The 69668-nt window shown below is 51.7% G+C and overlaps 2 protein-coding genes across 4 annotated transcripts; both read right to left on the bottom strand.

The window, feature by feature from the left end:
- Positions 1 to 14114: 14114 nt before the first annotated feature.
- Positions 14115 to 34182, bottom strand: ADAM11 (ADAM metallopeptidase domain 11). Of its 3 annotated transcripts, none has more exons than XM_036268553.1 (27): positions 34119 to 34182; positions 33499 to 33674; positions 24357 to 24433; positions 24108 to 24174; positions 22787 to 22872; positions 22624 to 22699; positions 22159 to 22225; positions 22023 to 22090; positions 21599 to 21673; positions 21453 to 21524; positions 21084 to 21250; positions 20465 to 20549; positions 20254 to 20344; positions 20077 to 20128; positions 19459 to 19558; positions 19305 to 19376; positions 19102 to 19194; positions 18639 to 18719; positions 18064 to 18114; positions 17889 to 17952; positions 17080 to 17179; positions 16732 to 16851; positions 16472 to 16640; positions 16268 to 16382; positions 16092 to 16182; positions 15508 to 15525; positions 14115 to 14977 (listed from the first exon to the last, which is right to left on the bottom strand). In XM_036268553.1, exons 1-27 carry the CDS (start codon positions 34180 to 34182, stop codon positions 14962 to 14964), a joined length of 2313 nt encoding a protein of 770 aa, XP_036124446.1. In that variant the 3' UTR covers positions 14115 to 14961. The 3 variants fall into 3 exon arrangements, with proteins under 3 accessions (XP_036124446.1, XP_036124447.1, XP_036124445.1); XM_036268554.1 differs by lacking the exon at positions 34119 to 34182 and adding an exon at positions 33888 to 34047 and having other exon boundaries at positions 14844 to 14977; positions 22027 to 22090; XM_036268552.1 differs by lacking the exon at positions 14115 to 14977 and having other exon boundaries at positions 15477 to 15525.
- A 7531-nt stretch (positions 34183 to 41713) lies between these two features.
- DBF4B (DBF4 zinc finger B) lies at positions 41714 to 69458 on the bottom strand. The gene is made up of 13 exons (XM_036268745.1): positions 69350 to 69458; positions 68966 to 69028; positions 63346 to 63503; positions 60071 to 60256; positions 58346 to 58396; positions 56439 to 56526; positions 55244 to 55317; positions 53348 to 53381; positions 51585 to 51630; positions 49314 to 49430; positions 43581 to 43689; positions 43317 to 43441; positions 41714 to 42494 (listed from the first exon to the last, which is right to left on the bottom strand). Exons 2-13 carry the CDS (start codon positions 68997 to 68999, stop codon positions 41714 to 41716), a joined length of 1803 nt encoding a protein of 600 aa, XP_036124638.1. The 5' UTR covers positions 69000 to 69028; positions 69350 to 69458.
- Positions 69459 to 69668: the final 210 nt, after the last annotated feature.

Genomic DNA, 69668 nt, shown 5'->3' with positions numbered 1-69668 from the left:
TCTCTCTCTCTTCCTCTCTCTCCCTCCCACTCTACCTGAACAAAAAATGGAAAAAAATGTCCTCGGGTGAGGATTTAAAAAAAAGAGCCCTGGCCAGTTTGGCTCAGCGGTTAGAGCGTTGGCCTGCGGTACAGAGAGACCCGGGTTCGGTTCCCGCTAAGGGCACGTACTTCGGTTGCAGTTTGTCCCCGGCCCTGGTTGGTCGTGCGGGTGGCAGCCACTCGATGTGTCCCTTCACGTCGATGTTTCTCTCTCTCTCCCTTCCTCTCTTTCCCTCCCATTCTCTGTACAAAAAATGGAAAAATATCTCTCCCTCCCATTCTCTGTACAAAAAATGGAAAAATATCCTCGGGTGAGGATAAAAAAAAAAAAAAGAAAGGAAGAAATGTAGGTTCCGCCCTCGCCGGTTTAGCTCAGCGGTTAGAGTGTCAGCCTGCGGTCCAGAGAGACCCAGGTTCGGTTCCCGCTAAGGGCAGTACCTCGGTTGCAGTTTGTCCCCGGCCCTAGTTGGGTCGTGCGGGTGGCAGACACTTGATGTGTCCCTTTCATGTCGATGTTTCTCTCTCTGTCTGTCTCTCCCTCTCACTCTAACTGAACAACAACAACAACAAAAAATGTCCTCAGGTGAGGATTAAAAAAAAAAAAAGAAAAAGAAATGTAGGTTCCTTGGACCCATCTCAGACCTACCTAATAAGTTCTCTAGGCAATTAAATTATTTTTATTAGATAAAATTTACATGCAGTAAGATTCACCCTTTTTAGTGTATAGTTGAGTAACTATCATCGGAAGATGGAGAATAATTTCATTACCCAAAAACTCTAGGTAATTCTTACATACATTTGCGAACCACATGAAGTGTGAGCCAGAATAAAAGGGGGGAGGTACTGTTTTGAATGATTTCCTCTGTTTCAAGGAGGTTTAGAACTGATACAGCACATGGGTATCATCTCATTTGTCAGGTCAGAATGACTGATGGCTGCCTGGAGTCACGAGGAATCGTCAGTGTGGATTCAGGACTTCTGCTTTATGACTGACTCAGCCCATGTGAAAAGAACCATCACACCTTCTATGTAAATGAGTTGGTGTCATTACTTGGAAATTTCTCCACCATACATTTAATGACATCTTGGGATTAGAAATAGGAAGTGACTCAGAATTAGAACATCTCAAAATTGGGGAAAGAGGTGATGGCATGGTGACAAGCATTTGTTGTCAGTTGGTTTTCTCTCTTGGCCCCCTCAATCCTGAGGAAATGGCACAGCATTTCCTTGCCCTGTCCTTGACGTGCTGTGCCTACTTTAAACTAGATTCGGGGATTATGAAATAAACACTAAGGAAGCCCACTGCTGGTGCCTCAAGGAAAAGCTGACCAGATTCCCTTTTTACCCTCGGCCGAACCTCCCACGAGTATCCCTGTCTGCTGTGCTCTTGGGGCCGTCACAGAGGGCATGGCTGGCCGACAGCCTTCAACTCCAGGCACAGCAGAACCAAGCAACTGTTCATAACTGATTTCTGTGCATAACCAGTGACCTGAATGGGACCTGACCATGGGGGAAAATGATACAGAACTAGATAGCTTTTTAAATTTTTATTTTTATTTTGTGTAGTCCTGTGGAAGTACAATTTTATCTTTACACTGGGAACATTGAAAAACACTGACAGGGAGCTCCTTTGGCCTGCCTCCCCGCCCCCCGCTCCCCCCCTTTTTTTAAGCACACTGCAGCTGTGGTTTCTGCCCAGCAGGCAGAGACGTGTTAGATTCTGTACCCAGCTGCTGTTGAGAGCAGTGACAGGCCTCAGCCTCTGATTGCGGAATGGTCTGCACTGGGTTTTGGGCTCCTTAAGACGTTTTTCATGGCAAAAACCCTGGGAACAGGTTAAGTGCACGTTGTCAGTGGGTAGTTTACTTCACACTCAGATAAGGAAATGATCATGATCATGATCTGCAGCATCGAAACCAGTCATGATTGTAGATCTGCTTCTGGTATTGCTGTTTAGCGCCAATGGTTTGCTTCTGGGGGCTTGTTAACTGAAAAGAGACAGTATGGGGTGGGTACTTCTAGTTATTGCCCTTAGGCAGTGAGTGGCCATTTAAGTCAGCTCTTTTGAGTAGTGGGCTAAGATCCTGGGAAACCAGGAGAAGGAAGGGTAGATACAAGCTAAGGGCGTGTGTGCGTGTGTGTGTGTGTGCGCGTGCGCGCACAGGGGAAGAGTGTTGGGTGGTGGTGGTGGGTATTTCTGTGCAGTAAGTGGCAATGTGAAATGCCATAGCACAACTAGGCACTGGCGGAGAAGGTTGTGGTTAGGTCATGTAGGTTGGCCGGGAATAGATGTCCTGGGCAGGAGCCCGTTACCCTTGATTTGGGTTTGCCAGATAAAATACAGGATGCCTGGTTAAATTTGAACCTCAGATCAACAGTGAATGATTTTATGTATTTCATGGAACATACTAATAGTTTAAAAAATGTATTGTTGCCCTGGCTGGTTTGGCTCAGCAGTTGGAGCGTCGGCCTGTGGACCAGAGAGTTCTGGGTTCAGTTCCCGCTAGGGGCATGTACCAAAAAAATAATAATAATAATAAAAATAAAAAATGTATTGTTTATCCAAAATTCAAATTTAACTGAGTATCCTATATTTTTATTTGCTAAAACTGGCGACGCTGGCCTGGCTGGAGTGGCTCAGTAGGATGAGCATTGTTCCATGCACCAAGAGGTCGCCAGTTCGATTCCCAGTTGGGGCACATTCCTGGGTTTTCAGGCTTGATCCCTGGTGGGGGGGTGAGCAGGAGACAGCTGATGGATGTTTCTCTCTAATCGGTGTTTCTATCTCTCTTCCTGTCTCTAAAATCAATAAAAACATTTTTTTTTAAAAAAACTGGCAACCCTACTCAGTTGTTTATTTTAGCAAATAAACAGTTGATTCGAATTAGACATGTTCTAGATCTTTAGTCAACTTTTAGAAAAACTGTGAGCATAAACTAGGTGCTGAGTCTGAGTCACTTCATGCAGAAAGTAAGAAATCCTGTAAGGAAGAATGCTCTTTGCTCTTCCGTTAGAGCAGCTCTCTGGTTCTATAATTTTTTTTTTTTTAATCCTCACCCGAGGACATTTTCCCATTTTTTTGTTCAGATAGAGTGGGAGGGAGAGAGAGGAAAAGAGAGAGAGAAACATCGACGTGAAAGGGACACATGAAGCAGTTGCCACCTGCACAACCCAACCAGGGCCGGCCGGGAACAAACTGCAACCGAGGTACATGCCCTTAGCGGGAACCGAACCCGGGTCTCTCAGGACCACAGGCCAACGCTCTAACCGCTGAGCCAAACCGGCCAGGGCTGGTTCTATAATTATAACAGTAGCAATTTGATAGCCATGTCAGTCCAAAGTCAGGCCAGCAGCCAACCTGCTTTATAAAAAATTTATTAATCTATCAGTCTCACTTCTGGGTATATACCCGAAAGAATCAAAAGCAGGATCTTTTTTTTTAATCCTCACCCGAGGACATTTTTCCATTTTTTTTCAGGTAGAGTGGGAGGGAGAGAGAGAACAGAGAAAGAGAGAAACATCGATGTGAAAGGGACACACTGAGTGGCTGCCACCCGCACGACCAACCAGGGCCGGGGACAAACTGCAACCGAGGTACGTGCCCTTAGCGGAAACCGAACCCAGGTCTCTCTGGACCGCGGGTCGATGCTCTAACCGCTGAGCCAAACCGGCCAGGGCCAAAAGCAGGATCTTAAAGAAATGTTTAACACACCCATGTTCATTACAGCATTAATCACCACAGCGAAGAAGTGGAAGCAGCTCACCTGTCCATGGACAGGCAAATGCATAAAGAAAATAGAATATGTGCATATAACGGACTGGTATTCAGCCTTAAGAAGAAGAAACCCCTGTCACATGGATGAGCCATGAGGACATTATGCTAAATGAAATAAGCCAGACAAAAAAGGACAAAGACTGTATGATTCCACTTATGTGAGATATTTAAATTAGAAACAGAAAGTAGAATGGTGATTGCCAGGAGCTGGGGAAATGAGGAGTTGATGGGTGTAGAGCTTTGGTTTTGCAAGATGAAAAAGTTCTAGAAATCTGTCACACAACAATGTGAACTGTACACTTAAAAATCATTAAGAGCCCTGGCTGGTTTGGCTCAGCAGTTAGAGCGTTGGCCTGCGGTCTGGAGAGACCCGGGTTCGGTTCCTGCTAAGGGTACATACTTGGATTGCAGTTTGTCCCTGGCCCTGGTTGGGTCGTGTGGGTGGCAGCCACAAGATGTGTCCCTTTCACGTCGATGTTTCTCTCTCTCCCTCCCACTCTATCTGAACAAAATATCCAAAAAATGTCCTCGGGTGAGGATAAAAAAAAAATTGTTAAGAGCCCTGGCCTGTTTGGCTCAGTGGTTAGTGCATCAGCCCACGGACCAGTGAGTTGCAAGTTCGATTCCCAGACCAGAGTCCTGAGTTCGGTTCCGGTCAAAGGGCCCTGGTTGGAGTCATGCGGGAGGCAGCCACTCAATGTGTACCTTTCACGTCAGTGTTTCTCTCTCCCCTTCCCATTCTATCTGAACAAAAATGGAAAAATGTTCTCCAGTGAGGATAAAAAAAAAACATTAAGAGGGTAAATTTTATGGTTTCTTTTTTTTTTTTTTTTTTTCTTTATCGATTTTAGAGAGAGATCAACATTAATGAGAGAGAACATCCATTGGCCGCCTCCTGTATGCCCCCCACTGGGGATCGGGCCCACAACCTGGGCTTGTGCCCTGATTGGGAATCAAACCAGCGACCTCCTGGTGCATGGGTCGATGCTCAACCACTGAGCCATACTGGCTGAGCTACGGTTTCTTTTTTTGTTTGTTTGTTTTTTGTTTTTATCCTCACCCGAGGACATGTTTCCATTTTTGTTCAGATAGAGTGGGGAGGGAGGGGGAGAGAGAGAGAGAAAGAAACATCGACGTGAAAGGGACACATCGAGTGATTGCCACCACACGACCCAACCAGGGCCGGGGACAAACCGCAACCGAGGTACATGCCCTTAGCGGGAACCGAACCCGGGTCTCTCCGGACCTCAGGCCGACGCTCTACCGCTGAGCCAAACTGGCCAGGGCCTACGGTTTCTTTCTTAAGAGAAAGGCTTTTTTTGTTTTGTTTTTTAATCCTTACCCGAGGACATTCTTCCATTTTTTGTTCAGATAGAGTGGGAGGGAGAGAGAAGAAGAGAGAGAGAGAGAGAGAAACATCGACATGAAAGGGACACATCGAGTGGCTGCCACCTGCACGACCAACCAGGGCCAGGGACAAACTGCAACCGAGGTACATGCTCTTAGCGGGTAAACCGAACTCGGGTCTCTCTGGACCACAGGCCGACGCTCTAACCGCTGAGCGAAACTGGCCAGGGCTGGTTATTTTGTTTTAATGACTTTTTTCTAGTTATGAAGATATTACTACATGCTCCTTATAAAAACAAAACAAGCCCTGGCCAGTTTGGCCCAGCAGTTAGAGCATAGGCCCGCGGTCCAAAGAGACCCCAGTTCGGTTCCTTCTAGGGGCACGTACCTCGGTTGCAGTTTGTCCCCATGTGGATGGCAGCCGGTTGATGTGTCTCCCTCACATCGATGTTTCTCTCTCTCCCTCCCTCCCACTCTATCTGAAGATAAATGCAGAAATGTCTTTGGGTAAGGATTAAAAAACAATAATAAAAATAAAAAATATAAACAAAAGAAAACATAGATAATTCAGAAAATAAAGAGAAAACAAAACACATCGAATAATTGCCTAGTCCCTAGAAAGCCATTATGGCCATTGTCTCTTTTTATTTTATTTATTTTTTTATTTTTTTATCCTCACCTGAGAACATTTTCTCATTTTTTGTTCAGATAGAGTGGGAGGGAGGAAGAGAGAGAAATATCGATGTGAAAGGGACACAACGAGCGGCTGCCCCCGCACCACCCAACCAGGGCCAGGGACAAACCGAAACCAAGGCAAGCACCCCCAGCGGGAACCGAACCCGGGCCTCTCTGGACCACAGGCCAACACTCTAACCGCTGAACCAAACTGGCCAGGGCCCATTTTCTCTTTTTAAAAGCACACACACATTTATTTATCTTTAAACACAGAGAAGTATGTAGGAAATAAAAGTGGTCCACAAGTTCCATACTCAGATAATCCTTGTTGGATTTTAAATGTATCTCTGGCCCAGCCGGTGAGGCTCAGTGGATTGAGCTTTGTCCCATGGACTGAGAGGTCTTGGTTCTATTCCCGATCAGGGCACATGCCCAGGTTGCAGGCTCCATCCCCAGTGCGGGGTGTGCAGGAGGCAGCCAATGGATGTTTCAACGATGTTTTGCGCTCTCACTTCTTTTCTCTCTGAAATCAATAAAAACATATTTTCTTTTAAAAATTAAAAGTAATATACATGCACATATCTTAAAAATTAAAATTACTGCCCTGGCTGGTTTTGCTAGAGCATTGGCCCGTGGACCAATGCGTTGTGGGTTCGATTCTGGCCAAGGGCACGTACCTCAGTTGTGGTTCACCCCCTGCCCTGGTTGGGGTCGTGCGGAGGCAACCAGTTGATGTGTCCCTCTCATGTCGATGTTTCTCTTCCTCCCTCCCACTCTATCTGAAAATAAATAGAAAAAAAAATGTCCTTGGGTGGGTATTGGGAAAAAAAATTAAAATGATCAAAATGTAGGGGGTCAACTGGGGGGGGGGAGGGACATCTGTAATACTTGCAACAATAAAGATAAATTTTTTTAAAAATTGCCCAAATGAACCAGTCGATGTGTCTTTCATATCGTATTAAATGGGTGAAAAATAAATATCCCTTTCCAACAGTTTCCCCAATTGTCCATTTTTGTGAATTCTATCACAGGTTTTTCCCTATGCATATATCACTCTGTACATAAGGTCATTCTTTAAACCCTCTACATCTTATTTATTTTTTAATCCTCAAGCGAGGACATTTTTTTTTCCATTTTTTGTTCAGATAGAGTGGGAAGGAGAGAGAGAGAGAGAGAGAAAGAGAAACATCAACATGAAAGGGACACATCGAGTGGCTGCCACCTGCACGACCAACCAGGGCCGGGGACAAACTGCAACCGAAGCACGTGCCCTTAGCGGGAACCGAACCCGGGTCTCTCCGGACCGCAGGCCGACGCTCTAACCGCTGAGCCAAACTGGCCAGGACTTAATCAAATATTTTTTTTTATTTTTATTTTTATTTTTTTTATCCTCACCCGAGGACATTTTTTGTTCAGGTACAGTGGGAGGGAGAGAGGAAGAGAGAGAGAGAAACATCGATGTGAAAGGGACACATCGAGTGGCTGCCACCTGCACGACCGACCAGGGCCGGGGACAAACTGCAACCAAGGTACATGCCCTTAGCGGGAACCGAACCCGGGTCTCTCGGGACCACAGGCTGATGCTCTAACCGCTGAGCCAAACCAGCCAGGGCTAAAATATTTTAAAAAGAAGAAAAAAACTATGTTAAACCTAGCTTTCAGATAACTTTCTTAGGTTTAATATTTACAGATTTGGCCAAATATTCTTCTATTTTTATCCTTACCTGAGGACATTTTTTTGCATTTATTTTCAGATAGAGCAGGAGGGAGAGAGGGAGGAAAAGAGAGAGAGAGAGAGACATCGACATGACAGAGACACATCGAGAGGCTGCCACCCACGCAACCCCAACCAGGGCCGGGGACAAACCGCAAGCGAGGTATGTGCCCTTAGTGGGAACCGAACCCTGGTCTCTCAGGTCCACAGGCCGACCAGATTCGGCCAAATACTGGTAACACAAAGGCCAATAAATGCACATTTCTGATGTGGTCTGATCAGAGCATAGTTATTGTTTCCATAGAAATGAGACTTCCTCACTGGGGACGGTAGTGGCCCATTGGGCTCTGACTCTCTAGGGCACGACACACTGAGGTCCTCTCAGTTCTGGGCATCAGGCTTTGGAAGGAACATGGGTAGGCTGGGGTGCATCCCAGGGGAATGACGAGATGAGGCCCGGTCCATGGCCGTGAGGAGCACTTAAGGAACCTACAAGGCCCCGCAGCCTGAGGACAAGACTTGCACTGGGAACAGCAGCCATCTTCACACACAGGATTGTCCTAGGAGTTGTCAGGAGGCAGAGCTTGGTAACAATTTTAAGTTCTCTGATAAAGAATCTGTTGCTTTTTGAGGTGGTGTGTTTCCCATCATTGTAGGAATTTACATGAAGGTCAAGTTGGGGGTTTTGCAGGAGGAATCAAATGAGAAGTTGATACCTTCTTAGGACCCGCTCTTCAGATTCTGCAGTTCTGTCTGGATAAACTGGATTCTGGTCTCCATCCCTTTTCAACAACACTGATTATTAGGACTTTTTCTTTACCTCTTATTCTTTCCTCCTAAGTGCCTGGAGAGTCTGGGCAAGTATTTTAGTAAGTAAACACTGTAAGTCTTTGACATTTATGGAATACTCAGAGAAGGGAAGAACCCATAAAAGTCCTTGGAAGGGGTGGTTGGCCCTTGTGTTGAAACCGCAGGCCCATTCTACCGCAGAGCGCGGCTGTGTCTACTCTGGGCCTCAGGGATGGCCACGCATCGGCGTCCTCACCAGCACGGATGTGTTAGGTAGTCCCATGTGAAGGTTCTATGTAAAGGTCCTGCAGAAGATGCAAAGAGCTAGAAAACAAGACTCCGGGTAGCATTATGTAGATATAGAAAATAAGACCTTTACATAACATTGTCAGATGAATGTCACAATGAATAGCTCAAGGGACATGTCTCCTAAGGCTGGGTTTCCTCATCTGTGAAGTGGGACTGGTAATAGCCCTGGTGCATTCGGTGAGTGTGAGGATCACCCGCGATGCTGTGTTAGTGCCCAGCCCACAGCAAGCCCCATAACTAGGCCCCACAGATGGGGGTGCCTGGTGCTGGAAGGATGATGTGTCCAGTGGTAAAGGCTAAAAGGGAAGCTGGTTGAGGGGGGTCGGGGTGGGATAGAGAATATGATCCCAATTCTTTCTTTACAGCAACAAGTCAGTTATTCTTTCTATTGTGCGGTGGGAAAGAAATGTCCACAGCACCTGCCGTGGGGTATGTCTCAAATGAAACTCTGGCTTCCGCACCCCAAAGATCACTTCCAGATTCAACTGCAGTCACACAGAACAGTTGTGGGCCAGTCCAAGTTTATGTTTCCTTCCCCCTCCTAGCCCAGCGCACAACCATCCAGCCTGCCTTAGGCTTTGGATAGAGCTGCTATTTTTCACTCAACAAACTTAAAAAAAAATTTTGTTAATCCTCACCCAACGATATTTTTGCATTGATTTTTAGATAGAATAGAAGGGAGGGAGGGAGAGAAGAGGGAGGAAAAGAGAGAAACATCAGCCTCCCGCATGACCCCGATCTGGGCTGGGATCGAACCTGCAACCAAGGTATGTGCCCCTGACCAGGAATTGAACCTGAGACCCTTCAGCCTGATGCTCTAACTGCTGAGCCACACCAGCCTCAGAACTCATTCGAAAAACATATATTAGGCACCAGGAATGTTGCAGGCACCAGATTACTCGCTGGGAATACGACGCGGTGACAGGCAGCCCAGCCCCACTCTCCGTGGCACTGATGCTGCACCTCACAATGTGCGCTGAGTGCTCTCCGTGGGGAGACCCCAACCCATGCTGGCTTTCTGGGGCAAGGGACATAAGACCTAGAGGATGTTAGCCAGATAAAGTAGGGATGAAGTTGTAAATGGGGAGAAGGCCCAAGGGCAAGACCAGGCAGGGAACTGAAAGACATTTCCAAGGTTGGGGAAGATGGGCCCGAAGTGAGGGGGAGGCGAGCGGGACAGACAGTTGAGCCGGAGCCCCAGGGTCCAGGACGGACAGGAGCGGAGCAGCGCGGGAAGGGGGATGCCAGGATCCAGATGACTGATGGGAAAGGAGATGAGTTTAGAGGTGGCAACCTCAGATGTTTGTTCCAAGGGCTGGATGAGTGATGAGAAAATGGGATGGTGGGAGCAGGCAATTCTATCAAGAAATGTGGCTGTAAAGATGTAGGACGGGTGGCCAGAGGGTGGCTTTTGTTTTCATTTTGAAGGCTGGAAAGGTCTTGGGTTATGGGAAGGAGAAGATAGCAGGGGAGAGGATTGGTAGGTGGCAGGATGATGTCCTCAGAAGGTAGGAGGGGTTGGGGTTCAATGTAAAGGGGAAGGATTGACCCTGGGGGAAGGACCCAAGAGCACTGGTAAGAACGCAAGTGGGGCCCTGGCACGGCCTTAGGAGTGGGGTCTCGGATTGAGTGTGAAGTAGTATGGGGGAGGTTATCTGGGTGGGGGGTGGGATGGGGGGAGGTTATCTGGGTGGGAGGTGGGATGGGGGGAGGTTATCTGGGTGGGGGGTGGGATGGGGGGAGGTTATCTGGGTGGGAGGTGGGATGGGGGGAGGTTATCTGGGTGGGGGGGTGGGATGGGGTAAGTTTTGTAGAGAGCAAAGGAAGTGACTTAACTGGCAGGAGAGGGCGGCACACACGTCAGGTAAATGCAGGTGGCCCGTGAGTGCCCGGTAAGGTTGGAGACTACGGTTTTGTAGGGTCATCAGCCTGGGCAATCCTGGGAGCCTCTCTCCCCCTAAGATCAGCCCTGCTTCCCACCACCTCACTCCTGTGCTCAAATCCTCAACTCGGGAATGACCCCCAGATTACAGAAGGGCCAGCCGGGGCCCCATGACAAAATGAAGTTTCCTGGGATGAACTTTATACAATCTGTCCTCAGTGGGGACGCTGGACTCTGTCCTCACAGTGGCCCCTGGAGTGACGGTGGCATCTTATTTTCAGAAGCAGCGGGGCTCAGGCTCGACCTGGTGGAAGTTACTGGGGTCAGGCTGGAGAAAGGCAGACAGAGAGTTTATTTTTAAACCCAAGTGGGCACTACAGCTGCCAGGGAGAAGCAGACGGTTCTTGAGGAGAATAGAGATTGGCAGCTGGTCAGACACTTGTCAGGAAGCCTGTAGGCTGCCAAGTGGGCAAGGGTTCAGGTGGCTGAAGGCCAGGATTTTACACCAGGGGTCGGGATGGGGGTGGGGCAGTTAAGACTTCAGAACCCAGCTGAAGCATTGCCTGGGAAGGCAGTGGGGGCTCCAGGACGGAGCCCAGTGCTGGGCTGCCCCTGAGACAGCGCAGAGTCAGTGAGTATACTGGACACTGCTGTCCTTGTCCCTTCACTCAGGGGGTAGATCAGGCTTGGTCTCCATTCACGGTCAGATGGGCCATATGAATAGCTTTGTGCAGGAACAAAGGTCATTCAAGCATTAGGGGTGTTATGTGAGCATTCGGGGGTGGGGGACTGAGTGACACTTTGTCCCCTGACGAACAGCTGACCTGCAGTGCAGCGTGTGATGGGGTGGAAGGCTCTCACCAGCGCTCTGCACGGAGGATGTTATTATCCGTGGCTTCTTGGGCTCATCGACCTCGTGACACAGGGAGACACTTCTCTCTCAGGTTCAGGGGACCGTGGGCCCTCCTAAGCACTTTGACCCTTTGCAAGGGCTGTCAGTGCGTGTTTCTGGAGTTGTCACCGAGGATGATCTCCAGGTTGTAGTATCTCAGGCCTCTTAAAGGACGCGGTGGCTATGGCTTGAGTCACAGTATTAACCAACATTTATTTCCTGCCTTTGCTTTCAACACCAGAAGGCCTAGAGAGACCCCTGTGAACACCAGAGCCGAGGCCAGGGGCACCTGGGGTTTCTGGGTTTGGTGGGAGGTCCTCAGGGGCCTGTGCGAGGTGGCATGCAGCTCTTACTCCCTTAAATGTACATAGCATCCGTCGTTGTCTGGACCTGCGCTACCCAATATGGTCTCACAGGCCGCAGGTGGTACTGAGCACTTGAATGTGGTCCAGACAATGGGCGATGGGGCTCTGACCCTGGAGCTTCCAGCTGCTCTTTCTCCCCAGGCCCTTGCCTGCTGCTGCTATTTCTTGCTCCCAGTATCTCCTCTCTATCCCTCCATTACTTATTTCCTGTCCCCACCTCTCTCACTATCTGTCCCCTGAACTAGCAGGACTCCCAGAGCCATAGTCCCCAGGCCCGAAGTGGTCTGGCGGAAAAGAAGAATAACACCTATCTGGCACACGCTGGGCCTCCAGTGGGGGAGGGGTGCTCAGCCCTCCTGGGTTCCTTCCTGCCCCAGGTGCAGCAGGAGGAAGCAGAGGTGGGAAAGGAGCAAATTTCCTGTGGGCCCAAGAGTGCTGTGCCCTTAGGACCGGATCAGCAGGGTTTTTTGTTTTGTTTTTTGTTAATCCTCGCCCGAGGATATTTTTTCCATTGATTTTTTTTTTTTTTTTTTTTTTAGAGAGAGTGGAAGGGGGAGAGAGAAACGTCAATGTGAAAGACACACATCGCCTGGCAGGGGATCGAACCTGCCACCCAGGTACATGCCCTTGACTGAGCACTTGAGACCTTCAGTGTATGGGCCAGTGCTCTAACCACTGAGCATCACCAGCCAGGGCCAGATTAGCCGTTTTATCCCCCTTTCTGGAATCTCTTGGGAGGTGAGGACAGACCTCTCTGGCTTCAACCATAAAAGGGAAGTTGGGTCTCTTGCCTTTTAGTAGGGTGCTTTCCAACTCACTTCCCTCTGCTCCGCCTTGAAACCAGAGGGCAGTTATCTTTGTCCGGAGAGCAGAGGAAGCGGAAGGGCCAGTCTCCACCCAGTCTGCAACTATTTCCTGGCTGAGGATGGAAAACTATGCCCTGCCTCCTAGGGCCCAGTCCTAGGTGCTTGCTTCTTGCCTTCAGTGCCCATCCCCTCCTCCCTCCATTATCATGCATCATCATGTTCCCTCTAGGGACTGGAAGTGTCCCCTGGTCACAGTGCAGTCATTGACAGAAAGGAGACACAAGTTGGTATGAGCCCCCAGACATGATCTTTAATTGATGTTTCTGTCCCTGCCTCTCCACCCTGAGCTCCAGATGACCTATTTACAGGATGCTGTATGGAGCCAGTTCCAGGCCCAAGCCAATGCAGCCTCCAATTGTCCCTGGGCGCTACCAGGGTCGGGGCAGGAGGATGCAGACAGCTGAGAGCCATGTGGACTGGTCACAGGATGTCTTAAGTTCTCCACACCCCCACCCCACCCCACATAGGCACACACAGCAATGTCCACGTGTGCAGAGGTATTCACACTTGTGCGGAGATGTGGATCCATATGCTGTGCCCCATGCATCGGCCACCTGTGCACAAATGCACCACTAGAGGGCGCCTTAAAGTATCACAGCAATAGTGCTAAACCCAACCTTCACCCTCTTGCCCCTGCCCCAGCTTGGGGGTGCTGGTGGAGCTGGACTGGCCAGAGGGGTACTCCACACATCTCCCTTGCTTGGGCAGTGCCAGCTGAAGCTCAGTATTGAGGACCCCACTGTGGCCACATCCAGCCACCCAAAAGGGTGTCAATGGGTCTGTCCCCAGTTTGCCCTGAGGGGTGGTGCAGATAAACAGGGAGCCATTTCCTCTGAGATTCCTCCTCGAAGATGTCCCAAAAGCAGAGGGACTGAAATAGGCAGCTCAAAGGCCCTGGGGTGTTCAGAAATTCCTGCTGAGCCTGGGTAGGTATCCCTGGGGAGAGGGGCTCCATTCATTTGTGGCTTTCATCCATAGGTAGCTTGACCCCCATCTTGCCTCTGCCAGCTGGTCTTCAACAGTCAAGGAGCCAGAGCTCCTCTGTCCCAAGCGAGGGTCATGAGGGAAGGCCACGGGCAGGATTTGTGTGTGGGAGGACTGAGGAATTCTGCCCGGCCTCCACCTGTCTCTCAGGCTCCACCGCAGTGGGGATCAGAGGACATAGGGGGAAAACAACTGTAAACTTACTACTCGGCCCTGGAATGGGGGTAAGAAGTGGGACGGGTTTGACAGGGCCTTGAGGAATTTTCTAGAAGCTGAGGATCATACATGAGACCTGCCTTTTCCTACCTTCTCATGCACATCACAGGCAGAGCCCCTAACCCTCCAGGCACCGGGTCACCTCTGGCCTTCCCTACTTGGGAGAGTCCTCCCAGAAAAAGATGGCCCAGTCTGGGACCTCTAGGTCACGCCAGGGGTGGCACCTAAACCCTGAGTCAGCCCCAGATCACCCTTCTTGAAAGGGGGAAGGTGCCATTTTATTTCAGGGACTGTATCTGTATTTTCTAGACCCTCAAATACATGCATCCTGCCAAGGACAGCACGGTGGGCATTTTAGAATTGAAGACAATCCGGGACATGTGGTTGCCGTACCCATAATCTAGGCTCGGGCACGGAACAGGCAGCTTTGGTTTGAATCAGCACTCAAACTTCTCTCCAAGCTCAGCAGGGATGAGAGGAGGGAGCAAGCAAGGATGCCTGGCCCCTGCCTGGCTTGGGGACGTCAATATTCAGTGAGAAGATTCCAGGTGTGGCCATCCCCCGGGATGGCCATGCCCCTGTTCCTCCAGCCCCTCCCACAAATGTCAAAACATCCCCACAACTGCCCTGGCCCCAGCACCCCCAGAGTTACATTCATCAGTTAAGATTCAGTAAAAAAAAAAAAGTAGATTTTAGCCCTCTCTCCCTAAGTCCCAGAGAGCTAAAACCCTGTCCCAGCTGCCTGGTTTTGAGGAAGGGCCATCCCAGGCCATGCCCAGTGGGGCATCCCTCTAGCCCTCCCCCTACCACTTGAGCTATGGCAATCTGTGATGATGGTAGCTACATTCACACAGGGAGAGTTGGTGTGCAAGGCCAAGCCACATGAGGTGGGTGGGGGACCATGAGGGAAATGCCTCTGGACTGGTCCACCCTGGTGGTGTGAAGGGCAGGGCCGCAGCCCCCCACCCAAACCTCCATGGGGCCAGGAGTTGAAAGGCTTGGGCCTGGAAGACATTGCATGGTGCCTCCCTCCATGGCTGGGCAGGGGCAGCCTTCTGGTTCAGGGCTGAGACGTGGGCACCAGGTTCGGAGGGAGGGGGTGGCACTTAGGCCCCTCCGGACCTGGAAGGGAGAGGGGGCATCAGAGAAGCATGTGAGGCGGAGCCCAGAGGGAGGGCCCCGCCCCCAAGCTGGGCCCCAGGAAGTCAGTGCTGGGCCCTGGAGGCAGCAAGTCAAAGGCTGGCCAGGGAAGGGATCTGGCAGGAGGTCAGACAGCGATGCCATGAAAGACAAAACATGTGGGATGCAGAGGTAGACTCTCTTCCAGGGGACGGGAGTTGTGGAGGCGGGGGGCGCACAGCTCCAGGGTCTACTTGGCCAAGGGTCTGGCCAAAGGAAGAACAGGAACAAACGGACCGGGGCCTGACGGGATGACTGGGCAAGAGGAAGTGGCAAGGGCAGACTAAGGACTTTCCTCTCAGAGCAGAACGGGGTTCTCCCACCCCTGTGGTGACAGCAGTGACAGCGGGGGTGGGGAAATCAGCCCTTAGCTCCCATCAACAGAATGCAAGGTGACAAATGAGATGGAGACAAGGACAGCGGAGGGATGATGTGGCTGGCATCACACTGCCCCCTGCTGGGTCGGGTCATACCTTCCTCGCCGGATGTTTCTTCAGGAGCCAGAGGACAGACAGGCAGAGAGAAAGAAAAAGAAGCCATCTGAGACCTTCTCCTCCTCTCAGGGAGGGGTCTTCAGTTCTCATGAGACCCCTGCCCCAGATTGGCTTGGGCCCTGGGGCCTGGACACTAATGACAGGCCCCCTCCTTAGCACACTGAGAGTGTTAGACCAGCTGCAGAGCCCAGACTCGGATGCCCACGGAACACTGTAAGCTGAGTGGGGCCTAGAGGTGGACACAGGCCCTGTCCTGGGCAGCGCTGCTCAGCATCTCTCTGTGGCTGGATCACAGAGGCACAGTGGGGCCCAATTGTTTCATTTTTCAAGAGAAGCTGAACATCAGCATCGTTAATGTAAAATCTCTGGATTTTAAAAACGTAAGCAACTAATTTTTTTTAAATGTTAAAAAAAGACCCTATGCTTGGCTTGGACCATGAAGAGTGAGCTCTGATTTAGCTAACTTCTCAGAGAGGCCCCCTCAGCTCCAGCAGCCTGGGGCCCTCATAACCCCTAGGACACCATGGAGTGAGAGGGAGTGAGGGGGAGTGTGTGTCTCTTACTTAAATCCCCAGCCTGTGCCACCCAGGACGATGGCTGCAACCAGGACAGCCCCCGCGATGGAGCCAATGATGATGTTGGTGCCACTGGGACCTGGGGACGAGGGCAGGACTCAGTTGACAGGGATAGGTATGGCAAACAGAAGACAGAGCCCCACCTCGGACAGCGCCAGTCTCACCCTTATATTTCTCTGTCTCCCCAGTGGGCGGAGATGTAGGCAGGGGGTTGTGAATACTGCAGTCTTTGCCTGTCCAGTCTGGCTGACAGATACACTTCCCTTCATTGCTGCAGACCTAGAGGTGGGGTCAGGCCAGTCAACGTAAGCAGGGCCCTATCCCCTCTTGTAAGTCTCTCCTGCCATCCCTGACCTCCAGGCACCCACCCCGTGGTGAGAGCAGATGCGGTGCTCCCCACTGCCCGGGCAGGTGCTGAAGTTGAAGGCAGAGGCTGGCAGGCAGCGATGATCCAGGCACAGCATGTTGGGCCCACAGGCTGTGCCATCCTCCACGTAGCTCAGGTCTGAGCCATCGGCCAGCTGCACATGGCCACCCCTGGGGAAACAGCATAGCCAGCCTCCGCCCATGCCCTCCACCCCATCACAATTGCAATCTCCCTTTCCCCAGCAATGGTTCCAGCCAACACCTGCAGTCCAGCTCCTTGCCCTGGTGGTAGAAGGTGACACTGCTGATGTCTCCTCCTAGGTCCCCCAGCCGAGGAGCTCCAGAGATATTGATGCAGAGGAGGAAGCCACAGAGTACGTCCCTGTTGGGGCAGCATGGAGGCAGTGAGTCCCAAGTCTGACCTCTGACCCAACTACTAAACTTGAATTTGCCTTCTCCCCACGCCCTGATTTTTTATATATTCTGCCATCAGGACTCACAGGCACATCCTAGAAGAATCTACTGTTCCATCCCTGAAAAAAACAAACAAACAAACAAACCCCCAAGTCCCCAAACTGGGGGTGCTCAACCAGGAGCCTTGGCAACTCACTGTTTATTGCACTGGACCCAGCCTGACCCCTTGCGCCCACAGTTTCCACGCTCTGTCCCTTCCACATTCAGTTTCTCATAGCAGAAGCGATCAGCAGCCGCTGTAAGGAGATAATGTGAGGTGTCACCCATCACCCTAGAGCCCACTCCAGGACCTCCAACACTCTGGCTGACCCCTAGTTTGGCTGAGTCCTTGAGAGCCTGGGGAGCCACACATTTGGTGGAGGAAGTATTTAGCCAAAACCTGTCCCCTCCTCAGACTCTTGATTCTGGGCCCTCCTGTGGGGCTGGGGGGTTAGAAGATGGACGTTTTTTAACCTTGTGATAAGCACTCTCAACCTTGTGTTAATGCATTCTTGGAATCCTAGCCTGGGGGCAGGGGAGGGGGGAAACCTGGCCTGCCCAGGTGTATTGGATGCTTTGTTTGCATGTGAATAAGGGTTTGTTATCTTTTGGCTTCAAGGTCTCTTCCTGTAAAAAGCAAGAGACAAAGCTAGGGTGTATGTTTGCAGTAATGCCATCTCAAGGAAATTATTTACTTAAATCCACTTGTGACCTGGAGGTACCAATCTGCAAATAAATGGGACTGCTTCCAGGGAACTGGAGCATTTGCTACCTTGCAAAGCTCCCCTTCACTCCAAGCAGTGTGTGCTTGTAGTTTCGTTGCATTGCACGGATCCCGGCAGGCCGAGAGATGATGGCACCCTCCAGAGTTTTCTCCCACTCCTAGCCAGACTCACCATGGCCCCAAAGGGCTTGGCACTGCTGACACCCTCCAGAGTTCCTTCTCCCACTCCTAGCCAGACTCACCATGGCCCCAAAGAGCTTGGCATTGCCGGTCCCGAGTTTTGCAGCGACCTCCGTAGCAGCGGCCCTAAGGGATAAACAGAAGACAAAAGAAAGACACACTGTGTGGTCAGAGTGGAGACAACAAACTGTAGTGAACCAGAAGCTCCAAGGGGGAGGAGACCCTCACCCATCATACCTGTTCATGATCACAGTAGTAACCGTCCAGCTTATGTAGGTTAGGGGGACACTGCAGAGAGAGGGGCTGGACTGAGCAGAGCAGCCCCACGACTGAGAGGTGAGACTGGTCCCAGGGAGGAATTAAAGGGTGGCCTAGGCCCCCCCCAAGTGGGGGCTCAGGTTCAGGGTTCTTCGGTGTCAAGAACAAAGACCTGGTTTGGAACTCAGACCACGCGGGTTGGCAAGTCCCATAGCCTCTCCAGTCTCCCTGTTTCCTGCACCTACTTCACAGGGCTGGGAAAACTAAATGGCCCATAAAACGGACGTAAGAGATGTTAACTAATATTAGCATCCACTCCAATCCCTAGCACACACCAGGACCACTCCAGGCGCTGGGAACACCAGTCAGACTACAAATTCTGGTTTATAATGGAAAGAGCAAAGCCAGGAGACACAAAGAACGCTTCCCTCAGATGAGGAAACTGAGGCTAATCAGCGGCAGCGATGCCAGCAGCCGAGCGGAGGGGCGTGGAGAACGATAGGATTAGGGGCTGCCTCGCCCGGGATTCTGCAGGGCGGCCGGGCTGGGCGGACCTGGCTAGAGTCGCCGGTGCAGGTCTCCGCGATGTCGCACTCGTTCACGGCCTCTCGACAGGACACACCCCGTGGTTCGTACTGAGGGAAGGATGCGTTTCAGGGCTCAGGCAGAGACCGCGGACACGACGCCCGCCGTCTCCCCATGGCCCCGCCCCTAGGTCTGTGCCCCGCCCCCCACTCGCTCCCAGCCCGCTCAGAGACGCCCCAAGCTTGCTCACGGTTCCGCTCCTCCCACTTCTCAGCAGACGCCCGCCCCGCTCCTCGTAGCCCCGCCTCAACGAGCCCGCACGCCCCGCCCTTCTCCTTCCCCATTGGCGCTTTCTTCGCGTCAAGCACCGCCCCTCCTTATGTGCCTCTTCCCGCTGCTTCTCCTTCCTAAATCCCACCCCTTATAGATCGTCAGCAGCTGGGTCCCTCCTGGTCCCGTCTTCTTCCAGCCCCAGCGGCGGGTCCCCCTCACCTTGCAGCGGCGACAGCAGAGCCCGTCGCTGCACATGGCATCATGAGTCAGGGTGCATTTCTTGCAACAGTTCCCGCCCGCTCGGCTGCACTCCTGAGGGACGCAGGGAGGAGAGGGAGGCGGGCGAGCCCGGACCCTCCCCACCTAGATCCTCCCTTCCGCCCACCCCCGAGTCCCCTGCTTCCACCTGGCGCTGGTCTCACCTGCACAGAGCCGCAGTCACATTCCTCCCCTGCCTCCACGAAGCCGTTTCCGCACTCAGGGGGATCCAGTAGCTGGACCGGGAAGGAGAGTCGGGAGTCTGACCAGGACCCTACCCAAGCCCCGCTCCCACGTTCCTCGCCTTTGTGCTGGTACCTTGAGGGGCTTGTTGAAGAGACAGCTCCCGCCGCCCTCCTGCAGAAACTGGTTGTACTCGTCGATGCTGCAGCGCGAGAACTTGCGGGGCAGGTAGAACCTGGGCAGGGGTGAGGAGACGTTGCCGCTGGGTCTGGGCCTGCGCCCTCCCCTCCAGCCCACTCTTTAGCCCCTTCTCAAGATTGGGAATAGGCTGCACCGGGAACTCGGTTACCCTCTCGGGGAGACTGAGGATCAGTATGCCTGGAGATTGCACAAAAATCCTCCTGCCTGCCCATCAAGCGGGAGCGTGTGGGGGACACACTTCTGTCCCCTTCCTGCAACCTGAGGACTCCGAAAGTCAGAGGTTGGAGTGCCACGGAGGAAAGGTGCCTCCAAACGAGGCTTTGGCGGCACCCTGTGGCAACAGTGCGCACTACAGTCTGGTTAGTTTTGGTGTCTTGCAGGGGAATCTGGGTCTCATTGTGCAGTGTTTCATAGAAAACCCGATTTCTTGAAATCCTGAGTGGTCCTGACAGCTGGGCCTTTTGAAGCCACCAGGTTCACACTGTCACCCAGTGCTCACTCTGGGACTTTTCTTACTCAAGGCCTTCTCCTGGTTTGTCCCCCAAAACTCACCCAGTGTCCTCCATGATGCAGCCCAGCCAGTTGTCTGGACACTTGCAGTCCCCTGAAAGGTGATCCAGGAGTATATAAGGGAGGGAGGATGACCAGCCCCCCTCCCACGGACACCCTCTTTACTTCTGGGTGTGGGTTTGGTCTGGTTATGGGGCCACATGGGGTCTTCATTGATACCTGCTGAGCTCCGGTGTTTATTCCACATCATGCCTAGGTTCTGCCCCAGCGTCTGGGCCAGGGTCACCGCCATGGCCCCCATGTTGTCGTACTTGGGGTGAGGAAGATGAAGCACAAAGATGTCTACATCCCTCTGACAGGCACAGGGCTCATGCCCTTAGCAGCCCCTCTCCCTCCCCCCGCTAACCCAACTGTGCCCCACTCTGCTCACCTCATTCACACCCCCACCCCTGGACAGAGAGCAGATGCCTCCCACGTAGGCAGCCCCACTACTGGTGCTCTGGAAAGTCCTGCCCCTGAAAGGGAGAGGGTTGTTAGGAAAGCTTCATGCCTTATCCATAGTGGTTCCCATGGGCTGAGAGGCAGACCTGGGGAGCCTCCCCAACTACAGCCCTTCCTTGCGGTGGTCAGTATTGCCCTTCATGTCAGCCTGTGTGGTCTCAGGCAAACCCTTTCCCCTCTATGGGTTTGTTTGCCCATAAGCCAAATGAGAGGTTCCTATTAGATCATCTCTAATCACAAAGACCTTTCATCAGATCTTTCCCCTACCAGGAAGGGATTCTGGGACAGTTTGAAAAGGGAAGAGGTAATGCAGGGGAGGTGATGGGCAGAGGTGATGGCATAGGTGACTGGGGATAGGCGAAAGGGGCATCAGCTTAAGATGCAGGCGAGGATGCCGAGCCTGTTGCTAGTGGCTGGGGGCAGGTACAAGATCAGACCGACCAGTCCCAGACCCTGCAAGATGACCAGGCACAGAGCAGGTGTTCAATAACCTTGAAAATCACAGCTACCAGCAGAGGCTGGCAGGATGCATGGGGTAGGGCACTCACGAGAAGAGGTGGGTGGCATCGCTGGGCTCAGGCAGGCCCTCCCGCCGATAGACCATGAGCCGGGCCAGGGTCTCCAGGAGGTCATCTTGCACCTGGATCTTGTCCCCATCTGCCCATGTTTCCATGGCAACCAGTACTATCCGGGTATTGAGCTGTTCCTTGTACATCTGGGCTCAGATGGGAGAAAATGGGGAGAAAGCTGGAGGGTGGGAGTGGGTGTGGGGGGGGATAAGGCTGGAGGAGGGCTTCAGTCTGTGCTTCCAGGAAGTGGAGTACATGGCTGAAGTGCCCTGGATTGCTCACCCCAAGCATGTATGTGGCTGGGTGGGGAGTTTGGGGTGAGAGGGAGGGAATGGGCAGGTTGCTCACCACATCTGCCAGGTTCACCACGGACTTGGCAAAGTTGCTGGTGAGGACCACGGACTGTCGCATCTGCTCAAACTGGAAGAAGAGTGGTGGAGGGCAAGGCCGCTTCCCGCCCCTCCTCCCAGATGGCCCCCAGCCTGGGAACTTACCAGCTGGTGGTCATTGATCACGATCAGCTCCACATACTTGGTCTCGCTGTGCACTGTAGGGTGGCCCCGGCGGACCTGGGGGATGGGTAGGCACTTGGAATCAGTCCCCTCCATGCCTGGCATCATGTCCAAGCCATGGACAGACTTAGGGGACTGGACTCCAGCCAGGGACAATGCCAGTTCCCCATTGGTGGGGGTCCCATCCCTCCCCAGCCTTGGTATGAGGGGGAGACAACCCGTTAGCCCACCATGGGGACACTGGCATTAGGGAATGAGGTGGGGGCCTCCCTCCCAGAGATAGTTCCCTGGCCCCCAGACACATCAGTCTGAGCCCTTCTTTGCCCCAGCCATGGATGGGGGTATCCTCCTGCTCTGGACCACAGCCTGAGGTCTCTGCAGCCCGAAGTCTGTGTGGGCCCCATACCTGCCTTTTCCTTCTCAGTCTCGGCCGGTTCGGAGGAGGAGAATGGGCAGGGGCAGCGAACAGGCAGTCTGGGGGAAGGGACAAGTGAGGGGGCGCACAGCCAGTTCCCTCTCCAGCCCCCCTTTTCCTCCTTTACCTGGTTCCCTGCATCTGATGGAGGCTGGGATGAGAGGGGTCCGGTAAATGAGGTGGGGACATGGTCCCTGCAATGAGGGGAAATTAGTTCTTGGAAGGCTGACCAGGTCTGCTCTGAGCCCAACAAGGGGGGTGGGGAGGACAGCTCTAGCCCTTCCCCCTACACTACCCTAGAGTGACCCAGAACTGGCCAGAGCTCTCATGTCAGATCTGATCTCCCAGATGCTCAGATTCCAGGGTCAAGACCTGGGGGCACCCTGACAGATAGGGGCAAAGGACACTGGAGCCCAATGGGAGGTTATTTGGGGGACAGAGGGGACACTGGAGCTGGGGGCAGAGGAGGGAATCAGAGCTGGGGTCACTGAGGGCAGTGAGGCTGAGGTTACCAAGGGAGGAGAAGGAGGGGCTGTGACGGCCATCAGGATGAGGATGGCACGGCTGTCAAGAGGGAACAGCGAAGGCTCACCTGGGAGGCTTCCTGAGGTCCAGCCATCTCTCTGGGCTCTATGATGTAGGTGAAGTTCCCGTCAGAGAAGACCCCACTGCAGAGAGAGAGGCACAGCTCCCCACCATCCCCGCGCCCAGGGCTGGAGGCTTTTGCACGCATCCCAGCCCCTCCCCATACTCACTGCAGCCCCTGGCAGGTGGAGAGAGCGGCAAAGGAGTGGGGTTTCCCTCGGAGCTTCCCTTGGTAATAGCAGTGGTCTCCAGCCCCCTGGAGGAGCAGAACATAAGTGGGCATGCCCCCCTGCCCTGGCACGAAGGCAGGAGGACAGGTGAGGGCCGCTGGAGGTGGCCCCTGTGCAGGTGGCTACACCTGGATTTCTACAGCCAGGCTCTACTCCGGTTGCTCCTAATTTGCTGTTTCCCTGGGCAATTTCTTAGCCCTCTTTGGGCCTCCTCTACCTCACCTACAAAATGAGGAAGTTGGACTGCATCAGTGGTTCTTACCCATTTGTTGGGGTTGATGCAGGGAACCCCAGACTCCTTTTTAAAAATTATTTATTTATTTATTTATTCTCACCCAAGGACATTTTTGCATTTATCTTCAGATAGAGTGGGAGGAAGAGAGGGAGGAAGAGAGAGAGGGAAACATTGTGGTGAGAGAGACACATCAAGTGGCTGCCACCCACACAACCCCAACCGGAGCCGGGGACAACCGAGGTACGTGCCCTTAGCGGGAACCGAACCCAAGCCTCTGGTGCACGGGCCGATGCTCTAACCGCTGAGCCAAACTGGCCAGGGCAACCCCAGACTCCTTTGAGAAGACTATCTGGCATTTGTATAACACCTACTATGTGCCACGCACCGTTCTAAGCACTCACCATGGATTATCTCAATTAGATGAACGCTATGACTCACCCCAACAGGCACACACAATTTCACACACAGTGTGTTCACAGATGCCACTGCCTCCGTGGACCACCCCTGGACACGTGGTCTGTGTCTGAGGAGCTGTGAGCAGCATGTGTCCTCCTGGCCCTGGCCCTGCTCATGGGTCAGAGGGGACCAGCACCCCCCCTCTGCTTCCTGCAGAATTACTTGTGCTCCAGTTACTGAACAGGCTGGGGGGGGGGGCGGTTATTTATAGAGACTCATTCATCTTGGCGGGGCCCTGGGCCTCCAGAGCTGGGACCCAGGAATTCCCAGGGCCTTGGTGCTGAGCAGACTGCCCCCTCCCAGAATGCTGGGCACGGAGCAGTGAGGTGCCTGAATGCCTCCACGCCAGGCAGAGGGGTCGCTGGGGTCAGACCTCTGGAGCTGGGCAAGGGGAGCTCAGGGCTCCACACCCTTTGACATGCCAACTATGACCCTCAAAGCCGAGGTGGAGAGAAATGGAGAGTCCTGAGGGGCCAGGCCCATCTCGGATGTAAAGTACTCCCCAGGCCCATCTCCTGTGGCCTCTGTCCTTTCATTCCACCTGCCCTGTCCCTTTCCAAAAGGACTCACAGTGCTATGCTGGGTTGTCCCCTCTCGGCTGAAATGACGTTCCACGTATTTTGAGGAGAGAAGGTGACTGAAACAGAGTGGGCAGAAGGAAGGACGGGTCACTGGCAGGACGGGGTCAGGCTTGAGTCCCGCCCCGGCTCAGATCCAGATGCCCTGCCCTGGCCAGTTCCCCCTCCAGCCAGCCAAGTCCCGGCCATGCCTTGCCCTCCGGCCCGTCACCCTCCCTCCCAGGTTCCAGGCCACACTCACTGGTTCAGCTCCAGGTCCAGAGTGAAGTTGGAGTTGAAGGCTGGGATGACGAAACTCACCTGGGCCAGGTGGACAGGCTGGGGAATGGGAGAGAGCAGAGGGCGGGTCAACCTGGGGAGGCTTAAAGGTGGGAATTGGGGATTCAGGGAGCCTCAGGCCAGGGAGTAGCCCTGGGGAAGGGAGGGGAGGGCCCAGTCCAGCAGCAGTAGGGACCATTTATTTTTGGGGAAATACTTTGCACAAGACCCTGTTCCTTTCCTGGGGGGAGGGGCAGGAGAGCGCACACCTGGGCACAGCCCATGCTGCCCTCTGGGTCCCGCACAGGTGTCAGCCCACCCCCTGCGGGGCCAGTCTGCGTGAGCAGCCAGGATCCAGAGGGGCAGCTTGGACTGCCCACTGCCTCAGGCCAGGCCCTCCCAGCTGCTGGCAGGGCCACCCCACCCTCAGAAGTATTATGGGAAAGGGGCAAACAGGAGATGGGGGCACAGTGTGACCCTGGGAACCTGCCGAAGCAGGTGCCTTCCTTCCTGTCGCCCTACCCTGGCCTGAGCCTCAATTTAAGGATGAGACCGTGGACTCTGCGGACAGGCGTGGAGTGTGCTGGAGATGATGGCAGGGCCCCTGGAAGCCAGAGCAATGGGCAGATGCCTTCCTGTCAGAATGAAAGAACTTGGCTCCTCTACCCCCAAGTCCATTGCCCTCTGCCTTGCCCAAAGTGGCTCATCTTTAATATTTCAATCCCGTGGTTAATTTTTAAACACGGAAGTTTTCCTGATAAATTTTTCAGAGGGGCCTTTGCAGTGGGGCTGGGAGGCTCCAGGTTGTCATGACAACGTACCAGGCCCGAGCAAGCTACTGTGGGGGTTGAGAGCTCCAGACTGGAAGCTGGTGTGCCTGGAAGGGAAGCCAACCCGGGAGAAGGGACAGGAGAGTCTGGGTGGAGGGGAGTTGGCCTCCTCAGTCCCCACATCCCCACACCCAGCCTCGGGTCCTACAAAGGTGGGGACATATGGGAGAGGCCTGGGAGGGGCTGGAGCCTCTTCCCACCCCTGTTCACTTAAGAAGACTGAAACCCAGGCTCCCAGAGGAGGGTCCCACCACGGGGCTGTGCACATGAGAGGAATCTGTTTGTGCCTTTCTTTTGGGAGGAGCGGGTTGCAGGATGAGAGGGATCCCCGGTGTCATGAAAACCCACAGTCCTATGCTAGTCAGCTTCCTCATCAACCACCTAGATCTCTGCTGAGCAGTTATTATGTGCCTGGCACTGTTCTGAATGCTGTACAAGTATTAGCATACTTGATCTTCCCAACAACCCAATGGGATGGGTGCTAACGTTATCCTTACCTGACAGACGGGAAACTGAGGCACAGAGATGCTGACTAATTTGCCCCAGGTCACACATCTAAGAAGTGGTGGAGCTGGGATTCAAACCTAGCAAATCAGCTTCCAGGACCTTGTCACCCCAAAGGTGAGGTAAGATGGAAATGGCCCTGGGAGAGGGGGTGAGGTGGGGGCAAGGGGCCAGAGCCCGGCTCAGCAGCCCTCTCAGCCTCAAGGACATTGATCACTCCATCCCAGGCTGGCTGAGGCTCCGAGCTCTATCCTGAGCCCTAGACCTGGAGCATCTATCAGACTTGAAATAGAAAGTCAAGGACAAGCCCTGGTCGGTTTGGCTCAGCGGTTAGAGCGTCAGCCTGCGGTCCTGAGAGACCCGGGTTCGGTTCCCGCTGGGGGCATGTACCTCGGTTGCAGTTTGTCCCCGGCCCTGGTTGGTCGTGCGGGTGGCAGCCACTCGATGTGTTCCTTTCACATCGATGTTTCTCTCTCTCTCTCTGTTCCTCTCTCTCCCTCCCACTCTACCTGAACAAAAAATGGAAAAATGTCCTCTGGTGAGGATAAAAAAAAAAAAAAAAAGAAAGTCAAGGACAAGTAGTCACTGTCCTCCCTATTCGCCTGGACCCTCTCTGTTCTGCCCCTGCCCCTGGGCCTAAACTAGCTCTCCACTCACCCCACCCTTGGCCTGGACCGTCCTTGCTCTCCCTCTCCCCTCCTGGGCTTGGGGCTTGGACTGTCTCTGCCCAGACCACCTCTGCTCTCCCTTGCTCTCAGGTCTGATCTTGTTTGTCCCTCCCCAGACCCCACCAACAAATCCGTCCCCTCCCCATGCTGGCCATCCAGAAGAGCAGCCTGTCCAGGCTCCTTGTCCTGATTCACACTCTCAGGTTGTGCAGCCTCGGGAAATGATCCAGCAACTTCTCTGAGCTTCAGATTGTCCCAGTGAAAATGCACAAGGCTGTGAGGTTGGCTTGTGTGTTAAGGGTCGTCCTGGGCCTGAAGAGTTCTAGCAGAGTTGGCCACGGTGCTTGCAGAATCTTCCCCACTCAGGAAGTGAGCGAGCTAACCCATCTGGCCTCTCCCCTCTCTGTCCAGAGCAAGCTGACCCCACTCTGGGGAAAGCCCAAACTAATGGGGAGCAAACACCAGGTCCTCTTGGTCCCCCTCACTTTCTGCACCCACCAGAGGCGGGAGGGGGAAGAGCAGAGAGACCAAATAGCTGGGCAGGTTTGTCTGGCCTGGCCCAAATGGCTGGGGGTTACAGGGGGATAATTCCCTGTCCATAGGATGAGAAAGATCAGGCAAACTCCACCTCAGTTCCCAGGCTCGCTGTACCCCAGGCACCTGGGGTGGGGGCTCCTGTTGGCCCCAGAGTCCTAAGTCTCACCAGGCAAGCTTTAGGCCCATGTTCTATTAAAGCCAAATTGCTCCTGGCCTGGCCTGCCTTCTGCCCCTGACCTGCCCCTGACTTCTCGCATTATCCCTCAGGAGCCCCTCCTGTCCCGTCACCCTCCCTCCTCTGGGCCCAGCTCAGCGCAGCTGGTGACCAGCCAGCTGGGCCGCGACCCTGTGCCTTGCCCTTGTTTTGCTCCCTTGCTCCTGGGCCACCCGACTCTCATGTGCTGCGGCTCATTTGATCTCAACCTGCCCAGGATGTCTGGTGCTCATTTTACAAATGCCAGGCCAAGACTCAGGGAAAGACACTTGGAGGTGACTGGCCCAGGGCCATGCTGGGGAGGTAGAGGGTCAAGTCTCACTCTCGTTGGAGTTAATGTCAACCATGGCAGCTGTGGCCACCTGGCTGGAGTGACCATGCCCTCCCCGAGGCTTTCCTGTCACCAGCTCATCGAGCCATCAACTCTTTTTTTTTATATCCTCACTCGAGGACTTTTTTTTTTTGCATTTATCTTCAGATAGAGCGGGAGGGAGAGGGGGGAAAAAGAGAGACATATCGATGTGAGAGAGACACATCAAGTGGCTGCCACTCACATGACCCCAACCGGGGCCGGGGACGAACTGCAACCAAAGTACATGCCCTTAGTGGAAACTGAACCCGGGACTCTTTGGTCCGCAGGCCGATGCTCAAACGGCTGTGCCACACCGGCCAGGGCCAGCCATCCAACTCTTGCTTGCACCCCGTGTCAGACCAAACCAGATATAGGGGGCAGAGGGAAGGAGGCAAAGATCCTGCTGAAGTCCCAAAACAACTAATACGGAGGCCAGGCCTCCACTCCAGACCTACAGAATCAATCTTGGGAAGGGGGAGACACAAGATCTTTAGGGTTCCCAAACACCCTAGAAAATGTGAACATCCAGGCATTGTCCCCCAGAGAGTCACCCTGAATCCCTCTTTCCAAACCTGCATCTCCTGCCAGGACCTCCTCTCCTTCCCCCTCTTCTTCAAAGCCTGCATCCACCAACCAGAGAAGCTCTGGCCCCTCCCTGCTCCTGGGCCACTGGGCAGTTCTTTACATCTTGATTCAGCTTTTCACATGGGTGACCGTCAGTGCCCTGGAGCGCCGGCTACACCCGCCGTTTTCCCTGCCAGGGCTCAACACGCGTGTTGACTGGAAAGGCATCAGAAAGCCCGAGTGAGCTGTAATCTCTCTGAACCTCACTTTCCCCATCGGTGAAATAGGGTTGTCGTGAGGATTAAATGAAAGACCTTTTATTTATTTATTTTTTTTTTATCCTCACCCGAGGACATTTTTCCATTTTTTGTTCAGGTAGAGTGGGAGGGAGAGAGAGGAACAGAGAGAGAGAGAGAAACATCGATGTGAAAGGGACACATCGAGTGGCTGCCACCCGCACAACCGACCAGGGCCGGGGACAAACTGCAACCGAGGTACGTGCCCTTAGCGGGAACCGAACCCGGGTCTCTCAGGACCGCAGGCCGACGCTCTAACCGCTGAGCCAAACCGGCCAGGGCTGAAAGACCTTTTAAATGTGTTATCACAAGGGTTCATAATAATAATAAATGAAAAGAAGGAAATGTAAATGGTCCGGCTGAACAGGGCTTTGAGGAACTGGATAAACTGCAAGAACTGGGTGGTGGCAAATGGGGAGGAGCCAGAGAAGCAGGGACCCCACCTGGGAGAAACTCCCTCCCCAGCAGCAACCCCCCAAGCTCCCCAAGATGCAATGAGGCTCCACTTATCATCAGGGCAGCGGGAGTCCCAGACAGTGAGAAGAATTGGATGAATTTCTGATAACCGGATTTAACCTAAATTTTTGAGGACAGAGTCACTTCCTTACAGGGTCATTAGTCCCTCTGAAGACAGATCCTGGGCAGCTGGGTCCCTTTAGGCAGCCAGCAGGGGTACTCAGGGAGGTCAGGCCCACAGGCCGGAGTCTGGTTGGAGAAGCAAGACTCCTGCTCACGTTGCTCCCCCGAGCCCCACCCACAGCCTCACAGGTAACCCCCAAATGCCCTGGCTCCTGTTTCTGACTCCCAGCCCTCATGCTAGCACCTGGCCCCAACACTCAGGAGGTGGGGCAGGCCTCACAGATGTTGAATATCTGCTCTTGCCAAATCCTAGGCAGGACACCTATATACACCTCAGCTCCTCTAATCCTCACAGCAGCCAGGGCAAAGCGCAGATGACTATTATCCCCATGTCATGGATGGGGAAGGTGGGGTTCAGAAGTCATCGGCGGCTTGCCCAGGCTACTCGGTCAGCAGCAGCGGAGCTGGGACCCGCTGACGCTGTCCTGCTGAACTCCCTCTGCCTAACCTCACTGCGGGGCTTCCAGCCCCCACCCCCAGCCCAGGACAGTCTCCTGCCTCTGATCTCAGGACAGGGCTGTGATCTTGTCTGCAGAAACCAGGTGGCTTTGGCCCTAGTGGAATACCAGGGCTCCAAGATCCTGTGGCTCCCTGCCCTGGCTGCCATCTTGCAAGGGCTGAGACTTGCCCAATTGTCCCCAGCCCTCTGCAGGGAGAGAACTCAAGCACTGTAGCACAGTCCTCAGCTGATGGCTTCCAGGGTGGCGTTTCCAGTACATGCTGCTCTGGGGGTTCTCCCAGGAGCTCAGCCCAGTGACTGAGGTCCCCTCCCCTAGCTGGCTCAGTCGAGGATCTGTCTCCTGGGCTTGGTACCCTACACCCAGACTATCCTGTTCTCTTACCCACATCCTGCCCCCTCCTTGCTTTTGAAGGAGTCTGGGTTTCCCAGGGGCAGCACAACCCACACAGCAGCTTTGTGTGGATTGGGAGAAGGGTCTCCTCACAATGTATGCAGCCTCGTGAGCCCCCCGATTTCATTCAGTCCACTTGCCTGGGCACTCCTGTGCTCTGAACAACCAGCCCACCGGCCCACCGTGGCCCTGCTTGTCCTCCTGCCTCACCCCAATGCAGGCTCCCCGTGACCACAGGTTTCTGCATTTCCAGAAGCTCCCGACTTCTCTGGGCCTCGGGCCCCACCTGCTCCCAAACTGGACAGAAGTGAGGTGTTGAAAGCAGTGGCAAAGAGACCAAAAGGTCCCCTTTGCCCCTCTTCCCCGTACTCCTGAGCGAGAGGCAGGCAGTACACTGGTTAAGAGTGTTTCTCTGGCCCTGGCTGGTTTGGCTCAGCGGTTAGAGCGTCGGCCTGCGATCCAGAGAGACTCAGGCTCGGTTCCCACTAAGGGCATGTACCTCGGTTGCAGTTTGTCCCCGGCCCTGGTTGGGTCGTGTGGGTGGCAACCACTCAATGTGTCCCTTTCACGTTGATGTTTCTCTCTCTCTCCCTCCCACTCTATCTGAACAAAATATGGAAAAGTGTCCTCGGGTGAGGATGAAAAAATAATAATAAAAAATAAAATGCTGTTTGGTATAATAGGGGTAAACTGTTAAAAAAAAAAAAAAAAAAGAGTGTTTCTCTGGCCCTGGCCAGTTTGACTCTGGCCTGTGGTTCGGAGAGACCCAGGTTTGGTTCCCGCTAAGGGCATGTACCTCAGTTTCAGTTTGTCCCTGGCCCTGGTTGGATTGTGTGGGTGGCAGCTACTCGATGTGTCCCTTTCACGTCGATGTTTCTCTCTCTCTCTCTCTTTCTCTTCCTCTCTCTCCCTCCCACTCTATCTGAACAAAAAATGAAAAAAATGTCCTCAGATAAGGATTAAAAGAAAAAAAAGAGTGTTTCTTTGGGTATCAAGTGCTGTGTGACCTGGCGTAGTTACTTCACTTCTCTGTGCCTGTTTCTCTATCTGTGAAATGGGAATAATAATAGCTCTACCTCTTGGAGTTGTGAAATAAATTAAACACGTAAAGGCAGACAAGTGCCTGCCCCAGAAAGGTCCCAGTACATTGTAATTTCTCTAGCTTCTAATTCCTCCTTGGTCCCTTTCCCTCCCCCCAGATCCCCTCACAAAAGCCAGGAATCGGAACACCAAGCCCTTTCCTGTCACCCACTCCTGGCAGTGGGTGGGCTGAGATTATTATCATCATCCTGATTTTAGGATGGGCTCTGAAAGGTGCCATGACCAGCCCAAGGCCAGAGCAGGTTAGCACCCCAGACCCCACCGTGCCGGCCCTGCCAGCCAGCATGTGCCTCCAGACCTGCCACATGACCCACAGCAGATGGAGATCTTGCTGCCGACCCATCACCCTGCTTGGTATGAGGTCCTAGACCAGTGCAATAACTTCAGACAAAGCCCAACAGCACCAGGGTGGGGCATTTTCTGCTGGGACCCTTGGGCTCAACAGTGCACTGTCTCTACCCCAAGTTCTGAGGCCAGAAGTGCTCCAGGGAAAGGTGCCAGGTGCCAGGTGGGAGGCAGAGGGTTGCGACGTCTCCTTCCGGTCGGGGAATATCTGGGACATGTCCTTTTGTCTCCCTTGGCCTTCCACCTTCCACTGGGTGGGGTTAGGGACCCGCCCTCAGCGCCAAAATCCAGAGTCCCTGAAGGCAGTGGTCTTGAGAAAATTACTCCACTGCTTAAGATCTGATTGATATTGGGCAAGTTATTTAACTTCTCTAAGCCACAGTTTGCTTACCTGCAAAATGGGCAGATAAGAGTTACCTGCCTTAGAGCTGCGAGAGTTCCACCTAAGGGAAACTGAAGTATACGTAAGGCCAGTCTACGAGTAAGTTCCCTGGGGGGGCTGCAGGGGTAACTGTGAAGGTTCAATCCCAGAGACACCCCCGGAGGTGACCACTGCCTCACAGATCCACAGAACCCTCCACTCCCACCTTATCAGACACCCCCTTGGGCATATTCAGACTCGGTCACTCAAACACACATCACACACATGCCACCCACTCATCCAGCAGAAAGACACCCAAAGAGACTCCCCCTCCTCTGCATACCCAGTCCATCCAGTCCAACTGCACCCATTCAGCTCTCTCCACACTGTCACGGGCACCACCATACCCTAGAATAGCCCCCTTTCAGGTGGACGATGCTGAAGGGCACCTGCTCTTCCTCCCTAAGTGGCCCCATGCGTTCCCTCCCCTCTGTCCTCTGGCCCCACCTGCAGCATCACTCCACCGTCCCATCCGGACAGCCCTGAAACACCAGACAGCAGTCCAGCAGTCCTGCCAACATAGCCTGGGGTGCACAGTTCACAGGTGGAGGGACACCAGGGAAGAGAGTCAGACTAATGGCCACACCCCATCCCTGGCCCTGGGACCATCCCTATTGCTCATCCACCCCCTCCTAGGGAGCCTGGGAAGTCTCCACCCCTTTCCCTCCCACCCCCCACCTCCCACTCCCCCACTATTGCCCCCACCCCCACCCCACCCAGGCCTGCCTGCTCAGGACCATTAACCACCCCCTCCCCCCTCTGCACTGCCCTGAGTGATGGTCCATCTATTATGCATGCTGCCTTCCTGCTCCATTCCATTTCCCGAGTGCCCCCCCCACACCCCCACACCCCTCTTCACCCCCCCCTAAGGGCTTTTAACCAAGTACATTAGGCAGGGCCAGATGCCAGACTGACAGATGTCCACAACGTTAGCCTCCGTTTCCCTCCTTCCTCCCTCTGCCCAGCCCAATTTACCTCCCACCACTCCAAGACCTCAGGTGCCCAAACTTCCAACCTCCTCTGAGTCTGTCCTCTACACCATCTATTTCTGCTAGGCCTTCATCTTGCCTGCCACCGCCCCCGTTGGCCTGGCTAACTTTCAGCTTCCAGCTCCCGGAGAGCCGAGGCGTGCTGAATGAATATTCCATCTGGGTGATTATTATTCACATGATATTAATTAATTATTAATTGCAATTAATCTCCTTCATTCCTAACCTTCCTCTGGGAGACAGGAGTGGCCTGGTAACTGAAAGGGATAGGGGGTGGTGGCATTTGTGGGTGTGCTTGGGGCCTGGAACCTTTTTCCAAGGCCCCACCCTCAGCAAGGACAGGAAGGAGAACAACAAGCCTATCAGTGCAAGGGGGAAACTGAGGCAGGAGCAAGCAATGAGCTGTTCCAAAAAAGCCCACTAAGAGTGGCTGTGCAAGAACCCAGGAGCCCTAGTCCCCGGCTGAGCTCTTAGTTGCTCTCCCTGCCCTTGTTGCCCACCCAAGCCCCGTTTGGAGCAGAACCACTTGCTTTGGCACCAGAGCAGTGGCAGCTGGCAGAAGGATGACCGAGACTGGACTGAGCCCTGGGCATTTCAGTCCACTGAGGGCAGGGGGTTCCCACCATGATAGAGGGGTCCTGGTGCAAGGCGGGCGGGTGCTCCCACTAGTGGGCTCCATGGTACCCACTGTACTAAAGGGAAGCATCAGGAGCCAGCTGCCTGGGAGGCACCCAAACCCTGGTGGCCCCTGCCCCTCCCCCCCAAGGCCTGCTCCAGCCAGCCCCCTGGCCTCCCCCCACTCAGCCCCACTCACTGGGCCGCCGGGTGGCTCCTGGCGGACCCTGGTGTCCAACTGCTGCTTTCGGACTTCTCCCCCGGAGCTCTCCCCCACCAGACGGCTGGGCTGTGTGACCTCAGGGGCTTCCAGGCCCCACAATTGGGGTGAGACCCTCCAACGCAGAGCTCCAGCAGGACCCCAGGACCCAAGACCTGAGGAGACAAGGCCATAGCTGTAGGCAGATGCTCACCGCGGGGCAAGAGACTTGGGCACCCACACCCTCCACTCTGGGGTGGCCCTTGGAGCCCTGGGGTGTGGGGGAGAAGATATGCTCCCTGCACGGGGAAGGGTCCGATGGGATGTGGGGGGGCAGGAGCTTCACTCCTGCCCAACACTCACGACTGCCCCCCCAAACCCGCAGAGACCTGCAGAGTCCGCTGGCCAAAGGCAGGAGGATGGCCGCGGTGGGGCGGGCCAGATGGGGACAGGTGGGTGTCCGAACCTTCCCTCGTCCCCCGCCCCCACCCTCCCGCGCTCTGGACCGGCTGTCACACCGAGCACTGCAGGAAAATGTGGCTGCAGCAGAAACCGCCGCAAAACCCGGGGCGGGGGCAGGGAGGGGGCGCGGGCCGGGCGGGCGAGCGAGGGTCACTCACCGGGCGGCGGCAGCAGCGGCAGCAGCAGCAGCGCCGCGATCACCCAGCGCCGCAGCCGCCTCATGGCTCGTTCATAGTCCTCCTGGTCGGGGGCTGCGGCGGAGCGGCTCGGCGCGGGCGGGGGCGGGACGCGCGGGGGCGCGGGCTGCGGAGCCGCGGGCGGGGGCCGGCCGGCCGGGGGCGAGGCTGCAGCGGCGGGGAGGGCGCCGGCTCAGCGCGCTCCGGCCGCGGCCATCCCGGCGGGGCGGCGGGCCGGGTTAAGAGCGGAGCGGCGAGCACGTGAGCGGAGGGCCCGCCCCCGCCCCCCGGGCCCCCCCAGCCGGGCAGGGCCCGGGCCGCCGCGACAGGAGGACAAAAGAGGCGCCGCCCCGGGGCGGCTTTCCCGCACCACCTCTGCCTTCCTTGACAGGTGCAGGGCAGGGCGCCCCCGGGCCCCTCCTCGCGATCCCCTCCTCGGCCACCCCTTGCTAACGGAGCTCCGAGGACCGGCAGATTTTTAGGGGGAGGGAGACAGGGTACACGGGGACCCTCGGGTTCTGACCTGGGGACTGCCGTTCTAGGGACCGAGCGATCGAGATGCGGGGGCGTGGCCGCCAGGGCCCAGGTTCGCCTCTCAGGCGCTGAACCCAGGAGGGGCCTTCCCCAGACCCAGCCCGGAAAGCCCCCGAAAGCTCCGGTCGACTGAAGGCTTTTGGAGCTGGAAAGATTTGGGGCCAGGGACTGGACGGAAGGACAGAAACTCATTTGGCAAACGTCTGGCCGGACGCCTGTGGGACCTCGGACTACCTCGCAGAGCAGGTCACTGTGGAGTCTCATCGACCCTCGGCTCAGACCCCTTTCCATCCTACAGGCTCCGTTTCCCCGGCAAAGATGCCCCTGCCTCCAGGAGGGCTTCAGGATTTGCTGTCATGAGCCACCAGGACAGGTTGGCCTCCCCTCCCTGGGCTCCTGAGTCCTTCACACAGGGCATTGCCATCCTCCCCCTAAATATCATATTTCTTAGCCTGGTCATTCACATGCTGTTAGCATGCCCCATTTCTGCCCCTTCCTTGTCAGCCCAAATCTTTGAGGAGCAGGAGCTACCTGTGGAGCCCCCCAGCCTCCCCTCTCTAGCCAGACCAGGTTGCCCTGCCTGCAAACCACCCGACCTCCCAACCTACCACTGGAACTGTCCGGCACCCCCAGCCCAGCTACTGGGTCCCCAGGCTGGGGGCTGGGATCCCTGACCCCAGGGGCCAGAGACCTGAGATGGGGTGAGGGTGGTAGGACGTGGATACCACTGGTGAGGCCCCCACACTGACTTTGTGCCCAAAGCCAGAGACTCCTTGAACCCACCCTAGGAGACCATGGGTCACTGGGGAACAGGAGTGGGTCCTCTGCCTTTCTGGGGACCCAGGGCCTCCACAAGGAATGGGGCAACTGCCTTTGGCTCATGACAACCCCCCCACCCCAGCTCTATTTTAGGCTCAGGAGAGGTGAGAAGGCGATTTCCTGGGAGGCACTGACATCAGTGCTGGGAATGGTGACCCTCCCCTTCCAGCCGCCTGCCACTCCAGACCCAGCTGCTCAGGAAGGCTGGAGTGTTCCTTCACTCTGGAGACATCTTGGAAACCTCTTAGGGGTGAGGGGGCTCTAGGGGATGAGGACCTACTATGTGACATTCCCTGGAGACCCACAATTACCCAGGAAGGAGGGATTATATTCCTCATTTTACAGATGGGGAAACCGAGGCTCTGAGAGGCTGCTCAAACTCCCCAAAGTCACATAGCTAGCTGGTCAGTGAGAGGTGCATTCCATACGCCAGGGTCTCACTCCTCTCTGGCCACCCCTATTCCCACCTCTGCCTTTTACTTTGGACCTAGAGGGGACTGGTCCATCTGGTCCATCCATCCCACTCCTCCCTCCCCACACACACCACCAGAGTGAGTCTGTCCTGCCCCACCTGTGCCATGTGCCAGGGCCAAGTCAGTGAGCCCTGATCCGATGTGCCTCCCAAAAGGACAGGTGGGGACCTGGGCCTGGGGAGTCTGGATTCCCTCCTCCAACACACCCACGACAGCAGGGAAAGCCCAGTCTGTACCCTGGGCCTCTAAAACTGAGACAGAGACACATTCCTATCACTTGCCACTGGTTCCTTGGGCTTCTTGGTGGGGAGACCTTCCTGTATCCCCAGTGACCTCTCTGGTAGCACTCTGGGCCAGCTCCATTCTCCAATGGAGGCTCAATCTTATGGCCCTGGGCCCCCAACAGTTCCTACCTTCCTGAGTTCTCCAGCTCTAAGCAGGTCCAGCTGGGCATCCTGGTCCTCCTCTGACCACACCCCACTCCCCCAGCCTGAGGCCCCCCATCTTGTCTTCCATGTCAGTTCTGCTACAAGCTGAAAACTGTAAGCCTGTTTCAGTTCCTTCACCCACCTTTCCTCCTGAGGTCAGGAGCTGTGAGACAGTCTCTCAGGGGGTCCCTGGGGGAACCCCACCCCAGTGGTGGGCTCGTTTGGTTCCTCTGCCTCTCTGTTTATTTCCCCCAAGAGGAGGCCTGGGAACCCTGGAAATTAGAGGTTGGTGGTCATTGTTTTGGTCTTGATGCCACCCTTGGGTTCACTCCTGCTGAGGAAACTGTTAGGCTCTGGTCCCCAGTCCTCCCTCAGGAGCCCCCATCACCAGGAGGTCTGGGCCTCTTTTCCCTGCAGTTCCTTCTGCCCTTCAGTCAATTCTTCCCTCCAATCGTCCTGCGCAGGGGCCACGCCGGGTTGATGTGGAGCCCTGTCTGCGGGGCCTGCAGCAGGGGCCACGCCAGGCAAGGAGGCAGGGAGGGGTGGAAGATAAGATCAGGACTCCGGTCTCCAAGCAACCAGCTGGGGTCCCAATTCTGGTTAATGGCTGTGTGACCTTGAATAAGTCCCCCAACCTCTCTGAGTCTGTTTCCTCATCTGTGAAAAGAGGGTTAGAAAAGCACTCCCTGCCCAGCCAGTGTGGCTCAGTGGTTGAGTGTAGACCCAAGCACCAAGAGGTCGTCAGTTCCATTCCCGGTCAGGGCACATGCCCAGGTGTGGGCCTGATCCTCAGTGGGGGGCATGCAGGAGGTGGCCAATCAATGTTCTCTCTCATAGATGTTTTTATCTCTCTCTCCTTCTCCCTTCCTCTCTCTCTAAAATCAATAAAGAAAAAAATTAAAAAAAAAAAAGTCCTCCCTCCCAGTGCTGCCAGGGGATAAATGAACTGAGCCTCATCTATCCCCCAGCACCTGGTGCATAGAAGGGGTTCGCATTGTCATGTTGACTTTATGGTGCCAAGAAAGTCCAGGACCCAAGGGACACCTTTATGGCTTAGGGACCTGGAGGCCCTCTCTCCCCAGAGCATGGAGAGACTGTGCCTGGTGACGTGCTGTTGATGGGTAGGGGGCAGTGGCAGTGTCCGCAGCACTGGGACAGGACGTTCATTCTGTTTCCCCCCAGATCCCAGGCCAGTGTGTCTTTCCCACCAGCAGAGGACTGCTCTTGTCATCCAAATATTCCTCCAAGCCTCATGCTCCTCCATTTTCTGAATGGCCCCCTTCTTTAGGCTCTGCAGCTCTGAGACCTTGCCTCGGGGAGTTGAGGCATTCAGGGTGCCAGAATCCTGGGGGACATTCAGTCTTTGCCCCCGAGGGCCCGACATGCCATGGGGGGTGGTGCAGCACCCATCCACTGCCTCCTCTCCCACATCAGGGATCCTCCTAGAGTTCTGGGAAACCAGCCATCACAAAATGGGGTGCCCAGGGATGAGGTGACTCACAGAGCCCCTTAACAGCTTCATCCACAAACTTACCCTGGAGATGAGGATGGGGTTCAGAGCACCGTCCCAAGGCGGGAGATTAGTGAAGACGAGCTTTACTGACAGCTTGGGGAGGGAGGCCTCACGGGCGTGTGTGCGCAGGGCGGGTGCTGGTGGTGCTAGTGGTGCTAATGAGTTTACTGAGGGTTTACAACGTGCCAAGCACTGTGCCCAGTACCCCACAAACATGTCTGATTTAATTCTTGTGACTTCCTAGTAAGGTGGCAATAATTACCGTCACTTCCTAGATTAAGAAAACTGAGTTTCACCCTGGCCGCTTTGGCTCAGCGGTTAGAGCACCGGCCTGTGGTCCAGAGAGACCCGGGTTCGGTTCCCGCTAAGGGCATGTACCTCGGTTGCAGTTTGTCCCCGGCCCTGGTTGGTCATGCGGTGGCAGCCACTCGATGTGTCCCTTTCACGTTGATGTTTCTCTCTATCTCCCCTCCCACTCTATCTGAACAAAAAATGGAAAAATGTCCTCGGGTGAGGATAAAAAAGAAAAGAAAACTGAATTTCAGGAGTTTACCAAAGGTCACAAAGTGACAGGATCTGGATTTGAACTCAAGTCTCTGTGGCCTGGAGGCTTATACTACAGGGTTCATGGAGAATATGGAATATAAACTTGAAGAGTGGGGCATTCTTGTTCTTGTCGAGGGTCAGGAACCAAGAGCAAAAGACTCCGGGTAGTCAGAGACATGCGGGTCAGCCTGGCTGGCTGGGGGCTGAGGCGCAGGGCAGAGGATACTAGGAAGCTGGGTGGGTGTACGGGGAGGAGTCAGCAGGGAGAGTAAGGACGCTGACCTGGGCTGGTTGGGGAGGCTGAGGGGGCAGGAGTCAGACAATGCCAGGGAAGGCATGACTGGAAAGGGGGAGCCAGTCTTGGACCAGGAACGAGTTCCTCCGTAGGTCTGTGGTAGCAGTGGGATGGGGGGAGGGGGGATGAGTGAAGGATTTGTTGGAGGTCATAGTATTTTATTAGTGGGAGGAAGGACCCTTGAAATCATCTCATCTAAGCCCCTTACATAGATAAGCAAACTGAGGCTCAGAGTAGTAAAGGGACTTGGCCAAAGTCACACGGAGTTGAGGTGGTGGCTAGATCTCCTGCCTTCCCGCCTAGCACAGGTGAAGATCCGAATTCAGAAGGCGGTCAGGGGTGAAGCTACCAATTCAGGTCACAACTTCAAGAAGTGAGAGCCAGTGTCTACAGGTAAGAACAGGGGTCCTAGACCCTCATCTGGGGACGCAGTGAGGGCTGGAGGGCTCCTTGGAGCTGAGTGAGTCAGGGCGGACATCTCCGGCCTTTGCTGAATGAGTGCACTCGGTACAGAGAGCGGGGAGGCCGGAGAGAAAGGGGGACCAGGCTAATTGGGGAACGCTGGGAGTTGGGGAGCCAGGTTTCAAGAAGAGGGAGAGGAGAAAAGGACCCGGACTCCGGTGGTTAGCGGTTATCCAGTGACCTTGGAGTGGACCATCTCCGCAGAGTGCTTCCCTGGCGGAGGTCTGGAGGTGCAGATGAGGAGGCAGTGGCTACAGATGGAGGAGGGAGCCGGAGGACAGGAGGGAGCATTCCTTGAGCTACTGGATCAATGTGAGTGTTTTCCAGGCTGGAGTTTTGAGGCAGAGGGAAGGAGGTGGCGAATCTGAGGAGGAAATGTCCGTGGTGGCTGGAGAGCACAGGCCGGCCTGATGGGGAGGGACACTGCTTCCTTTGTCACGGTGGAGGGTCTGAGTAGATGAGGCAGCGCTGCTGGTCTGAGTTGAGATCACTGGCTGAGAGGGAGGGAGCAGGTTGTAAGTCCCCATGTCAAAGAGCCACTGAGGGACCCAGTATGTCAAGAGCACCCATCTGTCCTGGGCCCCTCTAAATTTATATCCTGGAGGCCAGAACAGAGACATAGCTGTGGTGGGATGTAGCCCTGGAGCTTGACCGGGCTGAGATGTGATATTCAAGGTCACAATCGTTGAGATGGGAGGGGAAGGCCACAGTTGGATGTGAGGTCCTGGACAGATGGTGACAAGAGTGTCAGAACCTGGTGTGTGGGAGTCAGCATGTGAGGTCATCAGAGACAAGGTTTGAGAAAGAGGTGGGGAGACTTGCCTCACAGAGCAGCAGTCATGGGAGAGGCACTGGGGAACAAGGACACCCCAAGTGTCACACCAGGGACCAGAAGGGAGCCACTGCCTGGGTGCCGGGGAAGGGGGGAAGGGGGGAAGGCCCTTAGCAGGGTCCTAGACAGAGCAAAGGCATTTCCTTGGGAGTGGGTGGTGAGCACGCCCTCTAGAGGGGACCACTCAGACAGCAGCGGAGCCGAGTGACCGGAGCCTGGACAGGCACAGCCCCACCTGCCCTCGGCCCTCAGGGGCGAGGCCTCGGGAGTGGTGGCACTCACACAGGCTCCTGTCAGGACATTTATCCTGACCCTGTCAACTGGGCCCAGAGCCCCGCCTCCGGTTTCTGGGGGGCAGAGGAAGGAACGACACTGTTCTCCAACCCCATCTCTTTGTTATTTGTCATTAACAAATTTATTTACAGTTCCTGAACCAAGATTGTGAAATTTAACAGGAATGGCATAAAAAGGCCAAACATGACCTCTGTGAGGGTTATACACACAATTGCTCTATTTCCAAGCTAACAACTCAGGTCCTCACCCGCAGCTAGGCCCCCCTTTCTTCCTCCAAAATGAGAACAGAATAGCACCAGGCTTCTGGTAGCTTCAACATTTAAAAAGACACACACACACAGAGGCAGAGAAGGGTGAGAAGAACCACAGTACAAAATGTAAAAAAAAAAAAGTGGCCAAAGAATCAATAGCAAACCCATCTCTGTCTCCAGATTAATGGCTTGCCTGAGAGAAATGGGGGGAGGTCCTTGGGGAGGGAGGAGAGGGTGATGGAGAAGTTGGCAGGTGAGCCGCTGACCCTGGAACAGAACCCTGGGTGGGCAGCCCAGACTGAGGCAGGGAAGAACATAGAGGGGTCTGTCCCCAGAGGGGTCTGTCCCCCTCTGAGCGCGGGGGGGGGGGGGAGCTGTGGAGTGCAGCATCCGAGCCCCCCCTCTGCCTCACATGTTCCTGAGGATCTGTGTGCTCGGCGTGGGGGGCTGGGGGAGGGGACACAAACACAGGCATTTCGGAAAGCAGGAGCGAGCCACATGCTTGTGGGAAAGGAGGTGGGGGTGGGGAACACTAACTAACCCTGGACTCTGCAAAGGCAAGTGCCTGCAGAGGGACAGGAAGCCAGGCCAGGGTTCCTGCTGCTCCAGCTTCTTTGTGATGCCTTCCTATGCCAACCTTGCCTCTGCCTCCTGGCAAGAGGGCAGCTGGCTATGGCTGGACAAGTCCACCACAGATCACTGCCCAGTCAGGGACATGGTTGGAGGTATGAGTAGGAGAGGCAGCATCCAAGCCGACTCTCTTGGTCCTACCTGAAGACTGGGTGGGCAGGAAGACTGGATCTGTCCACCCAGAGCTTGGCCATGACAACAGCTGTTCACTTGGACTTCAAAGGCCAGGCCCCAGACTCCTTCTGGCTCTGCTGGAGGCCCTGGGGCACTGCTCCTGTGTGTCTGGTCTGCCCTGGCTGGGCCTGCAGCACTCAGCAGAGGTGTAACTTGTATGCGTGTACCCGGCTGTCGAGTCAGGAGCTGTCTGGCCCTATGAAGAGCTGTGTGCCCCAGGGGACTCACAGGAACAGTATGCTGCTGGTGCTGGGACACAGGGAGGCAGGGGGCTGGCAGAGCTGGAGGAGAGAGGTAGCGGGGCTCTCTGCGGGTCCTCCTGGGGGTTATGTGCCTTCAGCTGTGTGCTGGTGGGCTGACAGCTGGCCTGGAGCTGCAGAGCAGCTGGGAAGCTGGTCAGTCTGCTGAGAGCCAGGGTCAGGGGCTGTACACTCGGAATCCTCAGATCCTGGGGAATATCCTCCCCCAGGCCAGGGGGGCTGTGTGGCCCAGATCTCTGCTGGCCTGTCTGTGAGCTGGCAGGGGAAGGGGTCTGGGAGGGAGAGGCTGGTCTGTGGGCAGCACAAGGGCAAGAGAGAGGTCAGAGGCCGGGACTCATGCCCTGGAAGGGAAAGGGAGAAGAGATGTCTGCCATCAGCTGTCCTGGTGCCACCGGGGCTAAGGGCTCTTGGGACAAAGAATGAGGCCTGTGGCCAGGAGACCCCTGGCCTCTTCTCAGCATTACCACTGGGGAACTGAACCCTCCGCTTGTGGCCAACAAGTGCTGGGTCTGGGCCAGAGGAGAGGTCCGCAAAACCAGAGCTGGCCAAGAGGCACCAGCAAGTGGGGCTTCTGGACACCAGTGTGCTTGGGGGGTCCACAATGACATCAACTGACCCCCCTAGGTCTTGGCAGCTGGCTACTGGTCCAGGTGTCTCACCAGCCCCCACACATTCAGCTGGTGACTTCCTGCCGCCCATTATCCCATCTTGCTCTGGGATGCCTGGGGCCTGGTAGCCGTCTTCCTTCCTCATCCTGGGAGATGCTGCCCCTCCACAGGAGGGCTGGCTGGGAGGCAGAGTCTCCGGACACAGCGAGTCATGATCCGAAGCCGGGGAGCCTGGCTGCCTGTGGGGACAGAAATACCCTGTGGGTCACAGGCTCAATTCCAAAGCAGGCTGTAAGCTGGGACCCTCCCAGGCCGGGCTGAGGGCAAAGTGGGGGTGGGGCACACATGGTGCTACCCTTTGGGGTTATAGGGTGCTGAAGAGACCTGCCCACTCTGGGGCCTGTGAAGTGCTCGCTCTCTGGTCTGACCCCGCAGCAGTGGCCATGCTGTTTGCACCGCTCCGGGCTTTGCGGCCTGCGGTCAGGGATGGCCAGAGGAACATGTTAGAGGCTGTTCCATTTAATAACTTCACAGAGGCGGCTGTGCCCTTTGGCAGCCAGAGGAAGCAGCACAGAGCCTGGCTGAGCCCAGGAAGTGAGGTCTAAGGTGGAGACTTGGGCTGAGAGGTGAAGCCACAGCTCCTTGGTGGAAGCTCAGAGAGCCCTGGAATCCCACTGCAGGCCCTGCAATCCGTCCTGGGGGCACTTCTACGGGCGGAAAGACCTTGCTCTTCACCCACCTGGAAGGGACCTTGGAATCCCCCTCCACACTTCTAGGCCAGCCAAGCACATGACCAGACACGACAGAAGTGCCACTGCTGAGTGCTCTCCCAGAACCCCCTCACCGCCCCCTCTGGTCTGGGTCCCATCAGCCAAAGCCACAAATAGAGGTCTTTCTCACCCCATTTCTAAAACAAACAAAATAGAAAGGTGAAGAAAGAGAAGACTACCACAGCCTGGTTCATGCTGTCACCAGCCTAAGGGTTCCTTCCCACCTAGAGGCAGCAGCACAAGGATGGCGCTATGCCCCCACCCTCGGCAGGGCCGCACCACGGCGCTCACCCGGGCAGGCTGGCCTGGAAGGGAATGTCCGCAAAGCTGTGGCTGAGCTGGGCGATGATCCGATCGACTTCTGCATATGGGTGGGCTTCTAGGGCAAAGCCCTGGTGCTGGGCACTCTGCAGGTGCTGCCAGGGGGTGAGAGGAGGCACACAGCATTACACAGAGGAGGATGCCAGCAGACCCCCAGCCACTCCAGGGAGACTGGGCAGGAAAGGCTCCCTCAGCACAGTCTGGGGAGCAACTGCTTAGTGGGAAGGGGCTCACCCCATGCAGCTCCTCAAAGGCCTCCTGGCAACACTCACAGTACCCTTTCTTTCTTCTGGGCACGGTGCAGGCAGCGGATCGTGGGCTTGGCTTTCGGTCCTTGAGTTGTCTGGGGAGGGTACAGAGTGGGGGGAAGTGGTCACTGCTGGGGCCCTTAGAGTGGAACTGCTGTTCCAGGGCCTGGAGCCCAAACCAGAGAAAAAATGGACCGAAATGGCCATGGAGCTGGGCAGGCACAGGCAGGCCTGTCTGCACTGGGCACCACTTGTACAAGGGTGGCAGGAGATGCAACAAGGAAGATGAGACCTCCCCAAGAGCACCCTATGCTAGCTCTGTCCTTTCCACCACACACCTCAAACCACAGGTGAGAATGGGTGGTGGTGGGTGGGAGCGAGAATCCTTTGAAGGACAATTCTAGCTCTGTGCTCACACCTAAACCTGCCTTCATTTGACCTGCAAAATCAAAGGGAAAAGGCCTCAGCAGCAGCAAGGGGACTGTACTGCCTTCGACCACTTCCACTTTAAGTGTCCCCTTCCCCTGGTTTGGTCCACCCCCTCCCTCAACTTGTCCCTTACACAGCTGCTATCTTTGTTTTTTTAATTTTTTTATCTTTATTGTTGAATGTATTATAGATGTTCCTCATTTTTCCCCCGTTGACCCCCTCCTCCCCACTCCCACCCCCCCTCCCACTTTTTCCCACACTGTTGTCTGTGTCCATTGGTATGCATATAAGTTCTTTGGTTTATTTCTTCCCACCCCCTGACCCCCTTCCCTTTGAGGTTTGTCAGTCTAACAACCAATTTGTACTTCTTAATCCCTTCACCTTTTTCATCCATTCCCCCAACCCCCCTCCCATCTGGCAACCAACAAAATGTTCTCTGTATCTATGAGAATGTTTCTGTTCGGCCTGTTCATTTTGTTTGTAGATTCAGTTGTCGATAGATATGTATTCATTGCCATTTTGTTTGTTCATATATTTTATCTTTTTCTTCAAAAAGACCCTTCATCATTTCATATAATAACGGTTTTGTGGTGATGAACTCCTTTAACTTTTTCTTGTCTAGGAAACTCTTTCTATGGCCATCAGTTCTAAATGACAGCTTTGCAGGACAGAGTAATCTTGGTTGTAGGTTCTTGCTTTTCATCACTCTGAATATTTCTTGCCACTCCCTTCTGGCCTGCAAAGTTTCTTTTGAGAAATAAGCTGACAGCCTTTTGGGAACTCCCTTGTAGGTAACTGCTTTTCTCTTGCTGCTTTTAGGATTCTCTCTTTGTCTTGAACCTTTTGTATTTTGATGATGATGTGTCTTGGTGTGGGCCTCTTGGGGTTCATAATGTTTGGGACTCTCTGTGCTTCCTGGACGTGTATATCTGCTTCCCTCACCAAGTTAGGGAAGTTTTCTGCCATTATTGTTTCAAATAGATTTTCAATTTCTTGTTCTCTCTCTTCTCCTTCTGGCACCCCCAAGATGCGAATGTTGGCAGCTTGAAGTTGTCCCAGAGGCTCCTTACACTATCATTTTTTGGATTCTTTTTTCTTTTTGCCGTTCTGATTGGGTGTTTTTTGCTTCCTTATATTCCAAATCAATGGTTTGCTTCTTGGCTTTACCTACTCTACCATTCAATCTGTGTAAATTATTCTTTTTCAGTTAATGCCTCCTTCATTTCTGACTGTGCATCCTTCATTTCTTACTGGTCCTTTTTTATCCTCTTGAGGCCCTCACTAAGTTCGCTGAGGTTCTCACTAAGTTCATTGAGCATCCTTATAAGCAGTATTTTGAACTCAGCATCTGTTAGGTTGTTTATCTTCATTTCGCTTCTTTTCCTGGGGTTTTGTTCTGTTTTTTCATTTGGGACCTGTTTCTTTATCTCCTCATTTTGGCTGCCTCCGTGTTTGTCTCTGTGTGTTACTTAATGAGGTATGGGGCTATCTGAGACCAGATGCTGCTTGTTTGAAAGAATTTAGGAAAACCTGAAGCAGGATCCAAGACAGGCCAATCATGTGGTTAAGCAAGTGGCAACAGCTTGGGTGGGCCTGAAAGCTGGGTGGGGCGGGGCCTCAGGGAATCCCCAGGGCAGGGCAACCAGTGTGAGCCAGGTTGCTGGAGTCCCAGATATGACAACTGTCTGCCGCCCCAGGGAAGGGCTCACCAAAGGAACAAAGGCCTCTTACAGCACGTTTGTCCCCGAGAAAGCCCCCTCTCCAGCCCTCGCTCCAGTGCCAAACAGCTCAGTTCTTCCCTGTATGTCTCTGGCGCCCCTGGAGCTGCCTCCCCTCCAAGCTTAGAGGGAGAGAGTCCGATGAGTCCGTGCGCGGGCCCTTTAAGGAGCTGCCTGGGGCTCCAGCCGCCTCAGCCTCCCTGAGCCTCAGTTCCCGCTGGTTTTTCCAGCCAGAAGTTATGGGGACTCTCTTCCTGGCACTGGAACCCTGAGCGGGGCACCCGGTGTGGGACGGGGACCCCTCAGTCCTCAGGAAGGACCTTCCCAGCCGAGGTTTCCTCCTCCGCCCCTCCTACCAGTCTCGATGTGGTTGCTGCTTTAATTCCGTAGTTGTAGGACTTCCATTCAGCTGGATGTCAGGCGGTTTTGAATGATGGTTGTTCTGTAGTTTAGTTGTAACTTGGATGTGGTTGTGGGAGGACGTGATACCGCGTTTACCTACCCGCCATCTTGACCGGAAGTCCGCAGCTGCCATCTTAACTGAGGACTTTCAAATCTCTTTCTCAAACCTGACTTTTAATTTGGATTTCAGTCCCATATTTCTAATGGCCTGTAGGGCATTGCTTTTGAGCTGTCTGAGCAAACTCAACAAATCCAAAATATTCCCCTTTAAGGACTTTCTAAGTATGACACAAAACCCAGGTCACCTAGAAAAAAACTGATAAATTCAACTACATGCAATTTTTTTTTTTAATTCTCACCCGAGGATATTTTTTTCCATTGATTTTTAGAGAGAATAGAAGAGAAGGAGGGAGGAGGGGAGAAAGGGAGGGGGAGAGATAGAAAGAGATATGTCAATGTGAGAGACACATCAATTGGTTGCTTTCTGCACATGTCCCAACCAGGGCTGGGATCGAACCTGCAACCCTTTGGTCCCCAGGCCAATGCTCCAGCCACTGAGCCAAACCAGCCAGGGCCACCTATGTGCAAATTTAAAAAATGTATGCACAGCAGAAAACAAGCAAAGTTAAAAGACAAACCACAAACTTATAACTAACAATACAGCAAAGGGCTCATTTCCCTACCACATGAAGGGTTCCTTACAAATCCATAAGAAAGTGATCAATAACTAAATAGAGAGATGGGCAAGTGATATGCAGAAGGCACACACAAAGAAATTCAAATGATCAAACAAAACAGACTGAACCTCATTCATAATGAGAAAAAATGAAAATTCTAATTACACTGAGAAATGGTTTTTAATCTATTAGATTGGCATGAGTCAACAAGTCGGACCGCTCGGTGTTAGCCAAGGGGATGGGGAGACAGGCTCTCTCCAGGGTAGGTCAGAGCGTTTACTGGCATCACCTCCATGAAAAGCAATTTGACCGCATTTATGAGAATTATAAATGCAGGCTCCCTCTGACCCAGCATTTCCACTTTTAGGAATTTATTCTGCAAATATACTTGAACGATCAAATTTTCTCTGAACAAGACTATTCACTGCAGCCTTATTTAAATAGCAAAAGACTGAAAATAATCTCAGCATGCATCAATAAGAAGCTGCTGAAGTACAGTAAACCCATGCAAGAGAATACCCTGAAGCCATAAAAGGGAACACGGATGCTTTTTAGGTACTAATAGGAAATTAATCTAAGATATAGTAAGTGACACCCTGACCAGTTTGGCTCAGCGGTTAGAGAGTCGACCTTTGGACCAAAGGGTCAAGGGTTTGATTCCCAGTCATTCCTGGGCTGCAGGTTTGATCCCTGGGTCATGTGGGAGGCAAACAATGGATGTTTCTCTCTGCCCCCCACCCCTTCCACTCTGTCTCAAAATCAATGAAAAAATATCCTCAGGTGGGGATTAAAAAAATAAAATAAGATATAGTAAGTAGCAAAAGCAGAAGACAGCACAGTGAATATTATGCTACTTACTCTTTGTACAAGAAGAGGGAACAAAGGACACAATGTACTTCTGTGTGCATAAACCACCTCTGGAGAGAGACCCATGATCTGGAGATCAGAGGGTTGTCGTGGGAGGCTTTTCACTCTAAACCCTTTGTAATGCTCGGATTTTGAACCAAAATAATCTTTTATTTTTAATCCTCACCTGAGTATATGTTTAGAGAGAGGAACGGAGAGAGAGAGAGAGAAACATCAATGTGAGAGAGAGAAACATCGACTGGTTGACTCCCATATATGCCCTGACTCAGGATCAAACCTGCTACCTTTTGGTGTACAGGATGACGCTCTAACCAACTGAGCCACCCCGCCAGGGCCAAAATAATCATTTTTAAATTTAAAAAAAATTAAACATTTCTTCCAACAGATTTTACACACACACACACACACGTACGTTATACCCTCCTTGTGCAGAAACCAAAGTTTCATTGCTGCACCATCCTCGGCTCCTCTGCGATTCCCAGGCCATCCCAGGCCTGGCACCACCTAAGAGCCCCAAGCCCACAGTCCCCTGGCATCCCTTGTGCCTTTTAGGAAAGGTGTGAAGGGCACCTGGCCTTCACTTCAGCTCATTCTCTCCTTTTTCCCCTCTCCCTACTACCACGTTCCCTTCTATTTTCCCTCCCCTTTGCACTACTTCCTGACCCCGCCACCTCTGTCTGCTGGAGGAACCTGCAGGCCTTCCTCGGCCCTGGGACCTCTTGACCTGATTCTGCTCTGTCCTGTTCTGCTGGTCTACAAACTAACTCTGTGGCCTAGAAGTTAGAAAGGGTCTGAGAAGGCATCTAGTCCATCGACCAAGCCTCGTTCCTTCTACACTTTGTTCTGTGAAGGTTCACATTTCACACATCTGCAGAGCAGGAATACCAATAAGCCTACAGCCACTTTCGGCCACACAATGCAGGAGCCCCAGGTCCCCTGCCCTTAGTTACTCTCTACATTTAGCCCACAGGCCTCAAATTCTGATGTGCATCAAATCACCCAGGGAGCCTGGGAGGGTGCAGCTTTTGGAGCTCCATCATCAGAGACTGTGATTCTGTAGGTATAAGTGGGCTCTAGGAACCTGTATTTTTTTTTAAATACTCACCCGAGAATATTTTTCTATTTATCATCAGATAGAGTGGGAGGAGAAGAGAGAGAGAAAAACATCAATGCTAGAGGGACACACTGATTGGTTGCCTCCTGCACAACCTGACCAGGGCCAGCTGGGATGAATCGCAACCGAGGTACATGCCCTTGACCGGAATCGAACCTGTGTCTCATCAGTCTTGGGCCAACCCTCTAACCGCTGATCCAAACCGGCCAGGGTGGAACCTGCATTTTTAAGGGGACCCCAGAGGACTCTGGTGAAGGTGGTCTATAGATTTAGGTTTCAGAAATTGGCCGGTTGTCCTCTGGACACAAGTCAAGTTTTTCAGCAGGGATGGAGAACACCAAATAAAATGGATGAACACTTCTTTTGTGTCTCTTCTTTGGGCTAAATTCCCGGAATAGACTTCGCCTGAGGAGCTAACACATGGCCATTCCCAAATGTGAGCAGCAGGCCCCCAAGGGGAAGAACTTGGGCCTGTAACCAGCCCTTGTTATTCAGGAACCAGAAAGACCCACCTGGTGCGGTGCAAGCTGCCTGGGGTCGTCGGGGCCTCAAAGGGACTTGCGTCTTTGGGTCCCAGAAAAGAAATTTCAGGAAAGGATTTAAACTGATGGTGGCAAGGACGAAACTTCCTGAAACACAGAAAACTTCCATTTTGACTATAGTGGGGCAGGGAAAGGAGGAGGCAGGGCACCAGCCCAACTCTAGAGTCCCAATCCTGATAAAGTAGGCTCTCACCCGCATATCTTTTAGGTTCTAAAACAAAACCCTCATCAGCCTTACTCGGTTAAACGAACACTATACTCTACTTCCCAAGCCCGTTTGCTCTCACTGCTTCATCTGAATCCTGCAGCCACCCCCACAGCTGAGTGGAACAAGTGGAGTAAATGAAGCCCAAAAGGTTCTGGAACTCTCCCAAAGGCTCACAGCTAGTATGTGGCCAAGATCAGACCAGAAGCCACATCTCCCGACTCCTGATCTAGTTCTTCCCACCCTTCCACTTTGTTTCTTGACCCTAAAACAACCTTTGAGGACTCTAGCTTCACAGAATCTAAATGGAAGGATGTTTGAACCACAGCAGTGATTTTCCTGCTCCATTAAGAGCAACACTTTTGCTCTGGGCTGGTCCTCTGCACCTCTTGCAGGGTACCCTGGAGTTCTGAACAGAATGGAGGCACAGTGAAGGTTCTGGACGGTCAGAACCACTGGGTAGTTTTGGAGGTCTGCCTCAAGTTGCTCACATTCAAGTTCGGAGCCCGATCTGATCCTGTGCGGACACTCAGCAGACCCCGTCTATGTATCTGTGGGCACCCGAGTTGGGTGCCATGACCTGTGCTCCACGGAGTGCAGGCCATGGATTCCTGGGTGGCACGGTGAGAGCCCTGCCAGGAGTGAATGAACAGCTTTTGTGGACCCTTAAAGAGAAAAGGGCGCCCTTCACAGGCCTGGTGCCCCATTTGTCTCTTCAATGCTGCTGTGTTTCTGCTTAGGAGGCCGGAATGTTGAGGATGGTAAGGCTACCAGGCTTTGAAGAGCACCAGCTTCAGAACAGCACATAAAAAGAATCATAAGAAACCTTAGCTCTGCTTGGATCTCCTCTGTTGCCTATGATGCTAGGGGCATACAAGTACGTGTACCCTCCTCCAGTGACAGTAGCATCACCTGTGCCTGCCATGTGCAGGGAGAGATTCTGGGGCATTGGTGGTCTCTCTCATGACTACTTGTATTTAACTCTCACGAAGGGGCTGGGATTGACAGACATGTACCTCATCCACCAGAACTGGAAAAGATAGTACCTCACTGCCATCCCTGTGTTCTTTCCACTCATTTTTGGACCACCAAAGCCAGCTCTGTTCTGTGTGCAGGGGCTGAGAGGGGAATCAGGGCCATCTGGAGGATGGGCAGGCAAGCCAGGCTCATGGGGGTGGGTCTTTAGCTGCCCTGTGTACGGCTGAGGAACCTAGGACACTCTGCTGGGTACATATAGACTTTTTCTCTTTTCAAATACCTTTTGAGATTATTGTAGATTCACATGGACTTTTGATCTAATACTTACTGAAGAATCCGTGACAACCCAGGAGGCTAACAGCTCACCAGGTTATCATCGATGTAAATTTCCTGCTCCAGGTAAAAAGAGGCCCTGACGGTGGACAGGGCAGAGTGGAGAGGGTGCCAGGCAGTTCAGTTAGGACACCTGGATTCTAGTCTCGGCTAAGGTTTATAGTAAGGCGGCTGTGTGCAATCCCTAATTTCTCTGACCTCTGTTTCCCCACTAGGCAGAAGATGGACTCTTCCCACCAAGGGCTGTCATGAGATGACATGTGCCAGAAGAGGGTTCTGCACAGCAAAACAGAAGGGCTTCATCAAGTGCAGGGGAACCCCAGCACCACCCCAAGCACCCTCATTTCAGCCAAGATGACTGCACTAGCCCTGTCCTGGGTCCGGCAACAATTCAATAGTAATTGTCAGCATATACCTAGGGGTAAAGGAGAAATAATGAGCCTGGATGGGACATCACGAGATCATAAAAGTAGAACATTAAAAGGAGGTAATTCACACACAGGATCATTAACCTCTGACTCTTGACCAAGAGGAGTGCCAACTGTGCAATGCTGCCCGCGGAGGCTCCTCCTGGTCCATGTGAGACTTCTCCGTAACAGGGAGAAAGCGGCTCTGGGAAGGCAAAGATGCAGGGCTGAGGGGCTCCATGACCCCAGGTCAGCTTGGGACCTGTCGTCCGAGTGGGCCTGGTGCGGGGGAAGGGAGAGGGAGGAGGCCCCACTCACCTGCTCTCATCTTCAATTTTGAGAAATGGTGCTTTCAGTCTGGCCACTGGAAAGGAAGAGAGCGCACATTAGCCAGCCGTCCGCTCCAGAGCAGGGCCTGCACTGCACTCACAGGAAATGCTCAGAGAGGCGAGGCCCTGCCAGAGCCTAAGGGCCTCCCAGAGCTGGAACACATGCTGCCCCAAGGTGCGCCTTTCCATTCAGCAGATGTGAGGCTCCTACACCCATCTCTTCCAGCCTCTACCCTGGGAGAAAGTTCCATTATCAGGGGGAGAGGAGGATGCAGGGTCCTAGGTATGCCCTCCCTCAGCAGGACAGAGGACCCTCCTGCATGTGAGTTCTGGAGACTGTTAACTGACCATCAGAAACCTAGCTGAGTGGGAGAAATCCAGCCTCCGCTGCTTTCTACTAAGAGCTCCTTCCTAGACCTCCACTCCTGGTGTCTCAGAACCCTGAGGGGCCCGCATGCACTCCCAGGCAGGATGCTCCAGGAGGACCCTGGGAGTTTTTGAGGGAGGAAGAGTAAAGAAAAAGCGAGCTAAAGAGTGTTTAGAGATCTTAGCACAAAGATAGTAAAAACAAAAACAAAAAACATCACAGGTGAAATCTAGTTCCGAAAACAACAGGGCAAAGGGGTTCTGGGAGGACAAATTTGGAGTCAATCAAGAGATTCGTCCCCTAGTAGCTAGTTTTTTTGCACAGGGTACAAAATCTCTTAGGCATTAAGAACCACTCTACTGCCCTGGCCGGTTTTGCTCAGCGGTTAGAGCGTCGGCCTGCGGTTTGAGACCCGGGTTCGGTTCCCGCTAAGGGCATGTACCTTGGTTGCAGTTTGACCCTAGCCCTGGTTGGGTAGTGTGGGTGGCGGCCACGCAATGTGTCCCTATCACATCAATGCTTCTCTCTCTCTTTCTCCCTACCACTCTATCTGAACATAAAATGGAAAAATGTCCTCTGGTGAGGATAAAAAAAAAAAGAACCACTTTACCTTCCCACAATGTCCAGAAATCCTGTCAAAGGGGCTGGAAGCCTGGGCAGAACTAACAGCCACCAAATTTCCAGAGGCTGGCTCCTCATAGCTCCTAGACCCGTTCAAGGTGGCCGCCAGCACTCCAGCAAAAAAAGCAGCCTTTCTCCCATTAATTACTTTTTTCGAGGCAATTCCTCGTCTAATTAACTGAAACAGTTATTAAAATCAATTCCCCCACAGATTTCCTTGAATTTCGAACACGAGAGGTGCCAAGTGACTTTTCTTAGCTCCTGCTTGTGCATGAATAAATGCCACTTAAAGAGCATCGTTGGGAGAAACATCCAGGAGGAGAGACTCTCCTGCTGTCCAAGAGGAGCTGGGAGCCAGGCCTGTCAATCTGCCTGTTTGTCAATTCAGGGAGTTTGGCATTTCTGAAAGTGGTAGGCAGCTGTTATACTGCCCACTCCAAACTGCTCCTGAATCAGAAGGAAAAGGATGCGGAACTTCAAATGATGGCCAGGAACAGCCAGGGGACGCAGGAGCCAGAGTGACCGCATGGGGTCCTGGCTCTAAAGAGAAGCCCCAGCCCAGCAGCTCCGGACCTGCTCATGGATACCTCTCTCCTGCCACTCTCCTCTCCGAAGCCCAGGCCCTGGAAACACGATGGGACAACACAACCTGGACTTGCTTCCTGCCGCAGAAAAGTGAGCAGATGCTGCCACAGAGGGAGTTGCAGGGAAGCGTTTAGGAAGGGAGGGATTGCAATTAGAATGAGAACAGCTCCCACACTGACCTTTCCGCGTTCTTGACTCTGCTGGACATGTTCCCTAAATGGAAAGGGAAAATAGGTTAAGGATGTGAGGGAGCCAAGGGGGTCGAGGAACCAGGCCGGTGAGCAGAGTTGCTGTGAATCTGCCCCACTTTGCTTCCTGTTGTCGGCTGAGCCCTGATCCAGAGCTGACCTGAGCACAGCGGCTCCCTCCGCCTCCCCAGGGACACAATGAGTGGCCAGCATTGTGTGTGAATCTCACGCTGACTTTGTGGAGGGAATGCAGGCCGGAGCAACAGCCAGAGCTGTGGAGCCCCACAGGCCTGGGGAGGAAGTGGAGCTGCGCCACCTGTGATGTGAGGAGCACTCACCACCTCCTGGGATGTGGCACAAATGGGTGGGGGCAGGTAACAGACCTGACACAGAGTAGGTGCTCAATAAATGGCAGCTTGCAAAGACAGGGCCATCCAGGCATGCTGCCATTTCAGGTCAGCTTACAGGACAAAGGTGAAGACAATGCGTTTTGCTCTCCTTTGCCCTGTTGTGAATTCTGTTGGTGAAAACCAACATTTAGGTCAAGGTCAAACAAAGGTAATATTAAAAACTAAATGGAGAAAAATTAAGAAACCAGTTAGGGTTGGGCAATGGGACAAGATGAGAGAGCCAGTGAATCCATGACTGCAGACCCCTCTCCAGGCCACACCTCCAGGACAAAGACACCCGAAGAAGCCTTCCTTATCCCCTCACCTATCGGCAGACTGCACCCAAAACTCACTCCAAAAGACTCACAAGTATCTACAAAATAGATTATTAAGTAAACAAAGCCAAGTACCAATACTGGGCATTTGCACAAAAGGGAACATTTTCGATATATCTGCTGTAAATGCACGGAGTCCTGGAAGGAAACCTGACGAACCGTTTGTACTGCTCATATCTCAGGGAGGGAGTTCAGAGGCTGGGGGACGGAAGCTGGAGGGGAGAGACATTCATTGTATACCTTTGCCAATTGTGACAATGCAAACCTATCTAGCAGCAGCAGCAGCAGCAAAACCTCAAAGACCCCTAGATCAGAGGTGTAGGGCAAGGGGTGCTGAGGCTGAGGGCTCCATCAGGTGCAGTCTGCTACTGCTTCTGGGTGCCAGGCCCTGGGTCGACCTGCAGGGATTAGTCCTTCCTCAGATTCGGGCCCGGTAAAAGCACCGTGGCTTTAAATCACCCTGGGCTCTCTTGATGTAATACACACAGTTGTAACTCCAGCAAAGCAAGGAAAAGCCAACTAGAATTTGGAATATGACAGCTATTTCACTTTTTTTTTTTTTTTTAATCCTCACCTGAGGACATTTTTCTGTTTTTTGTTCAGGTAGAGTGGGAGGGAGAGAGAGGAACAGAAAGACAGAGAAACATCGATGTGAAAGGGACACATCGAGTGGCTGCCACCCGCACGACCAACCAGGGCCGGGAACAAACTGCAACCGAGGCACACACCCTTAGTGGGAACCGAACCCGGGTCTCTCGGGAAAGCAGGCCGATGCTCTAACCACTGACCCAAACCAGCCAGGGCTATGGCAGCTATTTCAAACCACAACTTCCACCCCTGTCCCTACCCATGCTGTCTGCAGGCTCATTCCTGGGCCTAGAGACATTCCCAGAAAGGCATCCTGGCCAGGAGGCCATGGCATTTCTGTTTTATCAAGACCAGGACTGTCCACGGCCCAGGCGAAAGTGAATGCCTCAGTGTACCACAGGGAGGAAAAGGACAGGCTATGCACACCAGGGAAGAGCTACCAGAGAGGCCGCACTCTTACTTCTTCCAGAATGGCCAAGAACAGATAACTTGGGTGGGACATAGACTTACTAAAGTTGTCACAGACCTCAGGTTGCAAACCATGCATTTCCCTTCACTTCAGCAGGATGACCTACCTCTGCCTTCTTTGGCCCTTGTTTCTTCGCACATAAAGCATCTAGAGAGAGCTGCTGCACATGCACCATCATGTCTGTGGAGAAAAGAAGGCTGTGGCTAATGGCTTCCACTCCTTTCCCCAGCAGAGCCCCTTCCTGGGGCTGGGGGGGACTAAAAGTCTCACCAGGCCAGGCACACTGGATCGTACCAGCCTTGCCTGCCACCTTCTGGCTACAAGTCACCTCTGCACCTGCTGATAATAAAAGAAATGGCTGGGTCCTCTGTCCCTGGAAAAGGATGTAAGCTGGCTTCACACTCTTTTGTAGCACTGAATACAACTCTTGAACACGAAGTGACTTACGGCTCACAAAAGGCTCTAAGGTACCACTGAAGAGCTGCTTCTGGTACTCAGATGTATCCTTAGTGGGCGAGACCCAGCAGGGCTACACATGCTGGAGCTTCTCTAATGCACAGGAAGGCAGGAAACTGGATCAAGTTAGAAATGGCTGATTTTCCAGTGACAATGGAGCCCCCCACCTCCCAGCTCAGGACCTTCCCACGACAGTTTCTATCCCCCTGGCAGATCTCAGGCTGGATCTGGACCAGTCCCTTTCAAGGGTCAGAGAAAACCCAACATGAAGTGGAGCTGGATATGAGGGCCAGTGTCTGCCAGCCTATTCAGGACAGCTTTCTAGTATAAATTTATTACCACCTGCAAACAGGTGGTCAGTGTGAGGCAACCCTATAAGAAAGAACATGAAGCTTAGTTGGGCCAAACTAGGTTGGAATGTGGGTCACACGCCTCACTCCTGGTGAGACTACAGATAATTGACTTAATCCCTCTAAGGCTCAATTTCCTCATCTGTACACTAGGCAGAGGACTGGGTGAGGATTAAATATGGTAATTCCTAGCACAGAGTAGATACCTGATAAGTGGTCATGGATATTAGGATTATTTCCTTATTTGTAAAAGAAGATCATAATGTTAGCTCGAGGAGTTCTGCTGAGTGGGTTAAACAGGATAGCGCCTTCCAGTACATACACTCTGCTATTGTTACTGCTGGTCTCCACACCCTCCCACCTTTGTGGATCAACATGGTAACTGAGTATGCTTGGCTTCCAGCAAGCTTACACAACTACGATTCCTCTAAAAGCGGACATTCCCAGTCAGTCACCAACCCTCCCCTCCACAGGAGCCCTGGGCAGAAATGGTACCATCCACATGCAGAATCCTCACTCCCCAGGAGCGGGCATTGGTCAGGAGGCTGCTGCTGCTCCCACTGCCTCCTCCACTACTGCTCCCCTGGAAAGACAAAGCAGAGTCAGGCAGGAGCAGAAGACGCCACAAGGCCTGAATACTATGGGGATAGGCTGTCCTGGTTTCTGGGGGCTCCGGGTCATCCATATGGAGGAATGTTATGGGGAGAATCTACCCCAACCCCTGGGGAGATCCCTATTCGCCACATGGGCTGGCTACATCTGGAGGGGATAGACTGCTGGTCTACCCATGCACTCTGCTCCGGCCACCTTGTGACCAGGAAGGAACACGTGTTTGTAAGAGAGCTGCTTGTTGGGAGAGCTGCTTGTGTGTCAGCACACAGTAAGGAATAAATACCAGTGACAATCACCATCATCTAGCAGGAAGCTATGCTGGCCACACACTTTTCCTGCCCTGCCGCCCCCGTCGGCCATCATCCTCCCTCATCACAGCCAATGCAATGATGTCACTTTAATGACTCCTCTTTACCTAAATTCCCCCTCCTGTCACTTAACTGTAATGGTTCTGGGTTCTCACAAAAGGGATGAACAGCTACTTGTAAAAGATGTACAGTCTGGCCCTGGCCAGGTAGCTCAGTTGGTTAGAGCATCGTCCCAACACGCCAAGGTTGCGGGTTCGATCCCTGGTCAGGGCACATACATGATTTAACAATGAATGCATACATAAGTGGAACAACAAATTGATCTCTTTCTCTCTTTTAAATCAATAAGCAAATTTTTAAAATCTTTGAAAAATATAGATTTACAAAATCTCTATGTGCAGAGCAGACACATCCCACAGCATCCCCCCAAGATTCTCTTGGTAGGCTCTGAGTCAAAAAAATCAAGGAGTCGCCCTGGCCGGTTTGGTTCAGCGGTTAGAGCGTCGGTCTGTGGTCCTGAGAGACCCGAGTTCGGTTCCCGCTAAGGGCATGTACTTCGGTTGCAGTTTGTCCCCGGCCCTGGTCGGTTGTGCGGGTGGCAGCCACTCGATGTGTCCCTTTCACGTCGATGTTTCTCTCTCTCTCTCTGTTCCTCTCTCTCCCTCCCACTCTACCTGAACAAAAAATGGAAAAATATCCTTGGGTGAGGATAAAAAAAAAAAAAAAAAAAAAAAAAAATCAAGGAGTCAAATCCTGGCTCTACCACTGACACAATGGGTGACTATGAACTAATTACTTAACTTCTCTGAGCTCCAGTCCTCATTTGTAAGAAGAAAATGACAATACATTTCATAGGTTGTGTGTTTTTTGTTAGTACAGTTGATCCTTTAACAATGAGGGGATTAGAAGTGCTGACCCCCGTGTAGTTGAAAATCCACATATAACCTTTTTTTTAATCCTCATTCAAGGACATTTTTCCATTTTTTGTTCAGATAGAGTGAGAGAGAGAGAGAGGAACAGACAGAGCGAGAGAGAAACATCGACGTGAAAGGGACACATCGAGTGGTTGCCACCTGTATGACCCATCCAGGGCTGGGGACAAACTGCAACTGAGGTACGTGCCCTTAGCGGGGACCGAACCCGGGTCTCTTGGGACCGCAGACCAACACGCTAACCACTGAGCCAAACTGGCCAGGGCCCGCATATAACTTTTGACTCTTCAAAAACTTGTCCTTAGGTATCTGTGAGAGATTGGTTCTATGACCTCCCGCGGATACCAAAATCTGCAGATGCTCAAGTCCCCTATATAAAATGGCATAGATCAATGAATACAGTCAGCCCTCCACATCTGCAGACTCCCAACCATGGGTCAAAAATAGTACAGGTATTTATTGAAAAAAAAAAGTCCAGGTATAAATGGACCTGTACAGTTCAAACCTGTGTTATTTGCACTTCAGAAGAAACTTGGAGCCCTCAGCTCACCTGGTTTCTGATGGCCTTCTGCAGTAGCTCCTTCCCTCTGCTCATAGGCACCTGAACAGGAAGAGAAGAGCATTAGGTATGCCGTGTAAACCACCCATGTTCAAACAGACATTTACACAGGAGCTGGAGAGGATGTCTTGAAGTCATGTCTTGGAAAACTAAGAGTAATGACAGCTCAGGAGTGGCCGAAATGAGAGCCTAGAACCTTCCGGAGGTAAAGGTTAAGCCACACCCAAGTTCAGATTACTCACAGGTAGCTGTGGCCTGAACTCTGGTGGCGAAGGGCATTTTGAATTCACCAGAGGTCAAAGTGTTACAGATGTTCTTTTTTTTTTTTTTTTTTTTTATCCTCATGGGAGGATATTTTTTCACTTTTTATTCAGATAGAGCAGGAGGGAGAAAGAGGAAGAGAGAGAGAAAAACATTGATGTGAAAGGGACACATCAAGTGGCTGCCACCCGCACGACCCAACCAGGGCCAGGGACAAACTGCAACCGAGGTACATGCCCTTAGCGGGAACCGAACCCGGGTCTCTCTGGACCGCAGGCCGACGCTCCAACCGCTGAGCCAAACCGGCCAGGGCGTTACAGATGTTCTAAGACTTCCCTTTAAGAGTCTCTGCAGCCCTGGCCGGTTTGGCTTAGCGGTTAGAGTGTCGGCCTGTGGTCCAGAGAGACCCGGGTTCGGCTCCTGCCAAGGGCAGGTATCTCGGTTGCAGTTTGTCCCCAGCCCTGGTTGGATCGTGTGGGTGGCAACCACTCGATGTTTCCCTTTCACATCGATGTTTCTCTCTCTCTCTCCCTCCCTCCCACTCTATCTGAACAAAAAAATGGGAAAATGTCCTCAGGTGAGGATAAAAAAAAAAAAAGAGTCTCTGCACTGCCCAGCTGGTGTGGCTCAGTGGTTGAGCATCGACCCATGCACCAAGAGGTCACCAGTTCAATTTCCAATCAGGGCACATGCCCGGGTTGTGGGCCAAATCCCCAGGGGGGCGCATGCAGGAGGCAGCCAATCAGTGTTCTCTCTCATCGATTTTTCTATCTTTCTCCCCCTCTCCCTTCCTCTCTCAAATCAATAAAGAAAAAAATATTAAAAGTGTACTCTCCAGAAGGTAAGTATAGGCCAATTTCAACAAGCCTTCTCTGGTTTATTTTATTTATTTATTTATTTTTTTATCCTCACCCGAGGACATTTTTCCATTTTTTGTTCAGATAGAGTGGGAGGGAGGGAGGAAGGGAGGGAGGGAGGGAGGGAGGGAGGGAGAGAGAGAGAGAGAGAGAGAGAGAGAGAGAAACATCAACATGAAAGGGACACATCCAGTGGTTGCCACCCACACAACCCAATTAGGGCCGGGGACAAACTGCAACCAAGGTAAATGCCCTTAGCAGGAACTGAACCTGGGTCTCTCTGGACCGCAGGCTGATACTCTAACCGCTGAGCCAAACTGGCCAGGGCAAGCCTTCTCTGGTTTAGAGGACCTTCCTGTTGTTTCTGAAACTCTGCCTCAGCAAGTCCCATAAAAAGGGACATCATAAAAGAAATAGCACGGGGAGAGCATACTGTGAGGTGTTTAGATCCAAGCTGTGATAAAATATTTTCAGCCCCTGAATTCTAATGAGAAATTAAACCAGATAAAATTAAAACCAGAGACTGCCTCAAAGGGCTCATGGGGGCTTACTTCTTTTGTTTACAGAGTACACCTTTCCTACTCCACAAGGTTCTTACCAAGTCTACGGGTTTCTGTAAGGGCCTGGTGTGGCTGCCTTTTGGTTCAGCCATGGATGGTGCTTCCACTCTGACCTCGCTGGGGCTGGAGCAGCTTCTGTGGCTGGTCCTGCTACTCTCTGTCTTCGCCTCCCTGCGGCTGGACACGATGCAACTTACTTCTTTGCTCAGAAAACCCTCAATTACCTGAAACCAGATCAGAGAGGTGGCTGAAAACCAAAAGGCAGATGTAGAATCATCAATACTGAGAGGTTGAAGAAGGAAATCTTGGCTGCTAGAAGGACCAGAATCATGTCTTTAAATAGACCAAATGCAGTTCTGCACTGGGTCTCCAAAGTAGACATCATTCTGAAATATAATAGATCTCTCTCTCTCCATATCTGTGTGTGTGTGTGTGTGTGTGTGTGTGTAAATTACAGGTTTTTGTCTCCAGAAGTGCTGCTCCTGACCCAGCAGAAGGCCACAGGCTTTGAGTTATTTGATCAGTTTGAGTTTTCATGGAGCAAGAGCACACAGAAGGGGCCAGAACAGATTAAAGGGTAGCTTAGTTAAGCCAGGACTTTTCTGTGAAGATACACTGGAACATCCAGACCCCACATCTGTAACCTTGACTACACTACTAAAAGGAACCTAACATATAAAACCAAAAAGAGTTTTGGTTACTATTCAGCTGGACAGGTATCTGCTCACCTTACATGTAAGTTCTTCATGGGCATTGAGAGGGTCTTACTCCTCTTTGTATCCCAAGAGCCCAACATAGTGCCTGAAACACAATGACACTTAACTCTTATTTGTGGGGAGAAGAAAAGATAGAAATAAGCAGTGATTGGCTGAAAAATGTTTAATGACAGACTCTCCAGGGGAAAAAAATTCTTGCTTTGTAGCATTTATTGACTTCTGTGGGGTAAATACTCCCACTATGACAGATTTCAAGCTATCAACATGATGTCACTGAACGTAAAATGTGGTATATCCATACAATGGAATATTATTTAGCCATAAAAAGAAATAAAGTTTTAATTCATGCTACAATGTAGATGAACCTTGAAAACATGCTAAGTGAAGTATCATGTAACATAAGGTCAAGTATCAGTGATTCCACTGATATGAGGTTATCTAGAACAGGCAAATTTATAGAGACAGAAAGTGATTATAGGGAAGAAAAATGGAAAGTTATTGCTTAATGGTTATACAGTTTCTGTTTGTGGTGATAAAAGTTTTGGAAACAAAAAAGTGGCGATGGTTACACCACTGTGTGAATATAATTAATGCCAATGAAGTACACTCTTAATAATGGTTAAAATGGCATATTTTATGTTATATATATTTTACCGCAATGTAAAAAAATCTTTAAAGTTATGCTTGAGCCCAGCCAGTGTAGCTCAGTTGGTTGAGCATCATCTCATGCACCAAGAGGTTGCTGGTTTGATTCCCAGTCAGGGCACATGTCTAGGTTGCAGCCTTGATCCCCAGTAGGGGGCATGCAGGAGGCAGCTGATTAATGTTTCTCCTTGATGTTTCTATCTCTCTCTCCCTCCCTCTCTTTCTAAAATAAATAAAAATATTTTAAAAATAAAATAAAATAAAGTTATGGCTTGAAGGAGTACCTCTGTCTACCTTCTGTAATGTGGCAAAAACAAATGCTAGAGCCTGTGGGAGTGGGGCAATGATTATCCTATATAAATATGACAGACAGCTGAATGGCTGCACATTCCTCCCATCCCACTGTACCCACTCATTTGCAATGTCACTTTGCTGTTCCTTCTATCAGGAGGTGGAGACCTATTCTTCCATCCCCTTGAATAAATAGGATTCCTTTTGTCCAATACAACGGGGAAAATAATATGTGTGAGTTCCAGAGCCTAGGCCACAAGAGGCCTTGTAGCTTCTCCCTTCACCTTCTGGGAAAGCTACCCTGAGACCACGTGTACATTGGCTGGTCTAGCTTATTGTATATGTACATGATAGTATTCGTTCATGCAATGTATGTAAGAAGCTTCTCCTACAGTCTATGACAGGCCCCAGAGGCAGCCAGCATCAACTGCCAGATGTGTGAGTGAGGTCAACTAGGTCCTTCCAGTCCAGCTGACTCTCCAGCCATATGTATCTGCAATAGAAACGACCAGCAGAGAAACCACCCAGCCAACCTAGGGAATAGTGAGAAAGAACTTGTTTTAAGCCTAAATCTTGGGGTGTTGTTGTTGTTGTTTTAATACAGCAAAGGTTAAATGACAGAAGAGACTAAAAGTTCAAAATGTATTTTTGGGCCAGCTTGGGTGTATGATTGTCACTCAATCCATCCCCACTGCTGAGTCTCTACATCCCTGAGTCTGTCAGACTGACAGCAAAGAGCCTCTGCATTCTAAGCCTCTTCAGGCAGTCTCCCCAGTGACCCACCTCTTCCGGGCCAAGCATTATCATCCTATTTTCTAAACACAAGACTTGCCCATGCCAACCCTTACTAAAAATACCATATGACATACATCTGCCTCAAAAATATTTTAAAGGACTCAAACACAACAAATGCTGTTTACCTAAAATTATTTACCACAGTGTTATTTATAAGAGCTCAAATTGGAAATAACCTAAATATCCACAGGGTAAGTTAAGTAAATTAATAATCCATGCAAAAGAATACTATATTCTCATTACAAATAATGCATATGAGGGAAAATAATGTTAAGAAAGTGCTAATGCTTTAAGGTTATGGGCAAAAAGTTGGTAATCAAAAATGTATTTATGATCATAGCTACACAGAAAATAAGCGTTACAAACAAAAAAGAATCTAGAAGTACATAAATGGTTACCCAGGGTAGGGGGTATTGAGAGGACATAGGGAATGACTGACATGGGTCTGGGTTTCTTTTTTGGGGTGATGAAAACATTCTAAAATTGACTGTGTAATCACACTTGGATATCTCTGTGAATATACAAAAAAACACTGAATTGTTCACTTTAAATGGGTGAACTGTATCTCAATAAAGCTATGAAAGAGAGAAAGGAGCTCAGAAAAAATAAATACATCAAAATGACGTCTGTCACTTGCAGCAGTTCCATGTTCTCTAAAATTTCTAGAATGAACAGATATTATTTTTCAAATCAGAAAAAAATTTTAACTTTATTTAAAAAAATGGCTTATACTTAAAACTGCTTTGGAAAAATGTAGCAATATCACTGAAAATACCTGGAAGACAGATATAACCCCTTTCCTGCACCTGCCCTACAACCTGCAAAGGCACGTGGTATCGAAGGAGAGAGGCAGGTTGGTTACATACCCCACCCAGCTGCTGGATGGCCTCCGTTAAAAACTGGAGATTCTTGCCAGCAGGCAGATCCAAGTAAAAGGACTTTCCAGAAAAGGGCTGCCGCCTCCCAGCATCTGGTGAGCTCTTCTGGCATTTTTCCAGACAACTGGAAACTCCCAGCTGAGCCCCTAGAAAACAACAAAGAGGAGCAAAGTGAGAAGCTTGAGGTAAGAGAGTCCTGTAAGTGAAGTAACCCTCACCAACAGCCTCTGCGTGGTGTGCCCACGCTGGACCCTGGGCACGCAAAGATGAATGGGAGACCAGTGTTCTTGCTTTGGGGTGGTTTTCCTCTTCTATCCCCCCAGTCCCTAAACTCAATAGAGGGTCATAAGTTAGGGCCTAAGCTTTTGTATTTTCCTTCCAGGAGCATATTACCAATCAGAGTGGCTAACAGTCCCAAGGGAACATTAGCTTATAAGAAAACATGAGGCAGTGAAAGAGAGCAAGATGCTTTCTCTGGTATAGGTTATTTACCTATTACAAGTAATTAACCGAACAGAAAAAAAATTTTTAAGTATAATAAATATCCTCAAAAGGGCAAGGAAGGATACTGGAAACATAAAAATAGGAATAGTAGGTGAGGAAAAAAACTGAGAACACTGGTATGAATCTAGAGAAAAGGTAAACCAGATAGTAATCCATCTGACAGAAGAGACAAAAAGGATTATTGCCTGTCTTAGGCTGGGCTCTGCGTGAAAGGAAAGTCTCCCTGAGAACTAAGAATCACAGGCCTCTCAAGAATTTGGAATTCAGCCTGGCCGGTGTGGCTCAGTGGTTGAACATCGACCCATGCACCAAGAGGTCGCTGGTTCAATTCCCAGTCAGGGCATAGGTTGTGGGCCAAGTCCCCAGTGGGGGGCATGCAGGAGGCGGCCAATTAATGTTCTCTCTCATCAATGTTTCTATCTCTCTCTCCCTTCCTCTCTCTAAAATCGATAAAAAGAAAAAAAAAGAGTTTGGAATTCAAACGCATACTGTTGATATGGTCTAAGAACCCACTACCACCACCGCCAAACATAAATTAATGTAAAAAGTAATCCCAGCTAGTAACAGTTGGCATACCTCAAAGAATTAAAAGCAAAACAATTCTATAGAGCTGCTCAGATCAGAGTTCCCAGAATTTCCTCAGATAAAGCATCATCAAATACTAGATCTCACTTCAACACTATAAAACACATGGAGGAAACAAGCCACTATGGAGAAGAATCAGCAGAAATAAGAGACAACAAAATTAGATCTCTAAGTGCTCCAAAAAGAATGACCAGATATAGATTACAAGGTAAGTATTCAGAGAAAGGATGAGAGAGAGATAGAAACATCGATTGGCTGTGTCCTGCATGCCCCCCACTGGGGACTGAGCCCGCAATCCGGGCATGTGCCCTGTTCTGGAATCCAACCAGTGACCTCCTAATGCATGGGACAATGCTCAACCAATTGAGCCACAACAGCTGGGCTAAATGTATAATAATTTTTGTTGGTGTTGTTAATCCTCACCCAAGGATATTTTTCCATTGATTTTTTAGATAGAGTGGAAGGGCGGGAAGGGAGGAAGGAAAGAGGGGAGGAGAGAGGGAGGGGGAGGGGGGAGAAAGAGAAAGAATGTATAATAATTTAAAAAAACAAACAAATTCTGCTCTGGCCAGTTTGGCTCAGCAGTTAGAGTGTTGGCCCGTGGACCAGAGAGGCCAGGGTTCAGTTCCCGCTAAGGGCATGTACCTTGGTTGCAGTTCGCCCCTGGCCCTGGTTGGGGTCGCGTGAGTGGCAACCAGTCGATATGTCTCTCTCACATTGATATTTCTCTCTCTCTTCCCCCCTCTCTCCCTCCCGTTCTATCTGAAGATAAATGCAAAAATGTCGTCAGGTGAGGATAAAAACAAAAATTTTTTTTCCCAACCTAGAACTCTACCTAGGTGAACTAGCATTCAAATGTAAGGTAGCACAGAACTGTCCGAACTGTCCAAACTGCAAGGTCTCAAAGAAAACTTACTTGTCATGTACCCTTTCTCAGGAAGCTATACTAGAAGATATACTCTACTAAAACCAGGAAGTAGCCCTGGCAAAGCAGCTCAGTTGGTTAGAGCATTACTTGATATGTCAAGGTTTCGGGTTCAAACCTGATAAGGGCACATACAAGAACCAATCAATGAATGCATAAATAAGTGAAATAGCAAATTAGAGTCCCCCCCCCCCCCCGCCTCTAAAATCAATAAATTAAAAAATGAAATAAAATAAAAACAGGAAGTAAACAGAAAAAGGAAAATATGGAATTGAGAATACAGAGAATCTATATTCTAATAGGCAAATAGAATTCCACCGAATGATGAAGGGAGATCCTAGGATGAAATTAGTGTAACAGGCCTAGTGCATAGCTGGACCAGACTGGGTATTAAGACAAATGGTCTCGCCCTGGCCAGTTTGGCTCAGTGGTTGGAGCGCTGGCCTGCGGTCCGGAGAGACCCGGGTTCGGTTCCCGCTAAGGGCATGTACCTCGGTTGCAGTTTGTCCCCGGCCCTGGTTGGTCGTGCGGGTGGCAGCCACTCGATGTGTCCCTTTCACATTGATGTTTCTCTCTCTCTCTCTCTCTCCCCCTCCTGCTCTATCTGAACAAAGAATGAAAAAGTGTCCTCGGGTGAGGATAAAAAAAAAAAAAAAAAAAAATTGGAAAAAAAAAGATAAATGGTCTCAGAAGGTATGTCTTCCAGACAAAGAAGAAATCGATAGTCTCTGATGAACTTGAAAGTACTGGGACAAGGTTTAGACTTTTGGACATGAATTAGTGATCCATACACAGAAAACAAAGCATAGTCTGCTATATAGTTCAGCTTGAATAATCTTTCCAAATCAAAATAATGTAAATACAAAATTACTAAACAAAAAGTACCACATTTAAAACAACGAGGTATCACCTCACACCTGTCAGAATGGCTGCCATCAACAAATCATCAAACAGCAAATGTTGGCGAGGGTATGGAGAAAAGGGGATTCTAGTACACTGCTGGTGGAAATGCAGAGTGGTGCAGCCACTATGGAAAACAATATGGTGTTACCTCAAAAAATTAAAAATTGAACTGCCATTTGACCCAGTGATCCCACTTCTAGGAATATACCCTAAGAAGCCTCAAACACCAATCAGAAAGAATATATATACCCCCATGTTCGTAGCAGCACTATTCACAATAGCTAAGATCTGGAAACAGCCCAAATGTCCCTCAGTAGACGAATGGATAAAAAAGCTGTGATACATATACACAATGGAGTACTATGCAGCTGTAAGAAAGAAAAGATCTTTTATCTTTTGAGACGATATGGAGGGACCTGGAAAGTATTATCCTAAGTGAAACAAGCCAAACAGAGAAAGACAAGTATCATATGATCTCACTTATTTGTGGAATATAATGAACATAACAGTCTGAGGAATGGGGTAGTCCCAGAGACATGGAAGTGGGGTACAGACTGACAATCCCCAGAAGAGGGAGTGGTGGGGGAGAAATAAACCACAGAACTTATATGCATGTATGCATGAACAATGGACATGGACAACAAAGCTGGGGACAGGGCGGGGAGGGGGGGGATCAGTGGGGGGAAAGGAGAAACATCTGTAACAAAAATAAATAAATAAATTTTTTTTAAAAAGTACCATATTATATACTGGGAGGATGAGAGGAGAGGAGCTAAATGTGTCTGCAGTGTAGAGGAGTGGGGGGATCAGAAAAAAAGCTTTATCTTCCATATTAGAAAGTCAATAAATATAATTGAAAGTTAAAACAGCAAAAGCAGGGAGCATACAATTTAGAAAGAAGAGGTAATTACTAGAAGAAATAGCTAAAAGAGGGTCAATGGTTATACCCTAGGGAGTGGGAGTCAGGAAGAATGAAAAGAGGAGCAACTTCTACTCCTGCTTTTTGTGTATGTGTGTGTGCGTGCGATAGAACTTGACCTTTTAAACTATGTACCATAAAACTGTGATAAAAATTAAAAACCCTGTAAAATTCACACCTAGTCATGTTATAATGAATTTTAGGAGCAAATATAAAGAGAATGATCTAAACTCTTTTAAAGTGAAAAGCAGGTAACTTACAAAGAAACAAGATTCTGATTGACATCAATTCTCAACAGCATCTACTTTTTGCAAGAAGAAACTATTGTATTTTTTCAATGTGTTAAGGACAAAAAACTTTGACTCAAGAATTTTAATACAAGGGTAAAATAAAGATATTCTCAGGCATAAAGCCTCAGAAAGTTTGTCACATAAAGCTCTCTTCTGAAAACACTCTTGGAGAAAGTTCTCCAGTAAAAAGAGAAATAGAGCCCCGCCTGTGTGGATCAGTAGACTGAGCATCATCCCACAAACTAAGAGGTGCCAGTTTGATTCCTCCTCAGGTACATGTTTCTCGCTCACATCCATGTTTCTCTCTCTCTCTCCCTTCCTCTTTCTCTAAAAAAAATCAATAAAAACAGGTTAAAAAAAGAGAGAGAGGGAGAAATAGATCTAGAAGAAAGCAACAAGACATGGGCAAGAAGAGTAAATAACTTAGTAAAGTGTATTACTATTTATTTATTTTTATCCTCACCAGAGGATATTTTTACATTTATCTCCAGATAGAGTGGGAGGGAGAGAGGGAGGAAGAGAGAGAGAGGGAGGAAGAGAGAGAGATCAATGTGATAGAGCCACATGGACTGGTTACTTCCCGCACGACCCCAACTGGGGCCAGGAAGGAACTGCAGCCGAGGTAGTGCCCTTCGCCAGAATTGAACCTGGTACTCTTTGGTCCACCAGCAGCTTCTCTCGCTGCTGAACCAAACCGGCCAGGGCTAAAGTGTGTTACTATTTAAAAGGTAACAACCACCCTGGCCAGTTTGGCTCAGCTGTTAGAGCATTGGCCCTCGGACCAATGACTCATGGGTTCAATTCTGGTCAAGGGCACATACCTCAGCTGACCCTGTTCAGGAGAGAGCCAATCAGTATGTCTCTCTCATATGGTGTTTCCTCTCTCTCTCTCCCTCTCTTCCACTCTACCTGAGGATAAGTGGAAAAATATCCTTGGGTGAGGATTAAAAAAAAAAAGGTAACCAAACAGCATATCTGTAACATTCCAGAACTAAAACTTAATGAGACTAAGGCACAGGAGAGGAGTATTGAGGGAAGTGACAAGGTGCTAAAATAGTTTTTTTTGTGGTACATGTCCCTAGCGGGAACCGAACCCAGGACTCTCTGGTCCGAAGGCCGACACTCAACCGCTGAGCCAAACTGTCCAGGGCGCTAAAAATACTTTTATAACTGATAAACTTGATCACTTTATGACAAAAATAATCGTGAATATGGGTTTAACATTCATGGTTACTCAACCATGACTCCCATCTATCTGCCAATCTTGCTCATAATACCGTACTGAAAGATCCTTTTTGACCCCTACCATGAATTCCTAAATGATCCATGACATCCATCAACACATACAACACTCACACACAAAACCACTAATAATTAGAAAACCCCAACAAGGCTAACATCTCTCAGCCTTTCCTCCCAAGAGGCTCTGGGGCAGGAGTAGTAACTTTGATCTCGCATCCCTGGTTTTGACCTGTTACCTACCTAAGTCCGGAGGCCGGAGTCTACTCTCAGCCATTGAACTCGCCAGCTCAAGGCAATCTTCGCCTGAAAAAGGACAAAACGGCTAAACCACCTTCCCCTCCACCGCCTCCCAAATCCCGCACACTCCCCAACGCAGTTACCAGGAACAGCAAGACACAACTCCATGCCTACCACATCCATCTCCACTCCCGCGCCACCTTTCTGGCATTGTAACTCAGTCCCTCCGTCCCCTTCAGATCTCTGTCCACTCAACTCCTGGGACCGCTCCTGGCCCCTCTACCCTCGCCAGCTCCTGCATCTATTTGCTCCCTAATTCCTAATTCCACTTCCCGACCCCGTTACCTCTCTACAACTCTTTTGACCCCTTTCCGCTTTTCTTCTTACCCCTTCTCCCCTTCCCGGCATCCGTACCCTTTCCTGGTTCCCCCAAATTCTCGGCTCTTTCTGGGCTTCCCTACTCCTTCTTCATGGCCGCTGTGTTACAGAAGCGAAGTCCCGCAGCTTTCAGACTCCGACCCCGATACTGCTCGGCAGCTACAGCATCACTCTCCAGGCGCCCTCTGCCGCGGCTTCGTTTTAAATTTCCTCTCGGCTCCGCCCCTAAACCAATGTGATAGCGATGAGACGGCCTACGGTGGCCCTGGGAGGACAATATTAACTATGTAAAGCCTTCCCAACCTCCTTCGTTTTCCGCTCCGCTTTC

Source organism: Molossus molossus, unplaced genomic scaffold (assembly GCF_014108415.1).
Source record: "Molossus molossus isolate mMolMol1 unplaced genomic scaffold, mMolMol1.p scaffold_m16_p_19, whole genome shotgun sequence".
In the NCBI taxonomy this organism is placed as follows: Eukaryota; Metazoa; Chordata; class Mammalia; order Chiroptera; family Molossidae; genus Molossus; species Molossus molossus.
Note: the sequence above shows the minus strand (reverse complement) of the source record. Positions and strands in the feature narration are given on the sequence as shown.

Coding starts and splice junctions, on each gene's coding strand:
- ADAM11 (XM_036268552.1), bottom strand. CDS start 34,182: ATGAGGCGGCTGCGGCGCTGGGTGATCGCGGCGCTGCTGCTGCTGCCG. Junction 21,251..21,452: donor TGGTGAACCTGGCAGATGTG/GTGAGCAACCTG, acceptor ATCTGAGCCCAG/ATGTACAAGGAACAGCTCAA. Junction 19,195..19,304: donor GTGACTGCGGCTCTGTGCAG/GTGAGACCAGCG, acceptor TGCGTCCCTCAG/GAGTGCAGCCGAGCGGGCGG.
- DBF4B (XM_036268745.1), bottom strand. CDS start 68,999: ATGGCTGAGAGTAGACTCCGGCCTCCGGACTTAG. Junction 60,257..63,345: donor CCATCCAGCAGCTGGGTGGG/GTATGTAACCAA, acceptor ATCTGGTTTCAG/GTAATTGAGGGTTTTCTGAG. Junction 43,690..49,313: donor GGCAGCTTGCACCGCACCAG/GTGGGTCTTTCT, acceptor TACCCTCCCCAG/ACAACTCAAGGACCGAAAGC.